Here is a 72,089-nt window from a genome sequence, read left to right on the forward strand (position 1 = left end):
TGCGTGTTTAGTGCGTGTTTTATGAGATAGTTTTTTTTAGCCGCACTCTCCTTCTGGACAGGATCTTCCTCACTCAGCGGATCGCCGTTTTTTTCCCTTTCAGCCACGTCGAAGATTACCCAAAAACCGTTCAGCAAAGGTACAAAAACAACGGTCCCTCGTCAAGATCGAATTCCCATTTCCTCAGCCAACTCGGGAAAAACCTCATCTCCCAAAAGAAGGAAAAAAACGCTTTCTCACTCGCTTATGCTTAATTATATCTTTGATTTATATTAATAACAAAAGATCTTCGGATGAATGATGAGCATGGAAATAAAAAAATCTTCCTGTCCCAAGCACACCTAAAAAAATCACGTGTGAATCGCGCAAGGAAAAAAATACCGTTACACTCACGCGGGTTCTATTTCTTACCCCCTGAAGACCAAGTCGAGTCCCGGTGCCGGTTTCCCCCTCAGCGCTAGAAGGCCTATTAAAATATGCATAAAAAAGCCAGGGAAGGAACAGCGCATCTTACGCATCGACGATCCTTATGGACCCGGGAAGCAAGGGCAATGCCGAGAAAAAAAAAACTGTACTTCTAAGACCCACGAAAGGGACAGGGACGAGAATTCGAAAAAAGCAATTTATGCGCTTTCATCCCGTGTGTGTTTTTTCTATCCTCTATCCTGCGCAGTACTTTTGCCTATTTCACCGGCAGGGGCGATTTGTTCTTCGGCGGCGAGGAAGAGACCTACAGAACAAGAAAAAATCAACTACCCCTAAGACGGTTCGCCTCGAAGGACCCTGCGTGCGTGCAATGCCTGTGCACCGGGAAGAGGAAAAAAAATCACAATCATCCCGGAGGGATGCTGATGGATTCGATCGGGTCGCTTTTTTCTTCACGCTGCTGGCTTGTTTATTAATTTTCTCGTATCAAGTTTATAGTGTTTGGAAAGAATCTTGGAACGCATCTCGGAGGAAAAAAATAATTTGGAGGGAAACAGCCTAGGCCTTGGTCGATTGTTTATTATAGCAAATCGTCCTTTTATGCTATCCGTTATGAATTGATTGTGATTTTGAATTTCTTGGTCAAAACACAAAATTTGGCAGAGGGATTGTTCGGCTTTGTCAAACAAACAAACCAAATCGATGTCGTTAGGGCATTGTGTCCAACTCTGTAGGAAAACTAAGGATCAGTGAATTTAGATCTAAACATTTGACTGTTGAAATTTTCTGTATAATAGTAACTGTTGACAGTCACAGAGCTTCATAGAGTTGTGTCCAAAATGAACATGTCCTTTTAATAAAACAAGGCCCAGTTGGAAGTGCTACTATGGAGTTGTAGAAATGTTAGTCCGATACTTGAAATTTGCCGCTTTTTAGAAAGAGACAGCATTGATATGTCTAGAGAAATGAAATCGGACCTATTAATCTCCCAATCGGCCTCAACCAATGCGTTGATAGGAGGAGAAAGAGCTCTAAATATGTCACACGATTTACACTGGAAGCACAATGCTCGAAGCTGAATGGGAAGATTTTTTTACAGAAATCGACCCTGTGACAAGTTTTCCAGTTAACAAGTTGTCAAATTTTTCAAAAAAGCTCTGTTTTAATCCATCTGGTGGTGTAATCATACCTTTCTCATATCACTCATGTTTTTATGAATATTACTAAGAAATTCTCATAAAAACTTTTCCTAGAATCTTGAATAAAAACAAAACAGTTTGTTTGGGCTTACGCCAATATAATATTTCCGATTTATGAACAATTTTGATCCAAGTTTATAAGTTAAACATTTGAAACACACTTCACCGAAAGCGGAAGTCTGACTCGAATATAAGTCAAAAGCAAAATACGAAACTGTAGCAGCTTTTATTTGAGTCTAAGCTTGTGAACATATACTGTATTTCTGGAACCGTAGGCCAGATCTGGATAAAGTGCTACAACAACTTATTCGAACATAATACTTTTCATTTGAATCTACAGGGTCCGGCACTCGAAGTGTAACCAGTTAAAAAGGCCATAAATTCAGTTTGGAAAATTACTTTTACTTAATTCAAAGTACAAAATGTGTAAAAATAATACAAAATTCAGAATCAATTCACTTTTGCTCTATATGACCACCTTTTGCCTTGACTATGGCCTTGAGACGGTCAAAAAACGAATCGCAAGCTGCCCGAATGTGATTTGCAGGTATTTTGGCCCACTCGCGGACAATAACTTTTTCCAGCGCCTCGAGACTGATGTATCTTTTAGTTCGGACTTTGCTCTCCAAAATGGCCCAAAGAGAATAATCTATTGGATTCGCATCTGGTGAATTCGAGAGCCATTGTGTGGACGTGATGAAGTTCGGAACGTTGTTTTTCAGCCATTCTTGGTTCACTCGAGCTTTGTGAGACGGTGCCGAGTCCTGCTGAAACGTCCATGGTCTGCCACCGAAATGTTTGTCTGCCCACGGCTTCAAAGCAACCTCCAGAATACTTTCCCGATAATATGTCGCATTTACCTTGACGCCAGGCTCGAAGGTCTGAAGTTGGTTACACTTCGAGTGCCGGACCCTGTAAGTTGAAAGATGTCTTATCTTACACTACCGGACAATAAACAAACTATCAAACAAAGTCGTTCGAGTTGTTCCTGAGAAATTCCGGAAGCCGTATTCGAATGGGATTCGGTAGGGTTCTACGGATTTGTAAGACCTTATATTTGAACCTAAGCTTGTGAAGCTTGTCCAGCAATCTCTGAGAAAATCGAATGCATTTTTTTATATATTTTCTGCACATTCAAACCCGTTACTCCGGAATCTAAAATTGGATTTGGATGAAATTCAATAGCAGACTATGGGACTAGAAGGGCTTTTATTTGAATCTCAGCTGAAGGACATCGATTAAGCGATCTCTGAGAAAATCGAGTGCACTTTTTTGCTTTTATTTTTGCTCATTTTACCCCGTTACTTCCGAACCAGAAGTTTCATTCGAATAAAACTCAATAGTAGGCTATGACACGAAGAGATCTTTCATTTGAGTTCCAAGAGAATCGAGTGCACATTTTGTTACATACACACACTTTTATAGCACTCAGCCTTCCGGACCTCGGTTCAAAAGTCGGCTATTACTGTAAAACAGGCGAACATATTCGAATCAAGTCCTCAAATAATAAAAATTGTTGCGCAGTTGACTTTACTTAGCAAAACCGGAATAGGGATGGACGGATAGAGCCTTTCACGTAGCCTGTCTGGGTTCGATTCTCAACCTCGCACATAGTTTTTCTGGTCCGAAGAGGTGAATGACCTTAAGGTTAAAACCTCTATAATCGAAAGAAAAAAATTAAAAATTTCACATTTAAAAAAAGACATCTTTTTCGCCAGAACCGGCTAAAAATAACCTTGAATTTATATAGTTGTTTTGCCAAATTTTCAAATGTGTTCCTAGCTATGATGTACCGGGTTGGCGGTTCAATGCATAGGGCGCTGGTCTCATCAGCCGGTTGTTATACGTTCGAGCCCCGCCCTGGAAGGATTTATAGTGTCAGGAGGATCGTAGTACTAGCCATGCGATGATTCTGTATGCTAAGAACCGGCTGCGAAGTATATTAATTTGGCTTTTGTCTAGCTATGATTAACAGGTTGCTTTATTTGAATTTGTTCGTAAAAATTCCATAACTATTAAAAAATTGGTAAGATTTTATATGCAAAACATCAAAAATGTCCTGTTTAAAAGCAAATCTAATAAATGGTTCCTAAAAGTCATCTGACTCCACATAATCGAATTTGGATGAAACTTTACCCTCATCTTCAGTATGACAAACCGTTTATGTGGCAGACCCATTCGACTCAAAACTGCACTATCTGCCTATCGTTGTAACTCTGAAACTGTTAATGGCTTAAGAATGTTTTAGGGGATCGCCATAGCTCTCCAAAAATAAACTATTCACTGAAAAAAAAATGGAAGCGGTTTCTGAAAAGAAACTGCATATCCAATTAGTTTTTTAATCGTTCAATCAAGGATGGCTTTTATCGTATCAAAGAACGCTCACTAGCAACTCTGCACACGATTGAATCAATGCCATCAAAGAGAGACGGATATCATCGCAGCAACAAAACAATCGACATGGTTCATTTAACATAAAATAGACACCAGTGCGAGAACGAATTTCTCTCGATGAACTGTCTGAGAATCGAAGGTTAGCTCGCTGCTGTGGGGATTCTCTCTGAAACAACATACGCTCGCTTATTCTCGTTTCGCGATCCGATTCTGTATGGGCAGTGGATAATTGTGATAGAATTATTTTACTATTGCCGCTTATTCAAACTTTGTGCAGAAAACATTTGTATAAGTTGTGTCTATGAAAATGTCTGTGAATGCTTCACACAGGGGTTTTGAATTATTGTAACCTAGTATGAGAATCATCAAGTCGAATCATCGATTCAATTTTCTGCGATAATTGTCAACTTGCGATTCTCTCTTGGTAAAATCCAAACAGCACCAATCATTATCAGACTGTTATTTTTTTAAGGGCCGTGAAATACTCAGAGTATGAAGTGGAGCGAAGAAATGTAGGAAAAATCTCTAGCGGTTCATGCATTGACAGACTCGAGTTCTTGTAGCATCTTCTACCGGATTGAAAATGTTGTATACAATATAGATAAAAATCAAGCAGCTTCTGTCAAGTTTTCGGCAATCACCAACACTACGTTCAATTTTAAGTTTTATACTAATAATAAATTTTTCAAAATTTAGCCAATTTTTTCAGTGTACGTTTTTCGGATGGCCCAAATGATTTCCTACGCTTTATGTACAATCAACCGTTTCCAGGTTACATCGATTAGCCGATTTTTAGAAACTTAGATTCAAATGAAAGGTCCCATAGATCCCGATCCAACTTTCGGTTGCGGAAATACAAAGCCATATGTGCAAATCTATGAGAAAATGCACTCAATTTTCTCGGAAATTTCTTAACCGTCATAAAATTCTTTGAAAAGACTTTTGGTTCTGGTATTTCAGCGCGATAAGTGAAAAATTCTAAATCTCATGAGCATTTTTTCAAAAAGGATGGCTAAACGAGGTGCAAATTTTTTATAAAATTTACTGGTAAATTCATCTAGTCGGCAGACATTTTTAGTTAGCGGATATACAAATCTGCTTTGGGACTACTGGTCCCCGGTTTCCGCTCCCGAAGGCACAGGTAATAGTGAAGGAAAGCTCCAAAACCGAAACTTACTTCAATTTCTCAACAAAGGTTGAACTGATTTTCACAAATCAGGATTAAAATTGAAGCTCTCAGTATCTTATAAGATACCGTGCAATTTCATTCAAATCCGACTTCCGGTTCCGAAATTATTTGGCAATTAGTTTCAAAACTTTCAAACTGTCATACTAAATAATGCAAAATCGGTACGTATCGGTACGTGCTGGTACGGAAGAAGAAGAAGAAAAAGCTACCACCTAGCACACAGCGTGCCTCGTTCAATTTTGTATAGTGTGCAGGATTGTCACATTTTAATCTATATTAATTTGACAGAACTGTCTACAAATTGAAAAGAGGATGGTAGTTTATACCATAGAAAGTTTTTGATTTTATTCAAGTTTGAAAAAAATCTTGACAGAATCTTCTAGTGATGTTTTTGAACATATAAGTAATATGAGAAAGGCATCATTACACCACTAGATGGGTTAAATAAGGTTTTTTTTTAAATCACACAGTTTTTTCCTACCATGGTTTGTCATACTTGTTCAGAGCCTCAAATCTGCGCTAGTCGATCCAGATTCTGTCACTTGTTAATGTCAGGAGCTGCTTATATGACAGCACTAGTTTTGTCTCAATTCTTTTATTTGTGAGCAGATCTTTGTATACGACTACATAACTAGAAATAATAATTATAATAGCGGGCTGGAATTTGTCGCTTACGAATTTGTTATTGTCCCATTTTTTTCTACCAAGTGACATAAGGAGAGCTTTTCCTGTAAACAGGGTTTTTTCGTTCCTTCATTCTGAGCGTAGATTAAAAAATAACCTAATCTTCAACTGCTACACTGCTACCAGTCGTGTGTTAGAGCCGTGTCTATCACAAGGCATAGGATGGCAAAATGGTAGCGCGTATGCACGGAATGCACAAGAACGCTGGTTCGAGTCCTGTCTCTGAGCGTATCTTTCTCCAAAAAAATATCTTTTCTATGATAATTTGAAGACGAAACGTAAACTTAATTTATCTTTTCTGTGATTTTCTCATTCATTCAGCTTCTCCAATATATGTTTCCACTCAGTCATTGCAAAAACTGAACATAAATCATTTTGCCCAGATGATTAGTTTGTTTCAACCAATATTTTGTTTGACATAACAAATATTTTATTTGTGCATTCCAGGCAATCTGAAAAATCGGCTTGAACTGAACGAGCTACTGATAAAGCTAATATGTGCTGTAGCTTAACGGGGATGGAGGGAGTAGTTTGACATTTAAAAAATTTATGGCCTGGGATTGATAATTTGATGAAAGTTACCAAAAAAAAATTGTTCACTTTTTTTTTTGTTCAAAAAACCAATTTTTCGAAGTCTGTGAACACGATCCTGCAAAATCTACTGAACCGATTCTTTTCACATTTGGAACATACTTTCTTGGTATAAAATGCCTCCCCTCTTCGTTTTCTTAAATTTTTCCATTTTCATGTTATGGTGTTTCTCACCTAAAAATTTAGCGCAAGATCGCATTTTTTGCTTAAATATGTCATTAACTGTTGAAAAAATCAAAATAATAACTTGAGGATGACGGAGGGGGGGAGAAATAACACGTACTTTTAGTGAATTTTAGATCATTTTTGATTTCAGAGCGCAACGTGTGATTCACAAAAGAGGTTTTGGGGAATGTTCTGTTACCGCCTGAGTTATCAATATTATATACGTACAGATAAAAATCCATTGCTGGTACCATGATTAAGAAATAATGAAAATCATGAAACGTGTCTTCTCATGAGATCATGTCTATTATTAATGATATTCTGAGCAAACTGATTTAAATCATGAAAATGTTTATGAGATTTACTCACAAATTCATCACTAACAGGCATAGTCGCATGAGAAGTAATGTTCCATGAATTTCGGGATTTCTTAATCATGGTACCGGCAATGGATTTGTATCCGTGCGAAAGTTTAACTAAATATTCTTTAAATAATGCTTTATAATGTAAAAAAATGTTTGAATAAATTTGCTTAAGCTGTTTCTCCGTAATAAATTAGAAGAAAAGTGTTTTTTGATTCAAATTATCCCTTATTCCCCCTTAAATTTACAATCTTTTCAGTTAAAATAAATTATCTCATCATTTATAATAACTTTAATTTTGATTGATATTTCAACTCACGCTTTCATTTGTTAAAATCAAACATTTTTGTTTGTTTTTAATGAAAAAAAGATTTCTTTCAAACTAATTCCCAAGGTCATTTTTTAAACTACTTTTGGTCCGATTTAAATTAAATTGACAAGTGCTCTCAAGAGCAGTTAGACTCTTTTATCGTGAGACGATCGAATTATAGGATACTCAAGTTCTGGTATATATATATATAAATTTTTATTGTATCCAATGATTCCGTGCTCCATTAGTCCGATAGTCCGATCTTGCTTTAAATATTTACTGTAAAAAAAGTTATGAATTGCAATGGAGTTTAAGTAATATTATTAATCACCCATACCTACATTTGAATTGTTTAAAAATTTCAAGGAAATGAAAGTAGCAGACAAATTTTCTATTCACAACACGTGTAAACTTTTTTGATTATCAACGGGTGGGAGAAAATCTTTGGTTTATAACAAATATTCTAACAATAAATTTAGTTGTATTACACAAAAAAGGTCATACTTAAAATGAACTACTTTTTTCTTGATATAAAGTGATTGAATGAACAAATACATTGCCAATGACATCAACCTAACTTTTGCTGACATTGAATAGATTGTTAGTTTATTTCCACAATAATATCAGCCGAAACAAATAATTTTTTTCTTAGCCTAGAACAGAATTTCGCTTAAAATCAGGCAGATACATAATTGTTGATGATGAAGGGATAAATTGGTTCAGACCGATCATATTCCAGCTTGAAATGAACAGAAATCAGATTTAAAAATCTAGTGACTGTTTTGTTATTTTAAACTGGTTTCATTCCTCTGTGTGTGGTAGTTCCCCTTAATGAATGATAGATAAACTAAATTGGAACTAAATTTCAAAGACGTTAAAATGTTGATCATCAAGAATTTTTCAATGTAATCGTCTGAAAACAAACAACAGATTGAACAACTATACACTGAGGTCTTTTTTTATGCGGTCTTTTTTCTGCGGTTTTTATGCGTTTTTTTACGCGAATTTTAAGAGTTATGCGGTTTTTTATGCAATTTTTTCAGAGTTATGGAAGTTTTGTTGGTTTTTCAAGCGAATTTTTAAAGTCAGGTGATTTTTTAAGCAAATTATCAGTCTATGACTTTTTAAGTGATTTTCTGAATAATTCTTTTTTTTGTGAGTTTTCAGAGTTATGCGGTTTTTTTTGCGAAGTTTTAGAGTTATGCGGTATGTAAACTCGCATAAAAAAGACTTGAGTGTAATTAACTTTATTCTCACCAAAGAAATTTGTTCGCCGCTGCAAAAAATCAACCTTGCAAATGAAGTCGGAAGATAAATTTTGACTATCGTTAATTCAATGAGATTCTAGTAGTTTTATCTGACCTTTAAAAATGTAAACCAGATTCTACATCTTGAAATGTCACTCCCTATTTCCTATTTGAAGTTTAAAAGTTGAAGTGTAGGATAGCAAAAAGAACCAGAAGGACGTTTTACGGTCATTCATGGATTAATTCGTTATATCTGAAGCCGATGTTTTGAGCATGAATACGAAAGAAAAATATTTCCGTCAACCGCATTCCGTAACATTTCGAGTAGCGTTTTAACCTATACGATATGTCGATATTCTAGCTTATTTTCGCAAGTATTGAACAATTACTCGTACTCTGTCATCTACTTTAGTACATCAAATTCCCCTACTGAGCGATAGAATTTCGCGGGTCCTTAACTCAAATCAGCTAAGAATTAATTTTCTGTTCTGAACCAACCAAACCTTCACCACTTATGTAGTGTACATATATTACATCCGCCCACACTAGCCTTTCGAAACTTCGAAAGCCTGATTATTTCTCACCCATCCCACTCTACTCCGCTGACTATTAATATGAAATAAAGGAAACAAAAGGAGACATAAGAATCAATCCCACAATAAACACACCGGACACTGAGAATGAAAGCCCGAAAACACAGCGATTCTATTTTTCAAAATTGTGTCCTTTCATTACCCACCACCGACGACCCGAGTAAGTAATAAGTCCTGCTATCCTGCTCGGGCGCTGGTCTGCCTGCGATAGTTGATCCCGGTGTTGACCGATATATTGCTCTCCTCAATCAACTACTGTCTCGCTCGACATGCTGGGAGTGTGTGTGTATGTGTATGAATGTGTATACAGCCAGTATACAATCCGAGAGAGAGTGAATAAGCACGGTACCGTTAGTCTTCATCAACGACGAATGCACATACGACGCGACGTACTGAACTGGACCAAACCATGAGTGAGGACCTCCGCTGGTTGACGGTCTGGATCGGTTCTGAGCGATGGTATGAAATGAACGGTCAACGTGGAATGGAACGGAACGAAGGGGAAGTAGTGTGCGAGAGAGGATTTGAATGGGAGAGTGGAAGAGAGAAGGATCACATGTGATTCTAACTCACACATATCCGAAGCAGCTTGTATGCAAGAATGGAAAAAAACTCCGGAACCCCTGACCATTTTTTCGGTCCATTCTCACACATCCGTCGCCGGGAGAGTGAGTGGAAAAAGATATGTGAGTGAGTAGTTTTTTGTGTCCATCCTGCAGCGCAAGCAATCAGCCTCGTCGTTTCTTCTCCTGCTCACACTTGGAAGATCCTGATTTGGTGGGTCTCCCTCTGCATGCCTGCTTGCTTGCTTGCTTGTTTATCTGGCACTGTAGGAGCTGGGCAGTAGAGGTGCGCGCGGTGAAGGTTCTCGAGGGATATTATTATTAGAAACGTATAGCACAGAGTGCGCGGAGAGTGGTGTGTTTGTGTGGTGGCGGTTCCAGCGAGGAGGACGATGGTTTTTCGGAAAAATCTCCCAGTCCAGTCAGTCAGTGCAATCCCGTAGACCGAGTGAGAAACAACACGACGCCGGCCGATGATTGAGTCTTCCGGCGATTGTTGGATCGTTTGCCCACATACACAAACCGTTCGCAGCGAAGGAAAGAGTGAGTGAGAGAGAGAGCCACATACAGGAATAAAAAAAAACGGACGTGCGTGTGTCGTCTTCCGAGAGAATGATACGGGACCACATCAGGACATCAATCGCCCAGGTCGTCAACGCGTGTTCAGAAACAAAAAAGACGTGTCTCTGAGCGGTCGTCGGTCGTTCGGGATTTTGACGGTCGATCGGTTCAACAATATTACGGAAGTGCGATACGTGCCCACCGAGGCTAGATTTGATTGGGTGTCGTTTTTTTTTGGTTCGTTTCTTCTACCGGACGACCACCACGACGGTGAGGATCGGCTCACCCGCAAAAGGATAATAAATTAACAGTGCATTGTTTTAGAAAAAGCCGATCACCCGGTCGGTAGTGCTTCGTGTGATCTTTGCGGTAGTGTTCGTGTTTTGGCAGCAGTCGTTAATTATACCGGTGCTTTTGTGTGTTTTTTCGCTCGTATGAATGAAACATTGCGGAACACTGAATTCGCGCCCAAAATCGTTCCAAACAATAACGTCTCAACGTGCAAACTCAACAATCACCGAAAGTGCCATGAAAAGGATTGCAACCACCGGCAAGTTTAGCAAAACGGAACAAGTGATCTAACCCAGTGATAGCCTCGTGAAAACGTGATTAGATTAGATGAATTATTTTCTGCACAGCGAGTGGTACAACGAGCGGTACAGGAAAATGCTGTCCACCAGCGAGGATGCCGGGTTCTACTCCCACAACCGTGACCGTGAGTGTTGTTTTAGTTTCCTGTTGCTTTTTTGGGATTTTTTTAATGGATTTGAAGTTTTGCATTGACAAGTTGTAGGAAATATTTTGTTTCCGCTTGAGGTTACGATTCGCATTTCGCCGTTCGACTTATGATCTGTGCCACCGAACAGATTTTTTGAATGCGTTTTTGACGCGTGAACAGAATTAAATTAAGAAGAAATGTATGAATCGTGGATTAAAGTGAAAAGCGGGTTCAATTCGATTAAATGTCCTACCGGTTGGATGCTATTTGCTACTGGACGGCTTTTTTCTATTTGTCTATCCGGTATTCCTGCCTGATTTAAAATTTTTTTGATTTTCTCTTGAAAAAAAAATGCTAAATAAATACTGACCCCAAAAGGCAAGTGATATTTTAACTAAATATGCAGTGTAATGTATAATAAATCGTGTAATAAATGTTTATCAGTAACTTTTGACTGTAGTCCTAAGTAAGCGAATCGCATTGTAGTATTCAAACCTGAAAGTTTTTCAAGTGGAAAAACAACTGTGCGGATTTGATTTATTATTTCCGCAACAAAATACCTTTGAATGTCCATGATATCCTTAAGAAAGGAAACCAAAATTTCAATTTGTGTGAGTGTACTGAAAAAGAGATTTTAAAGTATCACTTATGAAATGAACGTTCTCATTCTAATATTCATGCATAGTATTTCATGTTTCCTTGATTCTCTGGAAACAAAATTGAACTTATTTTCGTAGTACAATTTTTACGCAATTTAAAACCCGAAAAAAAATTTTTTTGTGGTTTTTAGCTAAAGAAAAATATATCATTTACACAGTTTGTTAATAGAACGAAGTATTTTTTTTTACCAAGCAACTTTAAAACTGTTGTTGTTTATATTGCTTCGAGCCACATACGGTTGAAAAAAATTTTAACATCCGACGGAATGAAAAAAATTTCTGCTTATAAAGATATTATCTAAACTAAGTACATAAGCCGTACACATTAGATTGGTTTTTAAATTTAGTGTATCAAGAAAATAACTGGTATAATGCTTCTCAGTTCGTAAATTTTTAAAATATAATAATGTTGAGAATTTTCAAACCCCCGTGTTTTTCGTTATCGAAATTTTCGTTTGCTAGAATTCATGATTTGTGGATATTTTTTGTTCTTTTCATACGATTCGGCTTCGACTTATCAGTGCGATGAAATTCCAACCCGACTGAGCAGTTCAACATCAACTGCTAGGCAGACGAAACGTAAATCAATTCTTCTGTGAGTGCCACTTTCGGATATTCACACCGAATTCAATAAATAAAATTAAACCTTCAACTTGATATACTTTTTTAGGCAAACTTCTATGCAAATAACTAGAGTCTCGAGGTACTATCTGTTAGATATCTATATATTATTCATTTTTTTGCATTTGTTTTTCGCTTTGGTTTCGTTTTATCAATGCAGGTCTGTTTAAGTTGAATTGTTAGTATAACTTAGCAGTTCATCTAAATCCTTTTATTTCTGTTCGTCCCCCTTTCTTTTATTTAAACATGAAGATAACCTTTTTTATGTCTGAGAGAACTTTGAGATTATTGTTTGCATATCCAGCTTCAGGAATGTTTGAATCAGTTTAAGTTTGTAAAAAGAAAACACATCTCTAATCTGAATTGATCGTAAAATGTGAGGGAATGTTTCTAACTCAAAATAAACCGAGTTTATTCGTTTTTTTTCTTGGAGCAACTGACTGACGTATTCGTTTCAGTATGTTGCATTTTGAAAACAGATTCTAAAACTTCAACACAAAATGCTTACCACAGCTTCACATGTCATACCAAACTTGGATTATGATTATCCTTAATAAATTCTAAAAACAAGCCAGTTCAGTGTTTTTATTAACTGAAATATGATTTTTCCTAAGGTAATAGACATCAGTTACCGCGAAAGTTTTTTTCATACATTTTCTTTTATTATTCTCATCTATTTTTCATAGTTCGTCTAATTTATCTACACTTCAATTCTTCATCAAACACTATTTATAAGGTATTGATAAAAGTTTAGGAGGCTCAGTAATAATAGAAATAGTGAATCCTATTAATAAATCCGAATGCAATCTCATTCATAGGTCTGTTTTTTCTCCTGAGCCAGAAGATTATTTTATATTGAGTACCTTCCACTTAATAATAGAAGAAATCTGTTAATTTGTAAATTTGAGGTGAACAAAAACTAAATTGCTTGAATTTGGTACCATTACATAATACATATTTCTACATACTAAGCCCTCTAAAACCTACTCAAACATTGGCGTGGATGATTGATAAATCCTAGTTGTGGCTAGAGATCATTGAATATTTCAATTATTAGTTAATTTGCAAAAGATGAGCTTACAGATTGCTAATTCAAAACTAGAATTTTCTCTGTCCTTTAATGGCATTTGAATGACAATATTAATGACTAGGTTGAATACGGATTCCTCAATTTCATTTTATTGAATTGAAGTGTCACTGTTTCGCCTTTGTTTGTTCTGTGACAACAATGGAAAAAAATGAACCGAAGAAAGGTTGAATAAATTCTAAACTCACTTGAAAACTGGTAAAAAATTTTACCGGTTCAGTGCATAGAATGTATACAATTTCGATAATACATAACTATTGTAGTCATTTTTTTTTTGTTATTCCAAAAACTAAAATCAGTATTTGCTGACTGATATTAACACTTAAAAGACGTCAACTATGCAGCACATTGGTGGTGAGGGGATTATGAACACGATTCCGTAACGCCACCACGATAGCTTGCGGTGGCTAGCGTAATCACGTTGCTCCATAGAAGTCGCGCTTGTATACAAGTTTGGGCGAACGTGGTAACATTCTCAGGTCACGTATTCGATGTTCGCGAAAAACAACGTATCATTCTTGATCTAAATTTCGACAATGGGTTGTGAGTCTTCTGTAAAAAATTTAACGATGAAGTTTGTTTATTTATATATGACAAGAGAATTCACAATTTTAGCATCTTATCTCGTACTACCGTGAGTACGAGATAAGCGCTATCACACATTTTGACTACGCTTGATTGCTAACAGATGTTTCAGTCGCTCTCAACACTCTTTTGGAATGACGTTTACTGCCAAATAGTAAGGCCTTTCATCATTATTAATGCTTGAAGCTCTGAGTAAAGCCTTGATACTATTTTCAGATGAGGAGCTTAACCTCTAACTGACTCTAAAAAATATTCCAGTTCGAGGCTCAAACTAATGAAATCTGGCTTACGAGAACATTGTATTACCTACAGGGCTAACAACTCAGCTGTTTGATATTTAATTTTATTATGAACCATTTACAACAGAAACGGCAATGAGGATTATGAAACTTATAGAACTACCCGGCAATCGACCAAAATGCGAATGGCTTAGTTTGGTCCTGCAACGTCTGGAATTTGGACCTGCAAAACAAAATCGGAACATTTGGTCGCAAGTTCCTTTATTGGCTATTTTACAATTGGCTTTCCTGAAATCGTAGTAGACTCTGTTATCTTTGATCTATAATCCTCAAAAAAAAGAAGATTTTTCGGTGGAAACTATGATATAATGTTTCCAAACACTGTGTTTTATAGCAATCCCAAACGAATTATAAGTTTAAAAAGTTGCGGAAAAAATCCCTGAAATAATACTCCGACCTGCCAAACTGATCTGCCATTAAGCTACCCTGGAAAGGGGGAAAAGGCATTCCACGAATACACGAACCTGTGTTATTGATCGCCGTCAAGCGATAATATATCTATTCATCATTGCTTCCAATTCACATTTGTTAAACTGTAAAGGAAAAATGAGAATTTCCTAGCTGGGTTGGAGTGAGTAATGTATTCGTAGTTCACTGGTTTATTTTCAGTTCGTAGAATTTAAAAGTATATTTTATCCCTTCCTTTTTATAGCTGAAAAGTTATCACTTGGGACTGAACACTGAAATATTAACAATATCAAATTGAATCATATAAAATGAGATATACGTTTAAATTCAACTTCCTTTATTTCACTACAATTGATGAGAATCAGCTAAGTTATTTGCGAGAGGTGTAAGCTTCATTTCATTTCTTTATATGAAACTGCTGGAACAAGTGTGACATCTATTCCAATCGATTCGGTATTTTTTAGATGTAACGGTTTTAACGAATGAATGTTCCATAGCTTATGACACACTTCACCTCACAAACCGTTTTTAAAATAGAATTGTTTCTTCAAGACTTGGCAAATCTTCTTGCTTCGAAAATAACAAACATTTAAATAGCACATCGAATACGTTATTACCAATATGCCTCTAAATTGGTAAAATTTGTTATTTGTGTAACGAAAAACTTTCAAAATATACATTACTCTGATTCGTTCTACATTCATATATGCAGGAAATGTAATCCGTATTTTAATGGTACAGATAATTATTAATCTAATCAATAAAAGTTTATCAGGATACTTGTAATCGGTTGGTACAAAAGCTTAACAGGTTTTGTGTTCACTGGAGGCACAGTGCATGTTTGATGACAACTTAATTCCAGTAGGGTTTTTCCTGCTCAGGTAATGAAAGGTTTTTCTGAAATCGTATCCCTTCGATGGCTATCGATGGGGATATAGTTTGAGTTTGCTTGAATATATTTGAGAAGTCATTTCAACTTCGCTCGCTTGTTGGTCTTGTGTAGGTGTTTTGGTTACAAGTAAATTTTTTGAAGCTTTGTGAATTTGATTTTTACCATACTTCTATCATAGAGAACAGATGTCCAAGTACAAAATACGGTATAAATCTCCGTTACATGATACATTGCACACATGAACTATAATTGCATGCAAGCTCGAACACAAGAGCACATAAGAGATTGCTGAGCTGCCTGAAGCGCCTCTATTGGCGAATTGCTACATGGTGATTAATTTGTCCTCTTTGAAATCTCTACATGTGACAGAACATTTGAAAAGTGTGCTTGAATTCCGAACTCTTTTTTGGGAAGTGAAAAAACTATCGTTCATAACAGACCGTTTAATGCTGTATCAGATATCAGATTCCTGAGGAAACAAACTTGGGTTCAACTTGTTTTTAAAATCGTTTCTGTAAGTTGCACGATTTCAACTGTTTTTTATCAGTCTTTAAACGAACAAAGCATTCATACAATACAAATTCAATGATACCAATAATATCAACAGATTGACCTAGGATTTAAACATTTTTTTTTTGTCGTAGCTCGCATCAATTTATCATATGCCATCTGTGACCTTTGATTGAATGAGTTGATCCTTCAGTTTGCATTGTATGGAAAAGAACTCATTCCACAGTGCCCTCTCGTGTTCTAAACTAGTTCTGCCCTTTCCTGCTTTGGCAGTATTCTTCGGTGAAAAACTTTACCCATCCACGGAACGCAGCTCCGGGTGACACCTTTTATCCGTGTAATTTTCCAATCAGATACGCCCGTTAACAGCAATCGGAACGTCAACAAATCGACATCTGACAATCGTTCCCGCGGTTGGACACGCGTTACACCGATAACACCCGCTGATTGGAATCGATTTTGTCCCGCCAATGCCCCATCCGATCCGTTCCGCCCTTTCTTCTAGCCATTGACGACCAAACTGTTCGGGTTCGGGGTTCGGGCGGTCGCACAACGTTCCAGCTGCTGGTGGTACCGAACCGTCATACGGACTGCTGCCCTTACTCGCGCCACTATCAATCAATAGGTGAGAGTGTTCGATACCCGCAGGGGGACAGCGTCAAGCGCTTTGGTTGGTCCCAGTCAAGTCAGGCGGCAAAAGGTGTCCATTTGCGACACCCACGCATTGCTGCTAGGTAGGTGTTTCAACGGTTTTTCAGTCAGTCTCTCTCTCTCTCGCCACAAATGATTGCAAGCTGCTGGTCGGTCCGACGGTCGCACCGGGACGGCGCATCGTGGGTTAGATATTAGTGTGATACATTTGTTTTGTTGACACAGTGATAAGGAGACCTGGTCCAGGTTGCGTGATAAACAACGGGGCCCTTTGTACGGTTCGTGTCACAGTAGGGAATTCCTAGGGAAACGCAGGTTCCGTCGTTGAAAAAAACTCGTGTTGAGTACAATGCTTGCCCGTAACTGACCCAAATCTTCGCACAGGTTCCATCAACAATAGCGCGAGGGCAAACAAATGAGCAACAAAGTGGCAGCCTGTTCTGTGCGGGTGAACGGGCCATTCTGGTTTACCACCTCCACACGGATGGCGCTGTTTTTTTTCTTCGCTTCGAATGTTCAGGTCTGTTGATTTGATAAGAGACTTTGACAAACGTCCGACCGTTGGTGACACCACACGGCTCAGGCATTATGAATGTGTATGTGTGTGTATGGGGAAATATAGATACACATAGCCCGGCTAATGCAAATATGTTTGTCCAAAAGAGACCAGGTCCAGTCGAGACAATAACAGAACCTTTTTTTCTTCTCGGTTGATAAGAGTTCGACCGACTCGGAAGGTTCCAGGGACGAGGTTACCGCGCTTCCTCCACGCCAAACTAACGATAATGTCCGCCTACGAGATAGTGCAAATATCGAGTTACCTTTCGGTTTTATTTCTGTTCACCCTTACCAACACCAACCGGTGCTTGCTTCCATGTGGAACTTTCAATATTTGCACTATGATTATTCAAATTTACGACAGGGCGATTTAGGTGAGCTTTTTTTTTTCTTCTTGTACCACTCGATTGGCCGTCCGCCCGTGCATACACATTTGCTGAATACCCAAGGCCTGTCCTTTGATAACGGCCGCTAACTAGACCGGTGATCCAGTTTCACCTGTTCCGATAGCGGGGCGACGTCAACCGGAAATCATCGCTGAACGGTGACACATTACGCCATCCTTGACTCGCATTTGTCGCATTCACCCCGCAGTGAAAGTGAAGCCTAGCACAATATTCTAGCATGTAGTTACTCTAATTCTGTTATCGTCCATACAAACATCGCCAACAAACAACAACCAACCGCCAACGCTAGCTAGTCTGGTTGGTGGCCCTTTTGGACGACGCCCGGAGGCCAGTGTACGACAGCGACAGCAACGACGACGACTACGACGTATGACATCCGGGGAGGTAGCAGTTCACCGCGTCCAAATTGGACATATTTCAGTTCCAGTGAACGCCATAATCACTGGAAATAGCCGGCAGCCGACCGATCTCCCTCTCTCCCGTAGCGAAACGGACGTCGATTGACAGGAGCAACCGTGGACCAATATCATTTACAACTTCCTAATCGAATTTGGGACGTTATTTTTTTCTGTTGTCCTCCGCCCTGGTTGGTTTGGTCCATCTGCTAGACCCTCACCACTCGGGCTGTTTCCGATTTCAATCAAAATCTTTATGAATAAATAAATAAATAAATATGTACGGTTTGAAGGTTGCAAAAGAAAGACTTTCTTTCTCCTAGGCCAGAAGTGTCAGGGGGTTGGAAGCAGGAAAGGAAACTCTCGCTTTCATTCATCCCTCATTGTTTGATTATGAACCGATATGAATTTTTATAGTCGCGTGTGTATCGCCCAAATTTTGTGTACACCTCCTTACCGTTTTCTTTTTTGTTAGTTACCAGCAAACGAAATAATACTGGGTAGCGGGAGGGTGTGGTGGTTTTCAGCAAAACCACAGTGCTAAAATTTGCTGACAGGCTCATTACACGTATCATTCCGGCACCGATCCCATTCCCGTTCCGTAATTTTTTCATCGAAAGTCAATCACATCAAATCGACTTGTAGTGGGTTGTAAACCGGGTTTTTGTGCTGTCCTCATCAGGAAGAGGAGATTTAGCGAAGGAATTCGCGAAACGAAAAATTAATATCACGTTGGCGATGTCGCCAACGTCGCACGGTGGGTGAGTTCGGTACGAATGGTGGTCACGATGTACAAATCCGCACAGCGTCAGAAACGCGTCCTAAACATGTTACGTTCGAACACATTGGCCGTATTCCGTACACACCAGTGCAGTGTCAATAACAATCCAAACGAACCCGATACCGATCAGCCAATTTCACGAGCATAATGAGAGTTCTGAGACATGCTGGATTCCGTAGAACGGTGGCTCTCCCTGCCGCAACGACGAAACAGACAATTGGTTGGGTGTTAATAAAATTTTATCGTCGGCAAGAACTCCGTTAACGGCTTCCCGTCTCTGACCGAATTGCCCGATTAAAAGACAATCGTCGACGCAATTTCCAGCGCACCCTTCCAATCGCGTCCCGAATGAGTTTCCCTCTTTTCCTAGCCGAAAATAGCGAATAAAAATACACAGCTTCAACGCAACTAGCAGTGGCCGAAATCCTTTCGCATCCCCACCGTCAACCGTCCGACAACAACAGCAATAGAAACCAATGTCCTTGTGTATAAATAATAAAAATCAGCATTATAACTCTAATAGCGGATGTCAAGCAGTTGACCGTTAAAATCGGAAGGAAACCCCGTCGCCGCGTCCTGTCACCGATTCTTGGTTTTTTTTTTTCGTTCTTACTCTAAATAAGTCAGCCCGCGGTGACCGAACCCGCCTCCACAACATTATATTTGGTCACGGATTAGCACCCCTCAGGCAAACCGCACATACCGAGTGGCATATTTCCTAACAAATGTACTTTCGGCTTCCACTCACATTGGGCTGGACTGGCTGGGTAGAGGCAGCGGAAGCAAGCGGGACTGGGTGAAACGGGTTTTATTTGTCGTTGATAACAAAAAAAAAACCTCAAGCATCGATCTCAAACATTGTAGCGTTCGCCGGGGCAGCGGTCGGTTCCAACAAGTTTTCTCCTGCTCCTTAACAGATCAAGGATAAGTGGCCGCCTTCGGATGACGACGACGACGACGACAACAGCAGCAACAGGAACAGCATCATCGACAGCGGCGGCGGCGGCGGCGGCGGCTGTTTTCTTTGAGCTTTATTCGATTCGATTCGAGAACTCTTCAGGCCGAGCTTTAATCCAATCTCGGATTCGATCCGATCCTCTCCACATGCGAGGATCGGGTTTACAGTTGCAATTGCAACAACTGCAACCAGCTGTTGTCGCTGGATGATTTGCAGTTGCAGTTTTTGTTAGAGTTTTCGTATGCCACTCGAGCAGGGAACATTTTTTTTTATTCTTGTCGGAATACAACGGGACACAATACATGCTTCTCGTTGCGGTGCCAACTTTGACATTTCGTGTTTTTTTCTCTCTAAACTTCGAGTGCTCCAGCAGTGCTGGAATGCATTTCGGGGCGGGGGAATGTTGAATGTAATTGCTCCAAAGAAAAAAGGTTTTCCTATGGGAGATGATTGGACAGCAAATCTTTAATTGCTCAAAGTTTTAAAGGGTTTTAACCTTTTCGTTGTTCGTCGGTCGGTCGGTCGGGTCAGAAAAACCTTCCGTTCCATCACTGCGAACGTTGTGAACTGTGTTTTGGTAGATGGCAGGCAAGATCATACGCCTCGCGGTATGTCCACCCTCTCACAAATGTTAATTAAAAGTTGATGAAAGGCCAACGAAAAAACTATTACTTTCTCGAAGGAAAAATACTAGGATTCTACATTCCAGTTCGCAACTCGGCCTTTCGTTTTAACAGATTCCGTAGCCGATTCGTAACAATTGTATGGCTAGTGCTCCGATCCTACGCACACTACACGGATAAAAATCTATTACTGGTATCATGATTTTTAATCATGAAATCATGAACCATGCCTTCTCATGAAATTTCATCAGCAAAATGATTGTTATTATGAACATTTTCATGAAAGATGTGTTATTGTTCATGATATCAATCGTTTTGCTCGTGAAATCATGACTTATTATTCATGATAGACATGATTCATGATTTCATGATTTTCAATCATGGTACCGCCAATGGATTCTTACCCGTGTAAGAATCTTTCAAGACACATACATACGACAGTTGCTTTTCTACTATTCGTAAGTTGTAACAGTTCAACTTCATGCTGATCTAATATTTTCCAAGATAAATGGCCACCTTTTATCGCAACAAAAATGTTCAATTATCCAATGGTCCAAATAGTTTCCCCATGACAATGTTATGTCGTTTTCGCTTGACACACCTAGAACTATCCCGGGGTAGAAATTTCAAACAGATATTGTTTCGAAAATGTTTGGTTCGTACTTGGCAACGAGTGGAAGTCAGGAAACCCAAAAATAGATTCGAAATTGACTCGAATTTCAGTTCGAATCGCTTTGAAGCTAGCTCCAAACTGGTTCTACAGGGTATCCCACGAAAAATTTCGAATTGAAAAAAGAAATAACAAAAAATACGATTTGATAGATTTCAATGATTATATATTAATTTGAAAGGTTGATTCATGAAATTTGTATGAAAAATGGTTTCGTTCAAATGACTCCCACAGCTGGCTTGGCAGTAGCCAATCTGATCCACCCAATTTTTAAGTACATTTTCAATTGTTTCTGGCCTTATGTCATCAATAGCAACTTGAATTTTTGTGCTTGAGGTCTTCAATTGTTTCTGGGTGGTTAGCGTAACATTTATTTTCAACCGCTCCTCAAATAAAATAATCCACCGGCGTCAAATCGCATCTTCTCGGAGGTCAATTCACATCACCGTTTCTGCTGATTATTTGATATTCAAAGATTGTTCGCAGAACATCAATTGTTTCGTTGGCTGTGTATCACGTAGTACCGTTCTGTTGAAACCAAACATTTTTCATAAATAAATTTCATGAATCAACCTTTCAAATAAATGTATAATCATTGAAATCTATCAAACCCTTTTTTATTGCATTTTTAAATTCGAAATTTTTCGTGGGACACCCTGTACTTAAGTACTTGTTTCAACTCAAATTCTACTGGAAACATATGTAACCAAAACTGAGTAATACCCTTTCTACTCACTTTTAAGTAGATATGGCTTAGCGAAAGAGAGTTACTTTAGATTCAATAGATTGGTATTTAGAAGTAAGCGTGCATGACATCTATTTGTCAGTGCAGATTGAAAGAATTAAACGCTGAATATTATTTTATACGAAGAAAGAGGGAACAATCCCGGAATGATCCAGTAAATGATCAAAAGTAAACAAAGAGAATCTGTCAGTTGGTGATGTAAATTTTTGAGAAAGTCAGCAACACTTTCTCTCTCTGTCTTCTTTTGAAACTCTCAACGAATGAGAATGTCATATCATGTTAGTGAAACAACTATTTCTTTGGTTTTATAGGTAGCTAAGCGTTTTGTTGTTTTAGACAAACGAGATTTTTTATTTCGTGTGCGATCTAAATTTTGGATACAGTCATTTCAAATTTTAACCAAAAATATACACAAAAACACAAAAGTACTCATTATTTGACTATTTTTACACTCTGATCCTAGTTGAACTGTAGTCTGAATTGTTTTTTTTTAACTTAATTTGAGTAGTTAGAATTCTTTCTTCCATTCGCTACTGCCAGTGTTGTCAGAAAAAAAGAGCGAAACCATCCAACCGGAAAAGTTTGGTTCAATAATTTAAAATCAAGTATTCATCTCGGATTTTAGTCATTGGAACCCAATAGTTAAGTAAATACACCTTGCTTTTGAATAGGTGTAATTGGTATTTCAGTATATTTAGGCATGAGGATTCAATATGTTTAAGCTTTTTGGAAACTACTGCCTCAAAATTGGTTAGACTGTACTCCAAATACCGATAGTTTTCTGATTCTGTGTAAGCAGGACGGAACCACCTCTTATCTAAATTGTTATCACCTACTAGACGAAATAAGCTTGGATTGTGAATAAAGGCGAATAATGCTTTTCTAAAATGTATGATATTTAAAGAAAAAAAATATTACCGCGTTGTTAATATTTTCATTGCCTCATTTAACGATAAACATCGCAAATGAACAACTGAATGCAGTAATTTGAATCGATTAACACTCCGATTATTTTTGAATCAGTTTTCGCTCCAAATTTGTTTGCCGGTTGCCGAATTTCTTACAAGCGAGTCGTCCTAACGAGTCGTCACCAACATATCTCGATGAACATTAGAAATGGTCCCAAGTTCAAATGCAAGCTTCTCTTTGTTCACTTTCTCTTTCAGTTATTACGATATATTCCGTTAATTTCCAATAAATTCTACAGTGCAGATCGAAAGTCGATGGTTTAAGTCATTACTCTACGTGAAGTGTTAGGGTGAAGCCAGAGAGAAAGCGACACGCGACGCGAAGCGAAGCAATACGAAACTTGATAGATCGCACGGAGTCGCACGGCAGAGCTCCGTCCATTCAAGTTCAGCAGAAAAATGTCAGAGTGAGTGCTATGCGATCGGTCAGTAGTCGTTTCGCAACGCATCGAGTTCACTCTGACATACTTGTCATTTTTCTACTGAACTTGAATGGACGGAGCTCTGCCGCGCGACTCCGTGCGATCTGTCAAGTTTCGCTTCGCGTCGCGTATCGCTTTTTCTCTGGCTTCACCCTCAAATGAAAGGATAGCTGATTGTACCGTAGAGAAAGTAAACATAGAGAAACTGTCATTTGCACTTGGAACCTTTTCTAATGTTCGTTTGCAATTCCTAAAAGCGCATAAATCTTCCTTTACTGGATCAGGGCTTGATAAAGGCATAGGCAAAGTAGGCGGTCGTCTAGAGCACTAAGATCTAGGTGGCGCCGGATTTCTGAAATTGAGAAAACAGTTTTTTATTTTTCTTGAATTTTTCCAATGTGGAAAATGAAGTATGCGATTTTGGCGAACGGAATTTTTAACACATTGAAGGTATACGTTAAGAATTCAAACAATAATGGATCATTTTTATGATTGATGATCCTTTGCGGGACGATCAATTCGGTATAGATTGCAGAGATTCACAACATAATTTGCCTACACCAAAAATGTACCTTGAACCGGCCCTGTATTCGATGGTAGACCATTGAAAAATATAAAACATTTCGTGATGGAACTAGTACCGTTTGGTTTGTGCTAAATTAAATAAAATTAAATAATTTTTAGGCAGTGTATACAAAAACAAATTAAACGCAGATATGTCAGGGTGGTCGATTTGACAAGGGATTCATTTGCAAAGCGAATGTTGACGGATGGTTTTTTGGGGTTATAATTACAGACTTTTAAGAATTTTCATCAAAGTCTATAGTTTTTACAATTATGCTTTTATTGTTCACTAAACCGATATATTTTATCAGTCTCTACTTCAAATCTTCAGATATTTTTTAGTAGACTGAGAAATCCTTCATTGAGAAATTTGGCATACATAGTCAAGACCAGAGATGCCAGGTTCACAGATTAATCTGTGATCTTCTCAATGTGTTGCACAGATTTTGCTAAGGACAACACAGTGAAAATGAATGAGTTTCGAGACCTCTTTATGGGAAAGTTGGAGGGAAAGATATTATGGGAAAGTGTACACAGATTTTACACAGACTGAGTTTTGATTCGATCTAAGATTTTTGAAGAAATGACCTGGCATTCTTGGTCAAGACATGCGTTTTCAGAAATGATTGTTTTTTACACAATTTCCGATTAATTTGATTATGTTTCACGCGATAACAAATTGATCTAGGAAGTCTGTTAGTCATAAATGCTAACTACTCACCAGCATTTGGTGAAATTTAGTTTATAAAAAATGTTTCTAATAGAAACACAAAACCCAACCAGCTGAACATTCTCCATTTCAATGAGAGCCTCCATCTGTCGGGAGTTCTGCTCGAAATGGGATGACAATGATTGACCATTATTCGTTCTGCACCAATTGTGAGTCCTGTCATCCCTTCTACTACAAGCGAATCGAGCTAAAAATTTCTTTTATTCATTTGTTTCGGTTATCGATTGATAAATGAAATGTTAAACCCCTAATTTCCAGCATTTGTCGTACTACAGCTGGAAGCAATTCTAGCATCGTCCCGAATGATTCTGTTTGCCCATTGCCACATAATTCAGCAGCGGCATAATAGCCTAATCCAATTCGATCCAACCACAGTTTTTAAGGTAATCGGCTAGCGCGGTTTCGCTGGCACCGAAAATCCATTATATGCTGTTTCGCAAACCATCGCCGTCGGGATGGAAAAATATTCTCAATGAACTGTAAAACTACCCCCGCGGTAAATTCTATAGTTTCGATTTCCAATCACTGTCAAAAACTTCTCTGCTGCGTTCGTACGGATAATACCGTTTTCGGGGAAGCACATTCAAAGGTAATCGACGAGAAGGCATCAATTATATCCCTTGTCGATTCTCCTCTGGTTATTGGGTTTTGGTTTGCTTCTCCCACCAACCCCCTGGTTCGTGCTCACTAAACGCACTCTCACACACCACACCCGGCTCCGGCTGCGGCTCCCGTATTGGCTACCGGTCCGCTCTCTCTTTTATCTGTTTGCTTTATTTTTAAAATTTTCGACCGATTCTCTTTCTCATATGTTTCGGTTTCGGTTTCGGCTTACACCCCTTGCCCGGGTGCACCGGTTCGGTCCGATATTGGTCACTGTCCGAAGATTGGTGGACGCCCATTTTTCGGCGACCGGCAGTCCCTCTGCTCTCTACGACCATTCCTTTCGTTTCGGTTTCCTTCTGTTATCCTTTTTTTCGGCTCTGCCTTTGAGACGACAACCGAAGATTACCGAAGTGGCTGTATTGACCGTTGGTCAGCGCGGTCGGACTACGACTTTCAATCGTGAGCTAACGAGGGGTGATTCGGTGTGTAGGACTCGGAAGATTTATTGCTTCAAGGGTGTTTGGTTGGTTGTGGTGGAAATGTAATTGGACGTGTGGCTTCAATGCTAATTAAATTGAACGAATTTGTGACACGATGGACAGTTGATGGTGATTTGGCCTGCGGCGTTGCTATGACTTTCCGCTTCGTTGCTTAGTTGCGGGAGTTGGTGTGCAAATATCACACGAAAAAGCCTAATCCCGCATTCGCATTGCTTCGGGGGATTATTTGCTCTACATCTATATGTTTTAATAGCATCACCCCCTCCGCCGTCTCGAAACCATCCACGGCAGCATCAGGCAGCAGATGGATATAGATTTCCACCGCAAAAGCCACAGCCTGCCTCGTTCGACTTCAGACAGCTCTAGTTTTATTAATATAATGACGCAAGTGGCCGCTTTACTCGGATCGATGTTTGCACTCGGTCGGTCGGTAGCAGGTTGTGTCCCTCGACTAATTCGACTTTATTTGCTTGTTGTTTTGCCCATTTGGCGAAACTTGACAAACTTGTGTTTGCTTATCGGCTAATCTAGATTGTTCTTTTTGTCGTCAAGCAAGACAGCGGTTCCGGTTCCAATTTGTGTCATTACTCAAGTCTGCGGCACCAGGATCACACTGTCCGTTTTGGAGGTTACACCAAAAAGGACCAGCCCGGGAAGGAAAAAAAACAATGCCATATCGCGCGAATCGCCGCCTGACGACGGCGGGTTCATTTATCAAATTATTGATAGTTTTGGCATCCCTTTCGCACGCTTCGGTTGGCAACGGACGCGATAAGCGCGTCCGAACGGGACCGAAAAAAAATAGCTTCCGGAGAATCGATATATCCGGAGTTTTCCCATCGAGCCAGAATTAATCTAATAAATATACGTTTGCGAGCAGCAGCTTCGACAACGACAGCTACTCTGGTCGCCCCGTGTCCCTGAGTGCGCCTGATGTAATGGACTTGTGGACCGGCACAGTTATAAAACAAAGGGCACCCGAAAGGAGAAAAACAATACGGAAACTGGGAAGGCCACCGGCAGTAGCAGCAGGAAACAATCGATTCTCTCATGTGGACGAATTAGCGATAAGGGAATTCGATTTGTAGTCTTGCGGTTTTCGGGAAGGGTATTTTTCTTTTTTTTTTTGGTCTCTGTCACTAGAATCCATGGTGATTTGCTAGTTTGCTGTGCTGACTTCGCAGGTGCTTTGAGAAGCGAAATTTCGATCGACTCTCGGCACATGGATAGTACATACTGTAACTGTAAGGTTGCTAAAATGTAGAATTGATACAAATAATGCAGAGACTAGAGAGGTCGGAATTCAATTTTCTATAGTAAAAAAAATTGACGATAAGCCTCGGAAGAATTGTCGAGTTTTTCTAGTTTTGATTGTAGAGATGAGAAAAAATTTAGATATTTCCCCTACTTAACGAGAGGAGAACGACTCATTTGTTTCTTCCATAAGTGTTGCAAAATCGGTGACGCGTGAAAGGTCTAAAATTTCCTGTGTGTGGCAATATTTAATCATTCTGCGAGTGCATGGTTATATGAAGTGAAACAGTTTTGCTGTTCCAGTGTTAATCTCTGGGCAACCAGCTACTGTATTATTAGTTCCTAGATTTGGCCCGACAAATACCTATTTCATGGATTTGATTCCAGCGCTGAAGAAATCACGTGCTGGTTCGGAACCGCTTCTGATTATGAGACACTGTTTCCATAATACAAGGAATGAATTCTAGAAATGAATATCAAGTCATCAGACTTCACATACTCCGATTTGAATAAAACTTTGCACATGTCTTCCGACTGATTTACAAAATAGATGAAATTATTTTTGTTAGTGCTATGTGATAAGTACGACATTTTAAAAACACTAAAAACAGTTTATATCAGCACTAGTTTTTTTGGTTATTTCCTCACTTACCACTACTAAAAAAGTAAAAACTGAGTTGATGGCGATTTCGACGTCAATACGGAAACCCAAAATAAATCGTTTAAGTTAAAGTTTTGTGATTTTATATTAACAATATAACGCTCTTTCTTTCGCATCAATGTCGATAGAACCAATGCCGTTCAATATTTCACCATAATTACTCATGTGACTAAATCCAGTGGAAAAAAAGTCCGACATCAAACCCTAAGTCTAATGCCGCATAAACTTTATCTACACCGATCGAGAACTGCTCGATAAATGCCAATCAATTTGGAGCGCAATTTATGAGTATCTGTTCCGCAGTGTGCGAAATTATTTATATTGAATGCGTCATCGGTTCCGAAGCGCCTAGCACCAATTAGTCCAATATACGGCACTTGGATTACGACACTCCCGGCCCTAGTGTAGCAAAAATTACCATATTAATTGTTTCGATCCTTCGACTGGTCGTAAAATCACATCCCCCTTGTAGTTGTAGTCATTGGAACTAATGTCCTCTTCATGGACCCATCGTGCCGGATCTTTTATTTTACGGATCCTTGGCAAATAGGTCAATTCAAGCCAGGAGGGACATAACAACTGTCACAGCACCCAGCTTCTGGTACTTGCAGGAGATTTTCTCGTAGAGATTGATCTCTGTACCCAGGGGTTTACGACCACCAACCGCCCCACTATTTAATGACTATTCTGGCACTCATCTGTGGAGTTTGCTGGCGCTGGCAGTGATTTTTATTTCAATTTTATTTCCGCTACTTCCCAAACCCTCTCCTGTCCTCCCGGCACGGTACCCGCATCGCAATCCAAGATTCATCCTTCTCGCTTCTCTAAGAAACATTAATTACACATCTTCCAATAGATATAGTGTTATCCTGTCCTCATTCAGGCTACCCCCGAGCCAACCGTTTTCAGGCTGGGAGGAAGATAAAATCGAACTTATTTGTCCTTACAGGCAACCGCTCGGAGAATACGCTTCCGAAAATTAGTAGTGGGGTGTTCGTCCGCTCTGCAGTCCATTTCGAGGCTGAAGATGGGCGACACAATTTATTATATTAATTCCGAAAAATGAAAATAGCGCAATTTATAACTCTCGATATAAATAAGTTTTTAGGAAAGTGTTTTTCGCACAAACTTTTATTGTCCTACCACCTCCGCTGTACAGCAAGGGTCCATTGCAGTATCCTGCGGGCAGGAATTCCTACTGAAAGGAAAGTTAAGTGTCAACCGAAATTCCTTCAGTTTCTGACACTAACGGCCAATGGTTATTATTCTTGTAGCTCGTAAAAACGAAAGCCATGGTGAGCTGTCAGCAGAAAGAACTCGACCACTATTAGTCCGGCCATTACTATTACTGTCGCTAGGTTGTTGTTTGCCAGTGACAATCCCCGAAAACAGAAAAGAATTCCAGCGAACACCCATTCCTTTTAATTAAACCGAAAGGCGTGCAAAAAATTCCGACCCGCACAAATCCCTCCTGCGGGAAGGAAAACAGTCCGGAAAGTCAGTCAGCTTCTTTACCGGAGACTTTGTTGTATTAGCAGCAGAAGCAGTAGTAGTAGAGGTAGTAGAAGAAATCTAATTAAATTCATTAAATTAGCTGTGATGAGATAATAATTTTTAATTCTTCAACCCCTTTCTTTCCATCCGCAGATTCAGACACCGGCGAATCTGAAGGCACTCAAGATATCCTAACATGCGGGTCCTGTCAGAAAACGTTCGCCCTCTCCGACATCGTGCGATTCATCCAGCACAAAGTGCTCCAGTGCAACAAGGAAAACTATGGCCAATGCTATTCGCAAGGTATGTGTGAAGTGTGAACTTGCCTGAAAATCAAAACAAAAAAAAAATAGAAAAAATACTTAAGGCTCATGAGCTAACTTTTTGTTTCTAATTTATTTGTTTTATTATTTTGTTTTCAATTTCTACTTTAGCAACGGCCGGTGACAGAGACTCGGACGATGGCCGACCATTGACGGTGGCCAATTCTAGGCGACCTTCGATTTCGGCTCCCATCACGGTGCGGAAATCCAGCGGGTCCCGGGTGCACACCCCGCCACCGACCAGCCCTGCCGAAATGCTACGGGATGGCGCTTCCAGTACGCCGAAAAGGCTTAACGAAGGTATGTTTGCTTTTTTTTTTAAATTTAGCATTCGAATAACTAAATACTTTTGACCAGAGGTGCCAGATGATTCTTTTAAAACTCTATATTATGAAAATATGCATTCCATAATATGACAAAATTTGGTTAGTTCAATTAAATTTATAAAATTATTCCATTTCATTCAATTTATTTATGTTGATAATCACATTGTGGTGTTTACGTCGCTAATTTTTTTGAACGTTCTATATGCCATCTGTATTCTGTGTCGGATCTTCAGATAAATCTGTATAAATGGCACCACTGCTTCTGATTATCAAAATCAACGTTGCCAGATATACCGATTTTTCGGTTTTTACTCAAATCGACCGTCCCACGACAAAAGGGCTTAACTGCAAATGACAGTTTCTCTTTGTTTACTTTTCCTTTAACGATTTACCGAACAGATTTTATATTTGACGCTTTACTTTTCGCAAAACTTTCAAGGTAAAACTACAAGCTTTCGATTTATATTGGAAACTTTAGAGAATTTGCAATAATGGCTTCGTAATAATCAAAAGAGAAAGTAAACAAAGAGAGGCTCTCATTTGCAGTTAAGCCCTTTTGTCGTGGGACTATCGAAATGTTCGTGCTCAATGCCGATAAACAGATAAAACCTTTAAAAATATCGATTCATTTTTTTCTGAGATAAAGGAACTGCTCATCATATGACGTAGAACTACGTCTTTGTTTTCTATATAATAGTTCAATGTACCGGAAATTTTCAATTTAATTTAGCCTACTGATTGGAAATATTTCTACGCTTCGATTCGATTAGATGGAATAATTTATTTCAGATAATTAGTGGTAGAATCTAGAATGCCTAAAATCAGAGTGACGACAGTTGTTCGTTTGGAATGACAGCTTTGTTACAAACGAGCAATCGACCTGTCAAATACAACGTAAAGCTAACGAACTGCTAACATTCCGGATTAAACGTTTTCAATTACGGATGAGACAACTCAGACTGATTTTTTTGGGTTTGATGTTTCCACAGGTCCAAACCTGTGCTAATTTTAGCTTTAAGCGAAAACAACATTTTTAACAACTGCTGCCACTTTAGGAAAGTTAACAACAATTGTTTCCGATGAGAATTATCTAATATTGTCACTTCTCATAAGTTTTACATTCTATGCACAACTAATGTACTTCCAGTGGGAATGAGAGAATTGTAAATCAATTGCTGTGACAGTTACTAATAGAAGTTGAAGTAAGATTACTTGAAAAGAGACTACATATGGTAATTATAGAGAAATAAAAACTGACATTGTTTCTAAGATTCCGTCTTGAAGTAAATTTAAATATCTTCCATCTAAGCTTATTAATCAGATAAATACCATGATAATCGATAGATTCTATTCTTCTGAAGAATGATTTTTCAGATATTTTATCGTGTATTCAAAATCGATAGTTTTACATTTGCTTATCAGTCTATCTTGATTATTCTGGTCTCGGTTGTAATTTGCATTTGGCCAGCAAGTGCGACTGCATGAATTTGTATGCACCATTTACAAACCAAGCAGCGATGTGCTTCTGTGGCTCAGTCGATTAACGGACGTGCTTTGTTATCCAATGATTCTCAGTTTAAGTCGCGGTGGTTGCTATTAGTATTCTTTTTTTTTTATTTCAATGAATTTCATTTCAAGGACAATATTACATGTTCTTGCACGTAAATTTGCATGAACTGCTACGCTTCATTCATCTTCATCTTATAAGATATAAAATGAAAGGGGTTTTCTGGAAGTATGTAGGAAGACCTTTCCGAAAGCAAACCTATGAAAACAATGCTGAACACGTATATGATGCTTTGTCCGACCGGTAGAAGTTCAACTTATATCACTCACTACTGGTTTCTGCACCTGCTTTCACAAACCACACCATAACCAGTGAAAAGATTGCCAAATTGTTCCTGTCATGCCGAAATGAACGGTTTAATCGAACTGAGCTGGTTCAGTGGTTTGTTTTGTTTTTTTGGTTATGACGAGAGTCGAAATCAATTCGATTTTCTAATTTTATATCTAACCGATGAGAAGCAAATCGAGAGGCGAAGTGCTAATAAAAATCTGTTTTTATCCACCGAGTGGTGTAATGACGACTTTCTTACTATGGAAGAAATTGGAGCAAGTTTCATTTTAGAATTATTGACCACTAACTCTGGCACTGGGACTCGGAAATGTTTCCATTGCCATTACCTAACAAGGCCTATCTATTGAAACAGATTTAAATATTTTTACTTTTTTGCATCATCATTTCGAATGGAATTTTTTACACTCATCACTCTATAATTCCGGAATCGGAAGTCATAACTGGATAAAATTCAGCAGTCACTAATGGCGCCATAAAACCATCTAAAATTGAGACAAAAATGGTTGAAAAATCGAAACGAGCTTTTGACCACAATCAGAAACAACTTGCTCAGATTTGAATGAAACTCTGCACACATCTTCAGTATGACAAACCGTTTATTTTGCATGGATAAAGATTCCAATTTGACTCAAGACTAACTTTAAAAATGAGTGACGTATTTTTTCGTATCACTGTAGCTCAGAAACGGTTATCTGTACAAAAATAGTGTAGAAGAAGAAGTTCTAGGAAAACGATTGCGAACTCTATAAAATATACACTGAAAAAAGTCGAGTACTTTTTTAAGAAGTCAGATCACCTGCTACCCATTTCTGGAATTGCTCTATTTATAGATAGTGTTTCTTGAAACGTTATAATTTATTTATTATTTAATAATTCAACTTGAAAAGTTACTAGTATACAAAATTCTTGAATAAATATTCAATATTTTCGAAAAACACTGAGTTTCCTAGACCACGACACACTGAACTAAACGTTTATCGTTTGGTTTTTTCTTTTCGATTTACAGATACAGAAACTGCCTCCTCCACCCGTTGTCCGTCGACCGCCAGTCCACTGGGCACCAGTGGCAGCGGTAGCGGTGCCGAGGATGACGACCCTAGCAAACTGGCAACGGTTTCCGGCGGTGGAACGCCGATTGTAGAAATCAAACAGGAACAGCCTGAATCCGATGCTGCAATCAACATCGGCAGCCGAGATGACCGGTCGTCTCCAAACGACGACGGTGGTGAACCTGTCCTGAAAAGACCCCGCACCAGCACCGAAGTGGCGGATGCCGAGTCCAACACAACCAGCAATGGTAAGTAGTGACCTGACCTTACCGCAACTATTCTATGTGATAGCTACAGAGCGCAAACCAGAAAAAAAATCACAGCACGCCTCATCCATTCAAACAGCATTTTAATCCTCTTTTGAAAAACCTCTTCTGCTGATGATGTCCAGCTGAAACGTTTAAGTGCCCACTCGTGTTTACCGTGGTTGTGTGTTAGTGCTTGTTTTGACCAGTGGCTTCCTGCTGGGAATGTGTAACACATACTCGTCGGTAGAGCGGCGGCAGCAGCAGCAGCAGCAGCATGTGCCATCAGTAAAAGGCAAAAGGGTTGCCTGAATAGACACTGTCCAGTCCAGTCCAGTCCAGTTCAGTCACTTGTCAATTGTGATTACATGCAGAATGCATAAAAATATCAATTACTACTAATTAATTATTCATACCAAGTGCTCAGTCCGGTCCATTCCTCGCAGTTCCTCCAGTCCGGAAAGTAAGGTTATCTATGAATGCTGCTTTGTCTCCGACCCCGAGACTCTTGACATTTGGTTGGTATGGTTGGAACGACAAAAATGAAGAGATTAAAATCCAAAGCCGTAATTGTGTAGTCCAGTCATTCGGTGATTTAATACTCTCGCGCGCCTGAATGCCCTTTGACAAGCTCTCTCACACTCCTGCCCACAGTAGGTTAACCCTTTCAGCAAGCCCAGATGTCCATCAAGTCACGGTAGCTGCATTTCGGTTGCATCCATTCAGCGCTTTGTTCGAGTTCTTTTCCCGCTTCTCTTCGTCCCCCCCTTCTAACCCAGTGCGGCAAATTTTCTTCCTCCCTGTTGCGCAAATTGGTGTTAATACCCTTTTTTCCCCGAAAGCCAGCATAACAACTAACGGTGCGGGGAAAGAGTTTATAAATAATATCGGTGATTTGGAAAATCTACCGTGTCCTCCTGGTCCATTGTGTCATCGGATGCTGGCCGTCCGTCCAGCCTGCGATTCGAGTGAATCGAGAGTGTGCTACTGCTGCTGGGGAAGGGCGACTACGCAGTAGGAAACCAACGATTATGACGTTTCGGATGCGGAGGTAACTCCCGAAAAGAAGAACACAAAGCAGCGGCTTTTGTTGTAACCTCAATCCCAAGAGTTTGCTCTTCTTATTCTTCGCTACGGTTGCTTTCCCCTGCATCGAACCCGATGAAACAGAAACCGGAGACCGTCCTAACGTCATTGTTACCGAGTGGTTATTCAGAATGTCACGAATCACGAAATCCCTCTCCGGTTCAGCACGGTCTCTGGGAATCTTGGCACTTCATGCTGGACACGAACCTCGGCTAGCTAGTCTCCAGTGTCGAGTGGGTGGCATTTGTCTGTCCCTTCCGCTGAGATTCTTTTCCTTCAGGAGTGTTTCTGTATGTATAGGTATGTCTGTATGAGCATGTTTGTGAATAAGCTTAACCTGGGCATTTATGCAAATGCAGGACACAATCTAATGGTCGGATGCGACACAAGAAACGGAAGCCCATTTCTCGTTTCCGCACGTTTCGAGAAATGGCACTTGCTGGCTAGAAATGACCTCTCCTTGCTGGCTTCCTCACATCCGAGAACCGACGACAAGAAGGCATATATGGGACTTTACGACGTCCGATATTTGCTGTGAATTTGTTTTAAATGTGTCGAGTTGGAAATTTTTACGACCACTTCCTACTCTGGTTCTCTGGCTCACGTCGGGGGTCGACCGAAAGCCTGCTGCACTTCGAAGACGCCAACAGACAAACCAAACCAAAAGCAAAGGGTTATTCACCGTCAGCACCAGAAAGAGAGAGATAGAATCACACATAGCATCATTCGAGCAGCTTTTCCGCCACCAGCAGCAGCAGCAGCACTAGTAGAATGGGCTAATCAGACTGGTTTTATTGCTATTTTATTTCGTCGGGAACTATCTCGCTGTGGTCACACGGAGTGAGTTTTCCGCTTCCCGAGGCGAACCGAAGTCCCGGACGTTCTGGGGGTTTCCGTTGGCTAGAGTTCAAACCATATGTTTCGTGTGGCCGAGTTAGTAACTGCGATGGTTTTTATGCTGTGCGAAAAAGATATATGAGGCAAAACCGTTTGTCATTCCGGCTTCTGCTGCTGCTGCTGCTGTTGAAGACACAGATATAGTGACAGATTTACGTTAGTTCTGCGGAGAAGAAAGATGTTTTTATGTGTTCAAAGTTGAGTTTCGCTAAAACATTTCAAATATATCTGCTACACACTCAATTAGAAATAAAGCTTAAGTCATTTAAAATCTGGACACACTGTACAGTTTACTGTAGCGCTGGTAGTGGTCAGCACTGGAATGTTTTGACAGCCGGTTCTAAAACCATGATTTCGTTCAAATTGACCAAATTGACCGTGTACAGCGTTCTCAAACATTTCTGTGAGTGGCATATTATCGTCCGGCAGGTTGACAGCAAACGTCGTAGTGGAACTAAGAATCGGAAGTCGCATTTGAAGGTGCTGAGAATGATTAGGGTAAACCAAGGGTAGTCGGATTTTGATATCGCAAAGACACCAAAGTGCCTTCAAACGAATTCATCTAACCAACCAAAGCGCCTACAAACGAATTCATCTACGAGAAAAATTTTGCTCTTTTCGGGCCGGTAAGCAACCAAACAGGACTCTGATACGGATTCCAGTCACCGGAATGAGGTTCTTACGGAAAACGAAGTATACACGATAGTATAGTACGAATCTCGGCTAAATGATTGTCAAAATTTGCAACGCCGAGTACTCGGTATTCATATTGGCAAAATATAGAATTGCAGAGTCTCGCAATCTTATTAGTTATTACCGAAATTGTCAGCGGAAAGTTTACTGTCTGTTCGGCATAATCTTTACTGAATGTTCGGCAAAAGCAACCGAAGTGAAATTTATGAATTACTGAGCCTTCAGCAATTGAAAGTAAACAAATCATTCGTTTTTTTTTTAATTGTGAACATTCAACTGGGGATCAATGATATAAATTTTCGATATAGATGGGATTTAATGATATAAATTTTAATTTAATTTTAATGATATAAATTTTTGTATAATCATACAAAAAATATGCATTTCAATACCTTTATTTCGAGGAAGTACAATTGTAAAATATGCAATTCGGACTAAACGCCGATTGTCTAATATGTCGGTTGACACGTCTTTGAAGTTCTTCGACATATCCTATAATGACTTTCTGACAGTGAAAGCAGGACCTAGAAGGTGCTTCCTATAAATAATCAACAAAAATTTGTTGTTCCGTAGAACAAGAACGCGGGGCACGTGGGGATTCCGAAATTCTTTAGCAAATCAAACCACCCTTTTAGTGTAGTTCAATTTTAGCTTTAAGCTGTAATTTATTTTTAATTTAGATTAAGTTTTAGTAATAATTGTAATTTTACTCACACAAATCGGTATGCCTTTATAATTTTACGCAGTCTCCCGCACCTAGTGTAAACTTCTAGCTCTATGCAAGAGAAATGTAGGTTCGATTTGAATTTTTACATAAGTTTCAATTACTTACAATAATCTTTCTTCGTAGATTCAAGCTACCAATAACCAAAGCTACTTTTAATATTAGGTTTTAATTCCTCTCAGAGATAGCTTTTAATACTCGTGTTCGGTTTTAGACTAAACAATTTCTGACAGCTACACGCTTAATAACTTCCCGCCACTCGCTTCGTTAATTGTTTCATTGATAACAGTGCTGCCTGTTTCAACATTTGTAGTTTTTATACTTACTGAATAGATCGTAGATTCTCACGCCTTCTTTTTGGACTAATTCCATTTTGTCTAATGATCACCGGAAATGTTCTCCGAATTTTTTCATCACAAAACAATTGCGTAGTGTCAAGCGAAAATGTAAAACGAAAAAGACAGTTGACTAGCCGAATTTCGACAAGGCTAACACATATTTCGAAATTTCGGTAAACGTATTTGCTGATTTTGGGATAATTGTTAATTACCGATGAGTTTAGCACAAGATTTTAACAAATCTCGGCAAAACGATGCACTTTTCCGAAAAATCAACAAATCTACTAAACGAATCTCAGAAAACATAATATTGATTATTGAACAATCAGCAAAATTGTGTGTGTTGCGGATTCGTTTCGGCATTTTATTTTACCGAGCTCAAGAAGTGGGTTTAATTGTGTACATTCTCCTGGACGACAAAACGTGCGTGAAGGTTGATCATGAGCAGTTTCCCGTACAAAATTTGTATAAAGCCATTGGTCGATGTGACAACCTAAGCAAGTTTTAATTCGTTTTAGCTGATAAATCACAAGAAAGTTTTGATTCTGCGAGGTATTTACAGTTGTAAACAAAAAAATGAAGGTGTTTGCGACAAAAAAAAAACACTGGAAATCCGAATGCACAATCAGGAAGGCCTGAAAAAGTGTATTCTTCCATACATTAAAGTTCACAATTAATCTGCAAAATTTTAGTCTGATTTGGCAAGCTGTCACTGCAGGGAAGAATTCTTTTGTAGCTTGCCTTTAATTTCGCCCAATCAAGCAATGTTGCACGATTGTCAAACAGAAGAAGGGATCAATGGTTAACCTGTTGGTCCAAAGAGTCCAAATTATGTTTAGTGATATTCGAAAAAAAACGGATCAATATTATATCTTCTTATTGCAAAATCTGACTTTCATTTTGAGTACTTAAAATTGTTATCTAACTAACCGATAAAGAACTTTTCTTTGTGTCCAGATATTAAAAGACAAGCTCTAAAATAGTAGAATTAAGACTTGACTGTCGCAATTCAGACGGCTCCAATTGATCCGGTCACGCCATCTGTTTGAATCTCTGTGCCTCTGTTCTCGATAGCCTTGGCCACCCGGTAAGACGGAAGGAAGCTGCATATATGCGGATGCACGCGAACCACCACCGAAGGAGCACTGTTGCGGTGGCTTCGGCGGCGGCGGCAACGTGGAGGCAAAACGAAGAGAAAACGATACTTTATATCCTGTCTCGGCCAATATTTTGTCACTGCAGGAGTAAAACCAGCGAACTCCCGGCGCTGGTCGGTCGGTCGGTCGTCGGATGGGTCCTCACCCTCCCGGTGTCCGCTGTGTCGAGCAATACAATTGCTTTTATGTGAAATTCCATTCCTGCAAATAATAGATTTTCCTTTTGCACCAGAATGAGCTTCTTATCCCCTCTGCCTAGCCCTAGTTTGAATGAGCTCGCCAGCACTGCACTGCTTTCTCCAGGTTGCCACACAGCACAACCACGTATGGTTCCTCCGTTATTGGAAAGCCAGAAGAGCACTGCACAATCCTTTTTTTTTCTGTCGAAACCCCATCGTGGATGGATCGTGGTGGTTTACTTTGCTCTAAAAGACACCCAACCACGCGAGGTGATTATCTCCTTGTGTTTCGAAGAAAAAGGGTCGCTGCCGAAGTAGCACAGAGTAAAGCAAATTAAAATGTCAATATTAGATGTGTCTCCGGCCAAGTCCACCGAGGAAACTTCTGGTCCTGGCTGTTATGACGTCACATGTCATAACCAACGCAGAGACTCGCACAACTGTTTCTGACACGACACCGTGGACTTTCTGACTTATTTGCAAACGTACTATCGGAGGATAATCCTGCCTTCCTCAGAACCCGTTTTCGCTTCGTTATCAACATCGAAAGCAGTATTGTTTCTGATTGACACAAACGCCGGCAACGTAATTGATATTGTCTTATTTGTCGTCCTACTCACTCGTCTCGGTTGGTCCAAGATCTGTGCCGAGAGTGGCACAGGAAAGGATTAGATCCCAGCTACACTCGAATCAATCAACGGATCGTCTTACACCGGCAACTGACAGCGGGTTGGCACGGGCATATGGAGGTGAAAAAACCTGCCCATACTTTTCCGTTGACATTTGAATATATGGTTTACCCCTTTCGATTAGTACGTCCCGGGGGTGGCGAACAGCGCATCTGCTCGGGCTTTGAATGCACCAGCTGATATTCAGCTGATTATCCGGGCTCATTCAAACAATCTAGAGTTTTTTTTACTTCATTTATCCGAAACCCAGTTTCACTTTCGAACCCGAACCGGCTTCCGTGAAAGTGAAACACCGCAGGACGAGAAAGAACTATTCCAGCTCCCGCTGAACAATGACGTTACGCCCCGTGTGACGGACTATTTGTCTGTGTGTGGCACCCGTCGTCGCGATCAGGAATAAATTTCGATTATATTAGAACAAAAAAAAACGATCCCTAACCTTATGGTACCCGAGTGCGTTGATAGCAGTACAGCCGGTGGCTTCAATCCTTTGGCTGTGCCGACGATCCGGGAGTACATTTTTTTTGTGTCTCACATTTTCCGTAAACAAAACCCGAAGATCCGACTAACCTACAAAATCATTCCACGCGCGTTGTTGACAGCTTGTACGGCGCGCGAGTACAAACATAACCCCACCGTGGATTCCGCGGTTCTCCGGAGGTAGCAGATAGACGCGTGTGCCGACCGACCGCGCCATGCGGATGTGTTTTTGCCTCTTTCGATTTATTATTCATTCATACCAGGCGGGCGCTGCTCCTCCGACTGTTGCCGTCACCGAAGCCGGTGCGCTCTGCCGGAAAGGTGTGCTCTTAGACCCGGTGAATACGGGATACGATAGGTTGCAACGGCGACGGCGATGACGATGAAGACGACGCGTAAATGCGCGGATGATGCGAAGCGAAAGATGAAAACAAAAGCTTGAATTCCGGGAAAAGGGGTCGAGGTGCAACAACTCGTGTCGTTCATGGTTATGTTAATTATCCTTTAGTTGTTTTGTGTGCGTCTTCAATTAAAAGGATCTCGCGCGTTGAAAGAATGACGACGCCTCGAGAGGACAATCTTCGATTGTCCCGTGCCAGAGGCACACACTGGCACAGAGGATGGTGTTTAATATTCCACACTCAAGGGGCATAAATTTTGTCCGAAAAAAGGGTACTGTCCGAATCCTTCTTTGTGAAGAAGACGATTCCATGCTTCGGAGAAAGTATATTTATTCACCGAACGACCCTTCCGGTTGATCCTAAGCTGATAATGGGCCCGCACCGTAATAAAAATCGACACTCACATCCCTTCTTGCGGTGGGGGAGGGGAGGGGGGGGGGCGAGAGAAATTGTTTATAGCCCCGGCCGAAGCATTATGCCACACTGATAACACGTTTCCGATTCGCCTGCCAAAATAGACCCGAACGGATTAAAGTCCGTCCTGAGCAAACAATGCCCCTGGAAAAGGACGCAAAAATGTAAATTTGAGAAAGGCTAATTCCTTACCGCTCGTAAACGAACAATCTGATCCGGCCGGAATGGGTCGTACGTGACCACACCCATTTCCAGCTGACCAGTCTCCGGTTGGCGTGGGAGAAGAGATCTATTGAATGGTTTAAGTTTCGACAACAAACAAAAAATCATCAACTCAATAAAAAAAGAAGAGCAATTTCAGCTATCGGAAACAAGTCATCATACGCTACATATTTCGATTTGGAAGAAACTTTTCACACGTCTTCAGTGTGGCAAACTATTTGTTTTGGACGCTTCCCTATATTAAACATGTTTAAAATTCGCTGATCGATCAATCATTTCAGGTCACCGAAAATTTTCAAGATATTACCTTCCCAATCTACTTAAATTTTCCGTTGCTGGTCAACGTTTTGATGGTTTATTCCTTCGTCATTAAGTGGTTGTCAGAAATGGTAATGGTATGGAATAATTGAGGTTGATTGTATCTGCCTACACCTTCTTAGAGAATACAATTTTATTAAACTCATCAAATGGGAATAATTTTGCATGCGATAATGATTTTAAATTTGTTTTGTTTCGAAAATTTTCTTTCAAATTCTCCAAAGCAATTTGAAACTGTTTTTTCCGTATGAGAAATTGTAGCTGAAAACGCTGTTCATTGCAAGTTATAACTTGAATCTCTTGGCAATGACCCAGTTCCTACTTTAAATGTGCTGAAATGGTACTTGGTTTTTGGGAAAGTGAATACGATAAAATCAGTTACTATTGAACCTATTTTAAATCTTGATTACAAAAAATTATCGATGCGTCTTGAATTTTTACGGAAGAAATGCATAGCTTTCATGGCATCCCAAATTAAAAAAAATGATTCTTGAGTTTTGTCGTCTTGGCATCATCTCTGGTATGGAGAGCCTAATTTAATTCCAAAACTGACTTTCGAAAAAGGGCAGATGTAATTTTTCATGCACTTTCATCAACTGGCTGTGACTCGGAATCTATTGCTTATGTCAAAAAAGTACCTAAGGAAAGTTTGAAGGTAACCTATTCGGTACTCTGAAAAAGTGCACACTGAAAAAAAACTGTTCAATTCTTTTGTATGAACTAGGAAACTAACCTAAAAATGGAGCTAAAAAACATTGCGCCTTTGATTTATTTGCATAACTGTTTCTTTAGTCCTTTACTAAAATCAACATTTGAAGTTGATTAGTGCCTTATTGAACATAAATAACTTCAAGTTCCTAGATGAAAAATAATTATTAAAAGACCGCACACAAAAAGAATTGAATTTTACATTTTTTTAAATATTGGAGTAGCATGAATTTTCCAGGTCTACTAAAATTCGCATTCGCTAGCAAATGCGACTGTATGAATTTATACGCAACCTTTACCAGACAAGCAGATGTTTACTTCTGTGGTTCAGTCAATTAACGGTCGTACTTTGTAATCCAATGATTCTCGGTTCAAGTCGCAGCGGACGCAATCAATTTTTTTTTTGTTTTAATGAATTTCATGTCATGGAGTGTTCCAATAACACAATATTACATGTTCCTGCACATAAATGGGTATTATAATTATCATTTTTTCTTTTTATACTATGTTTCTTTTATTTCTAATGAGGACAGAATTATGTTCTGACTTGTTAGTCAAACCTTAAACTTTTTGTTATTTACTTGTTACGAGTTTATGGTCAAGAAAACACCTAAAATTTTCAATTAGGCAACATTTAAATAATGCGTCATCACACGTTTGTAGATAATAAGGCGGAACAAACCAGAACAATACTCAGAGTTGCAAATTAGAGAAAAGTTGGAAATAGAAATTCATTGGAAGAAAATTTGAATTAAATAAACAATTACATTTTTCTCTTTTTGATACTTTGTTTATTTAATTACTAATGAGAAAAGAATTATGTTCGGACTTGTTAAGAAAACCTTAGGCTTTTTGTTGGAAACTTGTTACGGTTTTATGATCATGAATTTCTGCTGATTTCTGGCAAACACAAGGCAATAACATTTGAATAATGCGACACTGCATGTTTGCAGACAAAAAGGCGGAACAATTCAGATCAAACAAATCCTCGGAGTGGCACACGGTGTGAACTACAGGAAAGTTGGGAATAGAATTTCATTGAATAAAAATTTGTATAGAATAGTTTAATCATTTACTGGTACTCAAAAGAACCGATTGTTTAATATTGAATGCATTCTTCCTCATTGCCTCTTTCAATGAAAGAAAAATTCGTAGTTAGTTTTTATGTATTAGATGGTTTTTTTCTCGTATGCGTATTTTGGAGCATGATTCTGATCTGAACCTGGATTCTGAAACCGAATTTTTAACCTTGATTCTGGAACTTAACCCTTGACCTGAAAGGACCGAAATGAGGTATTTAAGGAAAAAAATAATTTAGAGTTTCAACAAAAACTGCTAATCTTATTTTCAACAGACAACTCTCTCAAAGGGCGTCTCATAATAAAGTGAAACGTGTTCACTTAAAAACCTTTTGAATGTCAATTTTTATAGCACTAATCAAATTATCGTCAAATGCTAGTTTCAATAACAAGCTTGAAATGAGAATAGACGGTTTTCTTCATTTTTTTCAGTTGTTTATTTTAGCTCTTGGAAAAACATTCAACTTCTTTTCCAGTGAGTTTTTTTTATATATTTTTTTTTCATATAAAATTTTGCGATTTGCAACGATTTGAAATTTTTTGGAAATCAGTCTAGAATCGAATTTGTTGCATCATCCATGCAAAACCAATGGTTTTCCATACTGAAGAGAAGCTCAAAACTTCATTCAATTTAGAGTAAGTCAATTCTGATTCCACCACATTTTCTACTGTTTATTTCTGAACTTGCTCAAATTTTGGACCGGCAAATTTTTCTACTTGAAACGACGAGCACAGTATTTCCCAAATCTGCCTACTGCGATGCGACACCTGTCAAACCGAGAATGCATTGGTTGTTCCCACGCTTGAACTGTCTGCTAACGGAAAATGACAAATCAAAAATCGAACACACAAACAAAGGCTACTGCCATCGCGCTGGGAACGCCTCGGGTGCATAAAGTGACCTGCGGTTATAAATTTCTTCATCCTTGAATTGTTTACTAACAATAGGGAAGGAGTGCACTGGCTGCTCGGCCATCCATGGAAGTTGACCATCAATGTTAACTTCCCTCTCTGAGCAGCCTAGATAGCCGTGTAGTGTCGGTAGCGGTTTCCCAACTGCTAAGAATAACGCTACGGTCCACCTGTACCGGTGGTATAAGTCCACCAAACAGGTAAGCCGTGTGGCATCCGGCGGAATTATTTTTTACCAAGAATTGATCCACTGGTTTCCTATTCCATGTCGTAAAAGGCCACAAAAATAGGAACTCCTAAGTCAAGGTGTATTTCCGTGCCGATGGCTGAATGGCTGCAGGAGGTTAAACATTGCAGTCGTGAACGGAATATCTTGGGTTTTTCCCTTACTGGATACACGCAATGCTTAGCAATCAACTTCTTTGATCATCGCTTCGGCAGGCCAGAGATTAGAAAGCTGAGTGTCTGTGGGTGTCCTCAAGGTGGTGTACTATCCCCACTTTTATGGAACCTAGTCGCTGATAGTTTGTTAAGGAAACTTAATAACCTTGGATTTCCGACTTATGGTTTTGCCGACGATTATCATATATTGATGACCGGTATAAGCATTAACACTCTCTTTGATTTAATGCAGCAAGCCCTGCGATCTGTTGAACAATGGTGTTGTCAGGTTTGGATTATCTGTAAATCCGGGCAAAACATCAATGGTGCTTTTCACTCATCGTAGTATAATTACAGGAGCTCGTCCGTTGCAGCTCTTTGGTTCAGGGGTCACTGTGGTCGATCAAGTTAAATACGTCGGGGTTATTCTTGACTCAAAACTGAATTGGTCTGCTCACATTGATTTCTGGATTAAAAGAGCTTGCATGGCTTTCGGCCAATGCAGACGAGCTTTTGGAAAATCATGGGGACTCAAACCCAGATATATTCATTGGATCTACACAACTATCGTTAGACCAATTTTAGCATATGGATGTCTTGTATGGTGGCAGAAAGGAGAAGTCGCGACAGTTCAGTCAAAGCTAAATCATCTCCAAAGGATGGTCCTAATGGCGATGACAGGAGCATTCACGACAACTCCTACTGCTGCTCTAGAGGCGCTACTGTGCATTAAACCACTACATGTGTTCCTAAAACAAGAAGCATTATCTTGTGCATACCGTCTTAGGGTTACAGGGCTTTGGAACAGTAACCCATTAGAATATGCTACCAGTCACACTCGCTTGTGGTCTCAAATGGTTCCGTGGGATGAGTATTTACTCGCTCCTAGTGACCTAACTCTCACATGCAGTTTTCCTTTTAAAACATTCAATGTGAGCTATCCTCTTCGTTAGGAATGATTGTCTGGTTGTCTGGAACGACAACTTGATGAACACATAGTTTGTTTTACGGACGGTTCTCTGTTGAATGGTCGTGCTGGTGCTGGTATCTACTGTCGTGAAATAGGCTGGAGCAGTCTCATTCACTTGGTAGATACTGTACTGTGTTCCAAGCAGAAATCTACGCAATTCTGTGTGGAGTACAATCGGCACTTCAGCAGAGGATCTGTGGTAAACGTATTTATTTTTGTTCCGACAGTCAGGCAGCCTTAAAAGCACTCAGTTCGAATGACTCACGGTCGAATCTAGTGATCGCATGTCGAACTCAAATTGAAGACCTCAGCATTTCAAATGCTGTTTACTTCATATGGGTACCCGGCCATTCTGGTATTACTGGAAATGAATGGGCTGATGAGTTGGCTAGAGCTGGTGCAACGAATGATTTCGTTGGTCCTGAACCAGCTTTACCACTTTCAACTAGTTGGATAAAGCACAAGATTCGTTCTTGGGCTGCATCCAAACATGCCAGCTACTGGCGCAGCTTGCAAACTTGCGCTCAGACAAAAGCATTTCTACCAGATTTAAATCTGAAAATGTCAAAGTGTCTACTGCATTTCTCCAAGCAACATTGCAGTATTCTGGTCAGAGCTCTGACTGGACATTGCAAACTCAATTATCACATGGCTACTATTCAACGTGCTGAGTATTATTCGTGTGATTTGTGTGAATGCGATTATGGTACTTCATATCATCTGATATGTAACTGTCCCGCATTGACGCAGCTACGTATCCGGGTTTTTGGTTCTCCATACATGGTTGAGTCTGTGTATGCGGAGCTAAAATTGAAGGATATTCTCTCGTTTCTCACCCAATGTGGTAAGGAGCTATAGTCAGAAGGGTTCATCGTTCTTCCTGGAGTGAATGAATCCCTTCTGTATTCACCTTAAATAGGGGTTGGCAGATTGTTTGGCATCCTCTGGGGGGTACCGCATTTACTTCTGCTCGTACATACTGCGAGTCGTTCTGCATTCTTCCGGGAGTGCAGAATGGTGTCGCTTTTGTAAGATCTCTAAATCCTCTCGGGGGTTGGAGGTTTTATTAACAGCAGACTGTTCGGGACCTCGTAGAGGTTCAGAATTTCCTTCTGCTTCCACTAAATGTGATCCTCAGCAGATTGTTTAGCATCCCTTAGGGGTGCAGAATTTACTTCTGCTTTTATGTGTTTTTGTGTCGTCAATTTTTCCCATCCTCCTAGTCCAACCCTTACCATTTCCTTTCAATCCTTCCCTCTTATATATCGGGAAAATGATGCTAAAAACAAATTGATGACAAGGCACAAATCTCCAAATATCAAGGGGAACGTGCCATTTGAGCCAATTTGTTCTGATTCCTGATTCCTGAAGTCAATTCTGATTCCACCACATTTTCTACTGTTTATTTCTGAACTTGCTCAAACTTTGGACCGGCAAATTTTTCTACTTGAAACGACGAGCACAGTATTTCCCAAATCTGCCTACTGCGATGCGACACCTGTCAAACCGAGAATGCATTGGTTGTTCCCACGCTTGAACTGTCTGCTAACGGAAAATGACAAATCAAAAATCGAACACACAAACAAAGGCTACTGCCATCGCGCTGGGAACGCCTCGGGTGCATAAAGTGACCTGCGGTTATAAATTTCTTCATCCTTGAATTGTTTACTAACAATAGGGAAGGAGTGCACAGAACGAACACGACGAAGAACCATCCGATGGCTATTATGATTATCCTTTCCCTTCGCACGGCGTTACCAGCAGGAAAGGATGGACAAAAAGGATCATCAGATTGTTATCAGTTTTATTTTTTTCGATTGGTCCTTTTTTCGTTTGATTTATCGATCGATCGAAAAACGGGTCCTGCTGGGAGCATCGCGATCAGAATTTCTCTAAATTATTATTTTATATAATCATCCTTCTGGTGAAATATAGTCAACTGAAGGTTGCCGGAGCTGTTCCATCGTAATCGAAAGTTAACAGAAAAAAAACTCGTTTGGCCGTTAAATGATGCTGGTCCAATGGTGCCGCGTGCCCAACACGATCCAGAAACACTTTCCATTGGAAGCTTGATTTACATAAAGGTAACCCTTAATATTCAAGTAGCACATGCCACCGGGATCATCGCAGAAGGGTAAACAAATGCAGGACGTGTAGCACATGCTCATCCCTTGGTAGCGTAACCTTTTTACTGCGAGTTTTTTTGCTGTTGTTGTTACCTTTACCTACCGGCTAGGACCTTATCTTTTTTATTGATCTGATCAGCGTAAAAAATGTCGAGGTCATAACTGTTGAACTCATGCGCCCAGACTCGGCGGGGTGACATTTTTTCATATATCACTGGCGAGATCTTTTTTTTTTTGCATTATCTTAGCTCGCCTGGGTGAACAATATATAAGAAATTAAAATGCAGTTTTGATGAATGACTGCGCACGATCTTGGCCAGGGCGCGTGGGCGCAGGCAGAATTCACTTGCATAATAACAATATTGCTGGGTTCTCATTAATCTCCTCCACGGGCCACGTTCCAGACTGCGATAGAGGGTCTTACCACTACCTTTTTCGTATTTTTTATTTTATTATTTCGCCTGCCGATGCCAAGATTCCATTCGATCTCCATCCGAGTAATCTTTGCAATCGAAAGGCTGGCCACTCCTTGCAGCGCGGGAGAAGGGCGAAAGATCACGTCGATATTGAAACATCATCGTACCGTCATCTCTGGGATGGGATGGTCCACTCCCGGCCCTGTTGACAGCCAGCTAACCTTTCTCTAACCGCTCTTCCTCGTTATTCCCTGTTTCGAGCCGGCGAGGGGGCGAAAACAATGCCCACGGAAAATTACTGATCTGTTCTGAACTGTCACCCAGCCAGCTCTTCGAGGGGTCTGTCGTGGCTGTCGGTTGGCTATGAGTCACGGTGCACCGGTTGAACTATAAATACACCCCCTGAGCCGGACAAACCAGCGGCATCGGTCTGTATTCAATGAGCCACGTAGATACCTCCGTAATTAGAGGTTAGGAGACTATGTTTATGTCTTACTCTTTGGACTTCAAAACACGCAACCGACAGCATTTGGACATACGTGAGCACACGCGCACGGAGGAGACACTGTTACAACTCGAATTCACCGAATGCGGGTGTGAACCCGACGATCAACTTCGCATCTTAGTTGGCGGAATGTTGCGAAGAGTGCCATGATTAATTGTCACATATTTCATACGTTCGCACGTTTGCAATACCTGGCTGGCGAAAATCAACGCAGCGCGACACCAACGCATTGCTCCTTTAGGCAGCACTCACTGAAGGGCAATTTGCCCTTTCGATATCTTCGCCGTCTAGTCAGTCGTTTTGTATGTAATTAAATTATGACATCCGAAAAGGAACAAAAAAAAAAAGAAAACCGATTTGAGGTGTGTCCACATTATCGTCACATGGGTCATTATCGCATCAGCGTGGAGAATGAAGTGAAAATTTTCAATTTTTCACCGCCAAATTAAAACCAACAGTGAAAGCCACTGTCCCTTTTTGCCCGGCCGTCGATATATTCTGCCTTTTCCCCGCCTTTTCGAAAGCATAATCTATTCACCACATGTTTCAATCCTGCGTGAAACGTGCTCGGAATGAAATTTATCCGTACTCAATTCTAAACTTTTTCTCCATCCTTGTGCATCCATCCTCGCGCCAGCTTTTATTGGTCTTGTCAGAACAGTAAAATAAATGTTTCTTTTTTTTTCGTTGGCTGCTACTTGCTCTCCCTATCGATAAATAGCCTGCTGGCTTTAAAAAAAAAACACGACAACCTACCCCATATATCAACACATCGAAAGTGATTACATCCATTGATCATCTTTAACCCCTCGACCGTCGGAAGCTCCGGGCTGGACGCTCTTGTTCTGTCACTCTCGACGACGACGACCACGACGAAAATTGACACCTAGCCGTAACATCCGGACGATTGGTTATGCCGCAGCCGCCATAAAATTTTCCACACTCGAAAAAAGTGCAACCTAGTTTTTAATAAAACAACACCACTCTCCCCGTCGAAACGGTCCGAGAATGGTTTTTCGAGTACAGTATAACCTAACACTGTTCTTTTATTTCGATCCCCGAGAAAGTCACGGGAAGTCAGAAAATCTTAAATAGACAACCGAGACAACACTCGTTTGCCATTGTGGGTCCCAATCGGACGGCGGCACCATCTGCTTTGGCTACTGCCACCGACGAACTCCGGTCGTATCATATATAAATATGCGGACATTTATATTCCACATTTTCCCCTCGACCGGAAGCTCCCAGCAAATGGTAACGTTCGTCGATAGCCCAAAACCCAGCATCGGAAGGATGGACTTTCCGTCGTCCCGTAGGCAAATGGAAAAGCTGTTGCTACTCTGTTTCTGCTGCTGCTGGCATCGCTATTAGTGGCGAGCGGCCACACTCTCCAATCAGGGGGACGAAACGAACTACCACCACCGGAAAGATGTCCTCATTTGTATTCAAATACGTATATCACTATTTCTTCCAGGGTCGTTTACTGCGGGCTGTTTTTCTTGAATGTTGTTGCCCGGTCGGCAAAGTGTCGGGAGAGGTAATATGATTTCTTCTCTTTCCCCATCTCCCAAGAAAGGACCACGTGTGGATTATGAGCCCATCTAATGGGTTTCGTTTTGGCTCTTGTGTTGTGTCGGCCGCTTCGGTTCCGGTCCAGGTTGTGTCCTTTTGTTACCAGAATGTAGAGAAAATGAAACACATTCTAGGCGTTGTCCGCTCGTTGACTTCTGATTATGTTGAAATTACAATTTTTAAACGCAATCTGTATTCTTTTAAAATTAAATGTTATTATTCTTGATCATCGATTAAGCGAAAAAATAGCGCGGAAATATTTCCTCCTTCAAAAAAAAAACTTAATTAAATTACTTCAAAGCGAATTAAAATACTGCATCCAAACAACGCATTCAAAAGCGGGCAGAAATGTTTCCCTTTCCTGCCCGAGCTCACTCGTCAATAATAAACAGGACATTGCAAATTTCTATGCAAACAGTTCGGCTACGGGTTTCCGTTTTTCGCGTACCGATCGCCGCCGTTATTGTGACCAAAGGGGAGAAATTAGCGGAATGCACCAATTCATGTACACAAACACACACACACACAGCAGCTGCACTTTCCGCGAATCTCGCCTCAAGCTGGGCAAAATCGATGAATGTCCCTCCGGTATAAATATTTATCTCCTATTCGAATTCCCGTGCACTGTCTCTTTTTGATGTACCGTTTCTGTTTTTAGATGTAATTTTTGAAATATTTTTCCCTTTTTCTCCATTTCTTTTGCAGAACCTAGCAACTATGTCTGCAGTACATGCAAAACCAAATACCATTCCGCGTGGCGGTTGGTGCAGCATGTCCAACATGCCCATCGAGTGAAGATCTACGAGGTCTCGCTGATTGACGACGAGAAGGAGAAGGAAAAGGATGAGGAGGTGGACGACGAAGAGGATAATAACAACAAGCGGGACAGAACGGGGAACGAGCGTTCCGATACTAGCGAAAACAACCAGGCGGAAGCCGATAATGACGATACTTCTCCGGTAGCCATCGAACCGGAATCGTTAGTTCAAAGCGGGAAGTCTAGCTCCATGAACAATCTTAGTGGTAGCTCCAATTGTTCAAGCAATAACACGAGCAGCAGTTCCCGGGGAAGTGGAATCAATTTGCTACAGAATCAGTTGCAACTTCAGCAGCACCAACAGCAGCAGCAACAACAACAACAGCAGCAGCCGCCTCGCGACTCTCAAAGTCTTCCACCGCCCGGTTTGAGACATCATCCACTGCTTCCTCCTCCCGAAATGCACCCGAACCCGTTCGGTCTATTGCGAATGCCGATGAATCATCACCCGCACAGTCCGCTATTTGGCCGCGGTCACCATGACTTTCGCATGGAACACCTCATGTCCGAGCAATTTCGCAACCATGGTCTCAATCTGGCAGCAGCTGCAGTCGCTGCGGCGAACCAACTGAAAACCCACAACCAACAATTCAACGCCGGAAATCCGGTAGTGGAGCGACCACCCTCATCCGGTAGCATATCCCTGCCCGGCACCACACCCGGCGGTCTCGTTTTGGAACCACACATGGATTTTTACTCACAGCGCTTGCGGCAACTCGCGGGTACCACCAGTCCCGGGACTAATCCCAACACCTCCAATTCTCCCAGTCCCCGCAAGCAACACTCCCCATCCTTCGCCAGTCCCTCCCCATCGCAATTGCCACCGACTCCGCTGACGAACAATTCCCGACCTCAGAGCCTCACCCCACCAGAGAAACACACTGAGCTGGGATTGGATTCCGGTACGATTACCAACACCCCTCGGTCAGCGTCAACACCACCGAATAAGCAGAGTCAAAGTAACGATGCTTTCCATTCGTGTGAGTTTTGCGGTAAAAAGTTTCGATTCCACAGCAACTTGCTTGTGCACCGCCGAACACACACCGAAGAGCTTCCGTTCAAGTGCACCAGCTGTGATTTTTCCTGCATGGATGAACTGAAATTGCAACAGCACATGAAAAAGCATGGCAACCCGAATGAGGATGCCGCCAGTGGACCAGAGTCCATGGATTCGGATATGGAGGACTCAGATAACGAGCTTATGGATGCGGAAGACGACCTCGACGGAGAGGATAATGAGGACGATCAGGATGAGATGCTGGGTGAGGAGGCAGAAGACTTAAGCATGAGTAGCACCCAGAGTCATGCCAAGAAAGACGGACAGATGCACATGTCCTCGTCACTGGTCGGTGAACTGATGGACAAGTTTGGACTGTCCAATATTGCCCAGTATTCTGAGGCCTACAAACAAGCTCTACAGGAGTCGGGAAACGCATTGAAGCTGCAGCTGACAAGTAAAGATCGAGATAACAACAATAGCGCCATGGCCATCCCCGGATTGGCGGAGAAGTTGAATGGACTTCCGGCCGCGCTAAGGATCAAAGAGGAACTAGCGAAGAACATGCTGCAGCACCACAATCCCCAACTTCCACAAGTTCCTCTGTTCAACCCGTTCGAAAACCCTTTCGAGGCTTCCAAACGCATGAAGCTGGAAAGTGGTGAAAGCTGGTGGAACATCCCCGGTCTGCACCGAAATGATTCGCTATTCGAAAATCTGAAATCCGGTCGCGACCGTAGCCACGGTGGTCTCCTTCAGCCTATGATGAAGAAGGAAAATAAACTTCGCAACGACACGTGCGAGTACTGCGGTAAGGTGTTCAAAAACTGTTCCAACCTGACCGTTCACCGGCGAAGCCACACCGGTGAGAAGCCTTACAAATGCGAACTATGTTCCTATGCGTGCGCACAAAGCTCGAAACTGACACGGCACATGAAAACCCACGGGCGGCTTGGAAAAGATGTGTATCGATGTCGGTTCTGTGAAATGCCATTCAGTGTTCCATCGACGTTGGAGAAGCATATGCGAAAGTGTGTTGTGAATCAGGGCAAACTTCAGCAACAGCACGCTCAACAACAGCAGCAACGTGAACTGCAGCATCTGCAGCATCAACAGCAACTTCATCATCAGCAACAAATCGCCGCCCAACAGCAACTGGCTGCCCAACAGATGGCAGCAGCCGCAGCAGCACAGCAGGCCGCTGCCGCCCAGCAACACCAACACCGAGAACACTTGCAGCAGCAACTGCAGCAATCAACACCACAGCCTCCGCGAGATATATCCATGATTCCGGTGTCCCCACCTATACCACCGCAACTGTCGGCTGGCCTCATCCTGCCTCCACTGCCCGTTCCACCGATCGTTTCCTTAACGGAGCACCAGGAACGCACCACTACCCCCTCGAACAACAGTAATCATGCCACCCCCATGGTCAAGGAGGAAGCGGCAACGGCATGACTTTACCCTCCGTGGAGTGGTTATGAACTGCCCCCGAATCGAATGATGTCCAGAATCTACTAGGAAAACCGGACGGAAGGTACGAGATCTTTCACTCGCAGTGCGCAGTAGCGATCTTCTAAATTCGGTTCAGCTTTCCGAACGGGGACATCAACACCAGAAATTATCCTTGTTCGTTTATGGGCTTCCAGTTCGACAGCATAAACAAAGAAGGATAATTGGTGAAAAAACAAACACGCATATACAGAAGTAGAACGTTTTACGAAGGAATCAGAGGCATTAATACCAAAGTTTAAAAGCAAGAAAACACAATTATTAGATAAAGATTTTTTATTTCTCGATTTTGTAAATATTATAACCTAAGACAAGAAAGGCATTTAATTTAGTTAAAGAAAATGATAAATTATTCCCCCTGAGAGTACGATTCACGACGGTAGAGACTTGTGCATTTTTTTCTGAATTGATTTAAGAGAAAAATAAAAACCTACGAAAAAAGATAAAAAATTTTAAAAGAATTTTTGAAAATGTAAACAGAAAAAAAAACACTGAACAAAAATGTCACATTCAATCAATACGTGAAAATTGAAAGTGCAACCGATCAGTCGTCGGTTGTTCGTCGATGTTGTTGGCGACTATGAGCAGTCTAGTTTTTGTTGTAACTTTTGGGAAGCTCATATTGTTTGCTCCCCCGTACCATTCGGTCCCTCCTTCCTGTAAAAAAAATAACTGTTTAGACTAATTAAAAAAGGCGACAGAACTATTTCTATATACGTTTTCATTTGTTCGGTTTTTACCTCTTATTAGCAGTTTTTTTTCTGTTGGTTAGCGTCTTTTGACAGTTTTTCGATTCTTTGAGGTTATGTTTCCCCTGTTTGTATTTGTAAATAATCGTGACACCCGAAGGTCATCTGTAATATACAATAAAATTCCAACCGCAGGCAAAATATTTTTTTATCTGCTAGATTGTACGTTAAGACTGATCTATTTTCTCTACGTTTTCTAGTGTAATCTTAATTAGATTATTTTTATTGGATCTCCTATTGGTTATTGATTGGTTGCATTCTATAGACACTCCCCCTAGACCAGCTCTGAAAAAGGAGGAATGCCTATAAAATCTTGAAACTGCGCCGGAAAACACCAAATTGTTTATCTATTTTTAACTAATGCGAAGTAATTTTTATTTACCCAAACTAAAATCAGTTCACTTTTCGGTTCCCATAGTTCGACATTCCCAAAACAAAACAAAAAACTTTCCTGAATTTTTAATGGAGAAAGACAGATAAAGGCATTTTTGATTCCACATCATCAGTGCTGGAAAAGATATAGTCAGTTGATTTTAACTTTTAAGACAAACAAGATAAAAATAATAAAAAACAGAAAAAATCACACGAAGATTCCTATTAAACATTATGAATTTATGTAAATGTACAAATTGAACCTAAGTATAAAACCGGCGGGAAAAAAATCAAGTAATAAAATTTAATGAAAAAGTAGTAATTTATTTAGAAAGGGGAAAAACTCGGCAACAATAAACAACAACAAAATTCACAAGTTTAAGAATAGATTATTGCAGAATATTGAATGAAACGAAATCATGAAAACGGAAACCGTGCACATACAGGCATTATACAATTCTCACATAGACAAACACTGAAACGCATACTTATTACACACACACAAACTAAAAACAAATACAATATTTAATCGAAATGAAAAAAAAATCCCATTATTGTATTTAATGCAAGAATAGTGAAATAACGGAAAGAAGATCAGAAAAAATACAAGAAAACCTATATTGTATAACGATAATAAAAACGTACTTAAAGAAATAAATAAAATATAAATGTTTACAAAAAAAACTGTTTTGTTGACTTTTAGATGATGACAATTAGTAGTACTCGGCGGTAACAGAATCCAGGACTCTTTACTTCTTAAAATATGGGAGCTCTTTTTTCTCTTCTCTCTCTCTCTCTCTCTCTCTTCACTTTCTCTTCCAATAAATTTTTCTTCCGAATAAAAAGTCTAGAACTGTTCTCCTCTGTTACCAATCAACAGGTAGCCTTCCGCCTAAAGGTATGCTAATCAGACACACTCAAACTTACATGCGCATATACAGCCGAATTCAAGTGCGCAACGAGTTCGACACAGGTAAGAAAGCTAACTTGGTCCCACACAGGTAAGTGAGGTAAGCACATTACACACCTGGGTGCAGCGTTTGCTGCATACCTACCAGGGGTTTTTACTCACCTGGGAGTAATTAAAGCTTTTGAAAGCTAGATGAAAATAAATGAAATGAATTCATATGATTCCAATTGGACAACTAAATGAAGTGTGATCCAATAGGACGAATATGAGTAACTAGTTAATTGGCATTTGCTGGTATCTACGCATATACAATAAAATCGCTGTTTATTGTTGTTGTTTTACTCATTTTAATAGAAATGATTTGAATTACACATTTTATCAACAAATTTTCATTTAGCTCAGATGCTAGTGTCAATCACCCAGATAATAGAGAAATATTTAGTCTATTAGTTTGAAACTAATTAAGGGGGTGGTGGGCTAAGGGGTAAATAGTTTCGGAAAATCGTTTTTTACATTTTCGTGTAGTTTAACATTTCAAAACTATTGTGTTAAAATTTAATTTTTTTGATCACTTTTTGAGAACGTTTTTCTGAAAATCAATAATGCTAATGCTTCAGATAGAATTGGAACAAAGACATTTGCCAGTATTTCAGTTATTTATTATTGAATTCAAGATATTTTTTATACAGATGTAGCGTTTTCTTCATACTTTTAAGAAAAAATACGGACTTTGCTGTAATGACAGCTTACCAAATCTGGCCAAAACATTACGGGATGGTCGTGGGATCGAATGAACGGCAAAATTCGTTTTTGGAGACACTCTTTTTGGTATAGTTCCGATGTCATTGTCTTATTTGTAAGGAAAACTTTCGTTTTTTTTTGCCACAGTTGCAAATGCCCTGCCAAATCACAAATTTTCTTGCAAATTTGTCGGCAAAAACAAATTCAAATCCGGCTGGAACATCCCCCCGAGTCGTTGCCAAGTAAAATGTTTGACCTGGGATTTGCCCGAAGTCAGCCTTGACATAGGTTTCATTGTCCATCAGAAGACACCCGTCGAACTTGACCAGCACCTGGTCATATGGTCAGATTTGGCTGTTTGCTAGCTTGATACGACTTGATTCCTTTCCGGAGTCGAGTTCTCCTCACGGTACTATGGGCAGCACCGAATTTTCTGGCCAAACCACGGTCCGACAGATTAGGATTCATCTTAATCGTCTTCAAAATCGTAGCACGCAGTTTCCGGTCGACAGTTCCACTCCGACGATTGGCTTGAGGCTTCCGAATCGTCGTCAATGTTTCCTTATACCGTTGGATAACGCGCCATACGGTATTTCTGGACAATTTCAGCTGTTTAGCTAGCCTAGATGCAGACCACAGTGGATTTTCCAAATAACTGTGCACAATTTTTTCCCTTCTTTCGGCTTCCATGTTGATTGTTTACAAAGTACACTCGATTTGCGGAATGTCGAAAATCATACGTGAAGCTGGTAAAATTCCCGATACGTGGGCGTCAATAACTTCCAAATCCGTCCACCAGGAGCGCGTTTGTTCCAATTCTAAATAAAGCAAGCTTTATTTGAGGGGCTCAACGCCTGAGTAAAAGTAAAAGGTACTATGGAATTTTTTTGTTCCGATTATAGAGGTTTTAACCTTAAGGTCATTTGTCTCTTCGGGCTAGAAAAATTTTCTGACCCTATGTGCGGGGTTGGGAATCGAACCCAGATGGGTTTCGTGAAGGGCATCGACTTACCCATCTCGCTATACCCGCCCCATCAAATGTTCCATTTGATGAAGCGTTTCATTCGATATTATCGTGAGATGTGAAGCGCTACGTTATGTTGAAGAAGCTAGAAAGCGTTGCATACGATAATTTTCTTAAAATCTGGGTTACAAATCATATGAGTTATTTTGTGGAAATTATGATTGTTAAAAACCGTTATAAGAGTTGGATTCATGCGGTAAACGAGTAACGACGCGTTACTTTCACGCCAGCTATAGGTTTTACGTCGTTCTTTTGTAAGTTATGGGTGTTACAAAGCGTTACATGCGTTACTTTTTTGTGAGTAATAGGCGTTACATGCGTTACTTTTTTGAAAGTTATAGGAATTACGAAGCGCTACATGCGATACTTCTAAGTAAATTACAAGCGTTACGAAGCGTTCCTAACGTTACTGCTTCGTAAGTTATAGGCGTTACTTTTTAGTAAATTATAGGGATTACGAAGCGTTAAATGTGTTACTTTTTTACATTACGAAGTGTTACTTTCGTTACTTTTTTTAAGTTATAGGTGTTACAAAGCGTTACATGCGTTACTTTTCTAGTTAGCTATTGGAGTTACGGAGTGTTACTTTTTTGTACGTTGTAGGTGTTACGAAGCGTTACATGCGTTACTTTTTTTTTAAGTTATGTTGTTACGAAGCGTTACAAGCGTTACTTGTTTGTAAGTTACTAGCGTCACATGCGTTTTTTGTGAGCTATGGGCGTGAGCTATCACTTGATTTGGCACCCTCGTATTATCTTTCGCCTCGTTAATTTATCTCTGAGAAATGAGAGTTTCGTTTCGAAATTTCAGACCACTACTTCCGGAATCGAAATCCGGAACCAGTATAGCCAAAGTAAATGTTTATGACCATCTACTAATATGACCTATAAATTTAGAACATGTTTTCCGTTCTCCACAAATCGGCTGTGCTATTTTATGTAGTGAATTCTGTATAAAATGTTTCAAACGACTTATGTAACAATGAGAGATTCTCTTTGTTTACTTTCTCTTTTGATTATTACGGCACTCTTAGCAATCCTTCTCTCCAATCATTTACCGATAATAATAACTAAAGCTATCATCTTTTAATCTGCTCTGGAGAAATTGCTGAAAAAAGCAGGAATATTTCGCAATAATCGAAAGAGGAAGTAAACAAAGAGAATCTCTCATTTTTACATAAGTCGTTTTGAACATTTTATACAGAATTGTCGTCTTAGACGTGTGTTACAGAAATAACATGACAGTTGGAAAAGTTTAAGAGTCTCTAAAAAACGCCAGTAAAAGGTACACCGAGAATTAGGTACATAAGAAATCTTCAGTAACATTTTTTTTAATCTGAGGGCCCCTCCCGAAACTAAATCCTGGGTACGGGCTTGCCAACGAGTCATATAGTTTCAAAGCGAAACGCTTAACTATCAATTAATAGGGTAACAGAGGTATTTTGGCCCACTTCAGGATTGATTTTATTTTGGCCCACTTTGTAAAAATATCCACCAAATGTTGTAACCCCTTCCGCAATAGGTAATTTAATGTGATTAGCTTCAAATTTATGCAAAATGAGTTACTTAACATCGATAAAATCCGATAAAATCGATAAAGTTTGTTAGGTGGGCCAAAATATATGAAGTGGCCAAAATACCTCTGTTACCCTATTCAACAGAAAACTTCAGATGAGTTCGAATGGAAAATGGGTGAAAAACTTTTCTTCGGAGACTGGACTCGAATTTGCTAACTTTCTCCTGGAATTCCAGAAACAGTTTTATTCAATTTTGTCATGGTTGAATTAAACTACGGCATTCAGAATTGTAATAGTAAATTTCTAACTTCTATATTAAATCCAGGCTTATTGCGTATTGCCAACTTGTATTGGTAGAATTGGGTAAATATCATTTGATTCATTTTCAAATCATCTACACTAAAACTTTAATTTACGCGACTTCTTTCCCGCGTTTCATTTGAACAGAGGAGAGTTTCGGGGGTTTGAAGACCCCCCACCTTCCCCCGTCGAAACTCAAAAAACTGAACAGCTTAAATATCTTATAAACCTGCAATTATTTTGATTTATGGATTGATTTTGTATAAACGCGCTTAAAGATGACGAGGTAGAGATGACTTGGATAAAAACCCAATAATGGATGTTTCAATCAATTTCTAAAAAGTGTCCGATTTAACCAAAAAAAGTTGATTTCAACTAAAAAAGTTGTTGATTTTGCATTGCGATTATTGTTTTGCTTTCAACTGTCTCCGGCATTTGACAGCATTCAAAACAACATATTTTTCAACTACTTGAATATATGCAAATCAAAAACCATATCGGTTGAATCAAAAAGAAATTAGTTAAATCAACTATCGCAAAAATCAAAAACTGCGATATAGCAATTCTATGATCGAAGAGTTCTCCGTGTGATTTCATAGACTCTAGTTAAGATCGAGAGTAACCAAGAATGTTCTTGAAAAATGAAATCACTATATGAGCACGTGACTTTTTAGTGTGGTATCTTCTCGTAGCAAATTAACATAGTGTGGTAAAGTCTGTGAAAGTTCTTTTCCATCCAAAACCTCCTTCGAATGTAGGCCTTGATATCTACCAACGAAACCGATGACATTAGTGGGTTTCTTTTTCATGGCTCATACACACTTAATTAATTGGATCATTGTGATGAGATATAAGGTAGTGCTTGTTCATTCAATAACTACTTCGGGTATAGGTTTTAAGATCTACCAGCGTAACCAAGTGAACAAGATCCTGATACACGATTCAGGTTAGTGATACAACATGCAAATCATTTGCTTATTGTGAATATTCTAGATCACACAAAAACTATCCGGAGTTCAGGCCTTTAAATCTACCAGCATAACAAACTTCAATAACAAACGTATTAATCACGGTTCGTACTCGTGATTTCACTTACAATTACGAGGTTTATTGTAGATGCTCTAGTCCACACAAAAACTACCTGGAGCTCAGGTTTTAAGATCTACCAGCACAAGGAACTGCGTTAATGAACTTTTTGTTCTCGGCCCATACTCATGATACCTCATGCAATTAATAGGCCTATTGTGAATGAACTACGCCATCCAAAAACTACCTGAAATGAAATTCAGACCGTAAGATCTACCAGAATAACAAAGTGTATTAAAAAACTTAATCTTCACGCTCCATGCTCGCGATTCACTGAAGTCATTGACTGACTGAAAATCTTTCTGAAACAGATCGAAATAGACAAGTAAGCAATATGCAGTTCCATGACTATGAAGAGCATTGAAAAATTATACATAAGCTGCGGATTGCTTGTGAAGATCTTAAGACCTGTTTTCACTGAAGTTCTTGGACTGCTGAGATCATACCAGTAATAGCTATAAATAGACAAGTAAGCAATGTGTTGAATAGATATTATTCAAGCCTTTTCGCGTACAAGCTCTACGTGTCCGATTGGTTCATATTTTTGGTACATAAAAATAGTTTTTTTTGCTGTTGGATCTCGTTGTCACACTTTTTCTAGGGGGAAAGGAGCTTCCATTTATATCTAGCGAGGATCGAGAGTCATTTTGCCCGTGGCTCATCTCATCATCCATTGTGTGGTTTCCGTTTTCTTTTCGTTTTCAATGGTGATCGTAGTATTGGGCTCGTTGATAGTTGCTGTATTGATTGCAGTTGATGGTTGGTTTGAGGCTGAAAGCATTTTTGAAGCAGAGGTACCGGGTTCACTAGTTACCGTTACTGAACGGTTGTTCTTGTTTTTGGTTGAAGATGTCCTTTTCGCAGCTTCAGTGCAAGGTTTGCCGTAGTTTGCAGATTGTTTATCTCAAAACTGACATGTGACCAACTGATTTTCACAGATAAACAGCGATGTTTCCCACCTTGACCACAAATGATGTAAGACGGTATAGCCATCTACGAGAAAAATGAGTGACACTATTTTTTTTTTTCAGACGACATCCTGTAATTTCGGAACCAAAAGTCAGATCCAAATGAAATTCAGGAACGTTGTATGGGAGTATAGCAACTTTCATATGAATCTAAATTTGTACAAATCGGTTCTGCCTTTTCCGAGAAAATTGAGTGAAATTATGTGTCACACATACACTCGCTGATCTCGACGACCTGATTCGAATGGTATATGGTTGTGAGAAGATATGTTCCTCCAGCAATTATTGCTATAAGCAGTTTTACCTGTTATGATTATGAAATTATTTTGAATTCGAACGATTATGTTTCCAAAACCGAACCGAGCTAAAATCGAAACGAGGCAAAATGTCATGAAAAAGAATGCTGTACGCAGTCTATTTGGTGCATGGAAATAATTCCATACAACTGTATTTACAATCGTGTTTTACTTTGTATCATGAAACGCTCAATACTCCTACTATTGGAATAGAGGGAGAAGTCACTTACACAAAAATATAGATATCTCTGTTATAAATGGACGCATTTATACAATCCATGGCTTGTTGGATAACTATTACCGTGTGCAATCTGATTTAGATTACTTGTACAATAGCGGCAGGTTTGTTACATTATATAATACTATGCTCAAGTACATTGTAAGGGAAGAGGGATGGGAGTGCATCAGGGTATCTTACAAGTGAATGACTGGATGAAGGAGTGAAATGTCAACCCGATTCACAGGGGAAAGCTGTGTGTTTTCCCCAGAAGGTCTGAAATGAGTAAGACGCGCCCTTCTAACAAACAAACCATCAGGCAGGTTAAAGCTGGTACAGCGAATTCTTTTATTATATGGCCGGATGTTATTGCTGGAAGGCGCCGGGTCCTCAAGCCCATTTTGGCCTTCTTAACAGCAGTAATATGAAAGTTATCTGATAATCAAATTCGGATCTACTGTAAGTCTACCTGCATCCACTGGTAATGCCTTGAACTGATGGTGGCTTCACACATACATACATACATACATACAATAGCGGCAGGTTTTGACACAAAACTTCGTATAACTCGAAAAGTAAACATCTGATTTCAAAAACAATCGATTGCGTTCTGGCTGACGAGAAGACGTTCCATTTTCGACTAGTTTGATCAAATCGGTTCAGTAATCTTTGACATCTCGACCTCTTTGTTAACAACACACATACACAAATACACACACAGACATTTTCTCAGTTCGGTAAGATGAATAGATTGGTATATGGCTTTGAAAAATTTATTCTAAAATTTGAGCGAATTATATACTTATTTGTTTAATATTTATAAAAATGGTAAAAATATAACTGCAGACGAACTAAATGGAATTTGACAGAAATTCACGAAAGTTTAGCTTTTACTTAAATAAAAATTAAAAGTTCTATGTCGTATCTATTCACTGTGATCCCGATCAGATGTTGATATATCAAGATTTTATATTAAACATTTTTATCGACTGCGTCTGATTTTATCAAGTATTGTTTTTATTGTTAATTTTGAAGTATCGTTAACCCGACAAAAAACCAATATCTGAATTGTATTCAAAGAGTAGATCGTTTGGATTTTTATACTATTCTCAAAAAATATTATTTTGAACATTATAGTGGAATTATTATATTATGCTACTGAAAAAAGGTAAATTAACTCCAATTACCGATACATCAGTTTAAACCAATTAAGTTACACCAATAATATTTTACATAGAAATGATATTAGATGCTATAATATCCGACACAATCGATACAAATGGTTGATATGAAATCTTGATATTTTAACCACTTTCGATGGTGAATTTAAATCAAATTCAAATCGGTTTTGTGTTATAGTAACATCAAAATTTGAAATTATTAATATCATATGGGAATTGGTTGAAATCTGCTTATTATAAAATTGCAGCATATTTTTCCGATTTTTTCAGCAAGAGAAAAATAATTATAATTTCGCTAGGTTGTTTACAATTATATATAAATAAATATATTTTCATTTCAAAATATTTTTATATACATAAAAACCAAAAAATTTACGTCCTATTTATCGGCTCCCAGATCCTAGTTCCGTAAGTACTGAAAATAGTGATCAAAAACACTAAAACGGAACTCACTTTCTTTTCTCAGTTCACAAACTTAGAATAGAATGAATGGTCTTATGGTCTCATAAATTGGTATCGAATTTCATCCGGAACCACCTTCCGGTTTCAGTATTACAAGGTGTAGTGTATGCAAAATCTCATTCTGTCATTAGAGCGACGGTGTTATAAGGATTATAAGGAAAAAATCTAAAAAAAAACTAAAAATTGTTTCAAATTATAATTTATTTTAGTTGCTGGTAAAAGGAATCAATTTCAGCTATATTGATCTCTAATTCTCGGTTCTGTAAGCACTGCAAATAGTGGTCAAATACTATTGAAAATTGAATTCACTTGATTTTCTCAGATACGCGTTATCCGATTCGATTCGATAGTCTGCGATTGAAAGTTGCGATTGAATTGATCCAGATTAAAATTCGGTTTCAGAAATACAGGGTAAGCTGTGTATAAAATTACGAATAATCATTTACAGCAACGACTCAATAAAACGAAGAAAAACAGGTTAGTTATTCGATTTTAAACATATATTTACCGTCAGAAAATTCCCCGTTGATACGTTAGCATGGGTTCTAATTTATTTAAACGAGCAAGTTGGAAGCATTTAATAAATCAGGTTAGTGAAAACATATCCGGGTTGGTGGTTCAATGCAATGTTCAATATTGTTCTACTAGCCAGTTTTCGTATCCGAGCAAAGTCTTTTGAAAAAGAAGGTTAAATTCCATAAAAGAAATGTAATACTAAGGCTGTTGCAAATACCTAATAGTAACCGTTCAAAGTTCACTTGTACATAGTTCTATAGAATATATGGAATAGAAAATATTAGATCTCCTCTTCTAAAGCATTGCAATTGACCAGTTCAAGTTCTATTCTTGGGGTATACAATGTTTTTGTTTTTGCACAATTCAGTTCATCAACATTTAACCCAACAGGTTAGTCGTACTAGTACTAGTTGTCGTATATTCGAATCCCAATCTGAAAGGAATCTTAGTGTAGATAGGATCATAGCACTAGCAATGCAATGGTTCGGCAAAAAGTTCTGGATTCGCTGCGAAGTCTTTTAATATAGTTATTTAAGGAGCTTCGACTCATCAGTGCGTCCGCAGTTTATGCTGAACTACTAATGCCAGCTACCGGTTCAACATAAACCGCTAAACAGGCATAAAGTTAGTTCTATTTGCAAAACATTCTTGGCATGTCTTTACTGAAGTGCCGAAGGAACTAACCTTAGTGACAGCTTACTGACCAACAGATTGTAGTAGTAGTTATGGGTTTTGGAACCGCATATTTTGATGTATAATTTTGTCTTACAAAAAAAATAAAATAAAAATTACATCTATAAACGAAAACATCAGCGTGCAGGGAGACTTTTAATTTGCTACTAGTTCGATCGGCCTGGCTGAGATCTGCGCTTCTTTATTCTGTGCAGATATTCAGGGCCGGTGAAAGAGGTGAGTACGGTGGGTAGTACTACACATCCGAAAATTCCAAAGGTGGGTAATTACCCACCTGAAATTTCGATCGATAAACAATGGTAATATTAGTATGATTCATAATTAAAATATTTGTAACTCAGAATAATAGAGAATAGATATGCAACAGAAAGGTGAGACGTGATTTCTGTTTGCTCAATTGAACCTTCACAACACACCTTTCCGTTCTATATCTTCACATAAATAAAAAAACTTTTGACGTTCGATTACATTTTTGTTTTCTATACTGCAAATTCAAAATACAGAAAATAAGACCGTACAAACAGTGGTCAGGTTTTGAACATCTACATATTTAACTGATATTCGATAACACAGATAAATGATGATCGAATCTTAAATTAGTAACGAAGTATTTCTAATTTTACCAGTTTCTCAAACCATTGTCATGATTTCCTCCAACAGATACGACAGTTTTGTATACATAAGCTCGCAGTTTCTATAAGATTTCTGCTCTTGAATGAGTGCGTTCGCATTTAAGAAAATCGCTCATACAAAACAAGATTCAGTATCGAATCGACTTTCACTCTGTGCGGTTCGATACTGCCGTACAAAAACACTACGGTAAAAGTCCAGGAACTAACTAGGATTGTCAAAACTTGATTAATTTTTTCGGGATGACTGCCTCATTTGGCCACATTTAAAATCAGAATACCACAAATCTTTGTTTTTAATCCGAATTTGGATTACACTTCTCAAACTTTTTGGGCCTGCGCGATTTTAACAATAAACGGAAATCGTTATTTTCATTTTTGCCTTTCTCATATAGAAAGGTTATGTAATCACTATGAAAAACCGACTTTTGAACCTAGGCCCTATACCATTCCACTCAGTTTGTCGAGTACGCAAAATGTCTGTATGTGTGTGTATGTATGTATGTAACATTTTTTTGAACTCACTTTTCTCGGAGATGGCTGAACCGACTTAAATAGATTCAAATGAAAGGTCTTGTAACCCCACACAAAGTTCCTGAATTTTATTCGAGTCCGACGTCCGGTTCCGTAATTACAGGGTGATATGTGCAAAAAAAAAGAAAATAAGTGCACTAATTTTTCTCAGAGACGGCCGCTTCGATTCTTACAAACTTAGATTCAAATGAAAGCTATAATTTTAAAAATCCTATTTCAAACTACTTCTTTTACTTTTTTCAGAGATTGCGTAATCGATTTTTACAGTCTTGAATTTAAATGAAAGTTCTTATAGTCCCAAATAAAAAACCCAAATATCATCCGGATCTGACTTTCGGTTCCGGAATTATAGGGTGTTAAAAATTTGATACCGTCACCGAAACAAAAAACGTAAAAAAAATCTAAACTGGTCTCAAAACTACACAAATTGATATCCATTATCAGTAGACAACTAAACAAACCGATGTGCAACAAACCTGGTTCCCGGTCTCCAGTTCCGGAAGTACCGGAAATAGTGGTCATATATTCCAAAATGGATCTCACTCACTTTTCTCAGCGATGGTTTGGCCGATTACCACAAACTTAAATTCAAATGGAAGGTCTCACGATCAATACGGGATTCCTTAATTTCAGTAAAGTAAAGTGTGTAAAATATTGTACACTATCATTTAAACAGGCGAAACAAAAAATTTTCTAAACTGGACTCAAAACCAGTATTCCCAATCTTAGAGTCAAATGAGAGGTCTTATAGTCGTGCCAAAAATTACTGCATATTTTCGGATACAACAAAAATTTAAATCTTCGTCGCGAGCAAAGCACTGTTACATTCTGTATGTTATACTAGTTAATGCACAAACAATCCCTTGGTTTCTTTCAAAAATCGAAGAGAAACATTTTGAATAGAATACCACAGTATTGAATATGAGAAAGGCGTCATCACACCAATAGGCGGATTAAAACAGGTTTTCATAAATGAAAAAGTAAAGTCACTTATATGTCGGTAGGCTTAGTGTTTGTAGTCCGATTGGTGTGAAAGTGTGACACCTGACAATTTGGTGCTTTCGGAAAATGAGGTTGGTATGACATTTCTTTGAATCATTCCCGGGACCTTTTGACTAAAGTGATACGCACATCAGCGGCTGGACCGTTTGTGGATTTATTTTGTGCACCGTTCGATCCACACGAGACACATTTTATATATTTATTTATTTATTTATTTATTTATTTATTTATTTATTTATTTATTTATTTATTTATTTATTTATTTATCTATTTCTTTCCATCTGACCTGGATTGATCTCAATGGAGGGAAAAGCCCATTTGAAATTCATCAAATGCGCGTAAAAACCCATAATCTTTTTTAACATTTTACATATTTGTTTACATAGTTACAATTCAAAAACATTAGCCTAACGAATACAAACATTGTCCAGTGCTACAAAATAATTAAGTTCTACTTATATTCTATCCGAGTCTCTTAAGCCTATTCTTGAAAACAACACTAGATACACAAAAGTCAAAAAGGTGGCACACACTATTGAAAACATTGCACATTGCCCTAATTGATCGAAATTCGGCAGTTTTTTCATATTCGAGGATATTGCAGGGTAACCTCAATCACGAACTACCGGATGAACGAGCTCAGCACCTTCCATCATCAATCCCAACAAATTAAACTGTCAGGGTAACAAAAATTCTCAAAAAGTTAATTGCGAAAATTCACTGACACAAATAAGTTTAAAGGGAACACAAAAGACTGCTGAAATAAAAAATCGAAAACGTCTCAAACATCGAGTTTACGCGTTTCATGTAAAGTTATACCGAAACAAAATATTAAAAAAATCGATCTTGCTCTTTTAAGGGATAAATAACATTTTCATTAGTATTAAGGTATACTTGAAAATAGTGGGTCGTACCTCCGGGTACGAAAAATTACCCACCTGGGCTTAATAAGTTTCACCGGCCCTGCAGATATTACCTATAGAAATAAAGACAGACAGTAAATTCTTTACCTTATTTTTTGAGTAGGGGAGACCGGGGCTAGATCGCACATTTTTGGAAATTGAAAGGAACAATCGCCCAATAAAACTCAGTTTTTACTCAAGTTATTTACACCGTTATGTAGCTTCAACCTAAGATTCCCAATTTATGATTTGGAAAAATATGTATTAGTTTTCGTACCAAGTTGCGATGAATTGACCAACCCAAAATCCAATATTTCAGAATCCGCGGGGCTAAACCGGACCTTCACAGAGATCAAATTTACTCAATGAATTTAAAAAAACGGTAAAAACCTCTTTTAATTCACCTAGTGGTGTAACAATGCCTTTCTCATATTACTTATATTTTCAAAAATATCACTAGGAGATTTTGTCAAGAATTTTTTTTATCAATCTTGAATAAAATAAAAATCTTTCTTTGGGTATAAACTAACATAACATTTTCAACTTGTAATCAGTTATGTCAAGTTAATAAGAATTTGTTTTTATTTTGCATCGTCGCACTGAATGATTAAACATACTTTACTCTATATTTCAGGAACCGGAAGTCGGACCCGGATGAAATTAAATAGCAACCTTTGAGACTATAGGAATTTTCATTTGAGCCTAAGTTTGTGGAGATCAATCAAATCATCTCAGAGAAAATTGAGTGAACCGTTCAGTAAGTAACTAATATGACCTACAAATTGAATCAGTTTTGAGCCAAATCTAGAAGAATTTTACCCTTTGTTGCATCGTCGCTCTAAATGACGGTGTGAAATTTTAAAAACACTTTACCCTAGAAAAGCATGATGATATTCAATAGTAACCTATGGGACAATGAGATTTTTTATTTTATGAGTGACATTATTTGACACATACTCACACACAGACACATACATTGCTCAGCTTGATGAACTGTGTCGAATGTCGGTTTACAGTAGTGAATTTTTCAAGTGATTGCATCAACTTTCTGTATGAGAAAGGCAATAAGTGTACTGCCCATACTCGCATATCAGTCTCATATCGATTTTTGCCAATTTTGAGTTAGCTTGAGGAATGAAATCTATGCTCAATATACTCTCAGAAATTGCAATAAGAGTTTTGGGTTTGTTCAATAAAATGTGAAAAAATACCAACTCATGTCTGTCCCATGTGCAAAGTACCCGCATGTCAGTCCCATTCAGTGCAAATTTCAATAATTTCATGTGTTGCAATATTGGAATAGCAAAGGTGTATTACCGATATTCCATGTAATAATACCATGATTTAGCATTAGGTAGCGCAATAAATCAAAAAATTTGGAAATAAAATTTTGATCGTCTTTTTCTCGACATGCCGATTTTCCATATGGGACTGATATGCAAGTATGGGCTTTACTTTTATAGAAAAGCATCGTTCTTATAATAACACTAACAAGTAGGTACAAATTGAATACAAGGTTTAGAAATTTTCACCTGAAAATTATAGATTTTAATGTGGCAACCCTGCACGCTATACGAAATTGAACAAAGCACGCTGCGAACGGATCAAAGCCGGTTGAGTGTTCTTCTTCTTCTTTAGTACCAGCACGTACCGACGCGTACAAGTTTTGCATCGTCATTTTGAATGACGATTTGAATGTTTTGACACTCATAGCCCTAGATTTTCGGAACCGGCATTCGGATCTGGATGAAATTGCACAGTATATTTGATGACAATGAATGCATGATTCAATGATTCGTGAAAATCGGAAAGTGAGTTCCGTTTTTGGAGCTTTTCTTCACTAGTATCGGTGCTTTCGGAAGCGGAAACCGGGAGCGAGGTGTCCCAAAGTAGTTCTATATATTCACTAACTAACAAAATCTGCTAACTAGATGAATTTACCAGCAAGTTTAAAAAAATGTGCACCTATATTCGCCATCGCTTGTGAAAAAATAATCATGAAAATGAAATTTTTCACTAATCGCACTGTAATACCGGAATCGAAAATCGGATCTGGATTAGCTTTTCATTTGCGCATTTTTTTCATAAGTTTGCACATATTACTTTATAATTTCGAAACCGGAAGCCGGATCCAAATAAAGTCCAGGAGAATTGTATGGAGCCATAAGACCTTTCATTTGAATTGAAGTGAAAATCGGTTCAGCCATCTCTGAGAAAATCGAGTAACATTATTTGTCACATACACACATACACATAGACTTTTTTGATGATCTCGACGAACTGAGTCGAATGGTGTAGGACATTCGGCCCTACACCATTCGGCCTTGGTTGTAAAGTCGGTTTTCACAGTGATTGCATAGCCTTTCTATATGAGAAAGGTAAAAACGTGCACATTTTAACATGAACAAGATTGCAGCCAAACTGGATTGCCTCAGCGTCATCCAGTCAATTGACGTCTGCCTGTCACATGAAGCGCGTTTACAATGTTAGTCCATGGCTCGAAACGATTGCTGGTTAAAAGATGTTTAAGCTATACGGTTTAGTCCCGGTTTCCCCTAGGTAAAATACAATTTTGAAAACGGCATAGAATAAAAAAAATACCCACTGCGAACGACCACAATTAGGTTGAAGTCGGAGTTAAATAAACGATGTATAAAAAAATCCGTAAAGCAAAACTTAAGGGTGGGTGTTGCAATTTATACACGCATAGATTCGAGAATACGCATAGAAGCAAAGTTTTTTGATGACATTTTTCTTTCTGGTAAATAATTGTACATACATTTTCTAATTCTGTCATAGGAGCACCCATTTTTTAATTGTATTGTTGACCTACTGTTGAACTGTTAAGTTGCACTAGCAGCTCGTTGTCAACTGCAGTGCATTTGAGAATCGAAGACAAAATGTAAAAAAAAAAACAAACATTGAAGAATAGTTTGATGTCCTGATGGAAATATTACCAAAGCTCGCCTCGAACCAACATCAAACGTTAATGGTGTTATACTGCATGAATAGAGTTGGAATTTTTTTATTCATCATTTTGGCTTGAGTTACTTCGCACTTATAGCAAAGTGTTGAGCAACAATAAACATGTGTCAAATACACTGAAATGATTAATAGTGCCGCTGTATGCCAAATAATTTGCTCCCATCTCGAAACAAATTCTCATCTGTCATCACACGTTCACAATCAAGTTAGCATACTGAGTCCCTTTTCAACAGCATCATACTCGGGCTGAAATGCGAGCGCCAATCCCAAAATCATTATAGCAAATTAGACACCATCTCGAATCATTCAGGATCTGCTGCTTCACCAAATATGCGCCACTGACTACGAATTCGATGCGACGAATACGACAATCAAATCCCCAAACTGTCGAGTCATTAGATTTAATTAGTCCGGTAGCGCTAATCGAAAGGACCCTCCGTCGATATTCAAATTGGATTATAGCTAACGCATGAAAAATCATAACTCCAATTGGAACCAACCGAAATCGTAGCACATACATAGGCATACATACACAGCCATTGAGCCTCCTCCCCTACCCACCTGAGACTGTTCTGTTACTTCTCCTTCCGCTCTGCTTGGCTGCGGTAAGCACTAGTTTCGCACACAAATACGGTTATTAATAATTTACGACCTACCAAACGAGGGGTTCTCTGGATTCCCCCGACCCACGAGGAACGGTTCGTTAGAATAGTGTGGCCACAGCATAGCAAGAGAGTCATTCCGTTTTTTGTCACCGTTTTTACGATGTGTTAACAAACATATCTGTCTTTCTATGCTTGCGACGACCGAGCAGAGAGGTAGGACTGGCGGAAGGGGGTGGATAGCATACAACCGATCTTTGCACACATACGTGCCTCGGAACAGGGATGCCAGTTCGGTTAACATCGAGATCTTCGATTATTTCGAAAGTGTCGGTATACAGATGACTATTGAAATTAACTGAGATTTTTTGTATAAACCTACATTGTTAGTCTTTTAATTAATTGAATATCTCTAGAATAGTGTTGCTATTACTGTGTTCTACAAATTTTAACCTAATTATTGATACATTATTACGATAGTGTTCTACATTTTTTGATTATTCAATCTATGAACGTCATTTTTTCGAAGTGTGCTAATGGAACCTGGGCTGATCTAAAAGATCTGGTGATTTATAATCGTTTTACATCATAAAATTTTTAGATTTACGAATGCTATGTATTTAAGTCACTCTTTGATCAATTACCAGCTTACTTCGGCTTCTGAGTTGACTATTAAAGTGAGAGTTTGCTGTTGAAGTATCTTTAAGAATCAATGAAAAACTGTTGCTGATCAACGATGCAAACTGCAAACTGATTCCAATGATACACTACCGAGACCGCAGTATTACAACAGAACAGACAGAAAAAAAAAACAATTGAAATGGAATAGTTTTGTCAAGAAAGTTTCTGTGCGGCAAGTAATTTGTACCTGTAAATTTTTCAATTTCATTATTAGAACAACTTTTAAGATACATACAGCTTTTCCTAAATGTTAAAATAATGGCGATAATCATACTAAAAGACGAATTCTAATTTATAGTGATTATAAATATGTACTTCAACTAAATATCTGTAAATATTTTTAACATATTTATTTGACTCGGCATTGTGGATAAAGGGCCAGCTGTCCTACTTCACCAAATTTCGCTGTCTCTTTCTCACCACGGAACTACCCGAAGCAACGTTGGTTGTTCAAACACTTTCTAATAATATATGATTTCTATATTTTGTTACAGAGTATGTTTTAGATTGTTCATTTCATTTTAGCTGTAAATGAAAGGTATTTGAAAATTCCTCTCTAATCTTCTAGTATACCTCCTTACCTTCATTGTGATTTTTTGTGAACAGATTCTATTGTGATTTGTACATAAAAATTGAACTTGAAAAATTTTCGACATTTGGTCCAAGGCACCCTCCATAGCGGGTCATAGAAATTATTCAGAAAGTAAGAAAATAGGATCCACATGAGCTGAATGGTAGATAGCTGGAAACGAAAGGGGGTTTCAGCACCGATTTGTGACAGAAAAAAGAAGAATACATTTATTTTGAGAATCCTAGACACAGAAAATCACGGGCTAACCCTTTGCATTCATCGGCATCAACAGCAAAACCTAATCACCCCGGAAAGAAAATAAAACTGTGCATTTGTTGGGATCGGCTTTTCAAGCCAATGAAAATTTAAAATACTAATCGCTACCACCAGCAAACGATGAAATTGAACTTAGCTCAAAAATTCATAAGGATATGTTCCAAAAGACATGATAAAATCATTTCGCCGCAAAAAAACGGAGCTAGAGAGGTTCTACATATTTTCATTTTATATTCCGCTCCAACGAAAACTTTGAAAAAAATAAGTGTTGTTTAATGACTGAAACAAAGAAGGTTTACAGTTGTTTTCAATTTTTTGAAGATGCATTTGCATTAAAAAATATTTGAAAAATTTGAATATAGACAATCACTGTGAAAACCGACTTTAAAGCGAGTGTCATATACTATTCGACTCAGTTCGTCGAGATCATGT

General features: G+C 39.1%; 1 protein-coding gene across 1 annotated transcript; it reads left to right on the forward strand.

The window, feature by feature from the left end:
- The first annotated feature begins 10,145 nt into the window (after positions 1–10,145).
- On the forward strand, positions 10,146–52,936 carry LOC131432909 (B-cell lymphoma/leukemia 11A). Its single transcript, XM_058599487.1, has 5 exons — positions 10,146–10,999; positions 29,204–29,353; positions 29,485–29,673; positions 32,564–32,854; positions 49,824–52,936. The coding sequence occupies exons 1-5, from the start codon at positions 10,903–10,905 to the stop codon at positions 52,388–52,390; spliced, it is 3,294 nt and encodes a 1,097-aa protein (XP_058455470.1). The 5' UTR covers positions 10,146–10,902; the 3' UTR covers positions 52,391–52,936.
- The last annotated feature ends 19,153 nt before the right edge of the window (positions 52,937–72,089 follow it).

Source organism: Malaya genurostris, chromosome 2 (genome assembly GCF_030247185.1).
Source record: "Malaya genurostris strain Urasoe2022 chromosome 2, Malgen_1.1, whole genome shotgun sequence".
NCBI classification, from domain to species: Eukaryota; Metazoa; Arthropoda; class Insecta; order Diptera; family Culicidae; genus Malaya; species Malaya genurostris.

Coding starts and splice junctions, on each gene's coding strand:
- LOC131432909 (XM_058599487.1), top strand. CDS start 10,903: ATGAATTATTTTCTGCACAGCGAGTGGTACAACGAGCGGTACAGGAAA. Junction 29,354..29,484: donor TGGCCAATGCTATTCGCAAG/GTATGTGTGAAG, acceptor TTTCTACTTTAG/CAACGGCCGGTGACAGAGAC. Junction 29,674..32,563: donor GCCGAAAAGGCTTAACGAAG/GTATGTTTGCTT, acceptor TTCGATTTACAG/ATACAGAAACTGCCTCCTCC.